The sequence below is a fragment of the Sceloporus occidentalis genome, unplaced genomic scaffold, assembly GCF_023333645.1.
Source record: "Sceloporus occidentalis isolate IW3139 unplaced genomic scaffold, rSceOcc1.0.p SCAF_154, whole genome shotgun sequence".
Classification (NCBI taxonomy): Eukaryota; Metazoa; Chordata; class Lepidosauria; order Squamata; family Phrynosomatidae; genus Sceloporus; species Sceloporus occidentalis.
The window spans coordinates 1290648-1362736 of NW_028317134.1; the positions used below are offsets into that span (position 1 = coordinate 1290648).

Sequence of the window (72089 nt, forward strand, 5' to 3'; positions counted from 1 at the left end):
CTGGATTTCATCCATTTAGCAAGTTCTTTTTTTCTCTGCTTTCTGCCACTTGGTGTCTTTTATCCTTCTGTTCTCCCCCCCCTTTGGCAATTTATTTTGCCCTTTCCCTTTTTTCCATCTCACTTGATGATATATTTTCTGTACTTTTTTCTGTCTTTCCATTTTTTTCTTTTATCTTGCTTTTCTGCCTCGTCATCTTCTTTCCGCCTTCTATTCAGGTAAGAAGTATGGAGCAATTGGAATGTCGGGGCCCTGGAGCAATTAAACTGGGTGCCACGCCAATAATAATTCATTCCTGATCGTGGTCATGAGTACAGTACATTTTTTTATAGCAAATCCTGCCACTCTATGAACAATCCTTTGTATATCTCACCAACTAGATCTGTAACAACAAGCAAACAAAAAAGATTCAGAATTTGACTCTAGTCCTGCACTTCTGCTGAGAGGCCAGTAGATGGCACTAGGGGTATTATCTCAGGGTATAATGGGTATTAGAGCGGCTGATAACATTTTGTTAAATAAAGATGCTGGTCCTGTTGGTGTTTTCTTAGGATCCAGACACAAGATGACATGAAATGAAGGCAGCAGCGACAACAGTCAGAATCCCCTATACCGGTTCAGTCAAGCAAAATGATGATTTAGCCTTCCAAACACAGTTAATAAATGCAAAGTGGCCAATCGCGCTATCCTGTCCAACACATGCAAACAAACTGCATAGAAAATTAAGAGGAGCGCAAAAGGGATCCTAGCATACAATAAATGCTAGACCTTCATCATAGTTACTCCATAAATCCTCACGGCTTCAAAAGGAATTTTAAGTAAGACATATAATTCACCTGTTGCCCAATTTTGCAAACCTTCCCATAGTGACTTATCAGTTAAATATGAAATTGGTAATATCCTTAGGCAGGGCCAGGAGGAGAGGCATTGGAGGAACTACCCGGGCATTGGTCGTTATTCATAAGTTACAGGAATATTTTAAAGGGACCCTCCAGCCATCATATGTACTTTAAAGAGACCCCTACTTTCCATGTTGTCCACCTTGCAATTTTATGTAGGGATTTTGCAGAGCTGCTTCGACCAGATGCTTTGTATCGATGGCATGGATGAATTCTGAGAAGGTTCACTCCGGAAGCTTGCTGATCAGTAGAATACATCAGCCCTTTGGTGACGTTTTATGTATGCATGGCCCGACCCGACTAAGAGAAACATAGCTGTATTTACAGAAGGGCATCAATGAAGTCAGAAAAAAGTGTCGCTGCCACTTTGAGGAAATATAAATTTCTTTAGATTAACATATTCATGTTATTAGTAAAACTATTTCCGTATTATTGTAGATTACGTATTTAGGCACATTGCATAATGTGTATCAACTGACATGCAAAATCTAAAGTGAAATCAATTGCATATTTTACATAAAAGACTTTGCCCATTCCACACCATGGGAAACAGCAAATTATTCCTAAGCAAATATTGTTACAAAGGCATATTAACCCACTGAGGGACTGCTAAGAATCAAAGTACATCCATAAGAGTAGCTGCAATTACTGCTGAGTTTCGTGTTAAAGTCATCCAGAAAAGCGCAGCCAGTTGATTTCAATATCGCTGCCAGGCGGGTACCCTCGCCCCGACAGCCTTCTGCTAAACCCCATAATGTGTGCACGATTCTGTGACATAATGTAGAGCACTATGGGTGCAGGTGCATGCGCACGTAGCCAACCCGGGGTCCACATTGTTTATCTCTATGCCAGTTTAGACATAGGGAAGGGCTACATTTAAACTTAACTTTTCACCCACGCGTGTGCTAGTAAATATATAAGTGAAGTTACCCTCTACAATATGACATCTTGTCATTATTCCATGAGGTGCACTTTAGGAGTTGTGTAGTACGTGCTCCTATAAACATAAAAACCCAAGGCTTTGAGAGCAGGGAAGAGTCATACATTCTGCAGGGTTAGCTCAGCCATTCTAGCTGGAGGAACCTGCTGGCATTGGCCCTTCTTAATGTATAGAGCAGTGAGGCGTTAAAACCACAACTCTCCTGCACACTCACTTTAGAAAGCTGACCCCAGGTCAGGGAAAAAAGCATAGATTTCAGCAATATGTGAAATGTATGTGTCCCGTAAAACATGCTTCACGTGGCCTTCCTCATACCTACCTTCCCCGATCCGCATACCAACCTTCCCCGATCCGCATACCCAGGGTGCCGGCCCAAGACATAATGCTGCCTGGGTCGAAGTTTAAAATGTCGCCCCCCCCCCCTGCACTTACCTTTCAGCAGTCCTGCGGCGAGTCTCCCTGCTCTGCCACAGTGCGCGCTGCTTTACGGCTGAGCGACTGAAATGACGAAATGACGGAGCTAGAGGGCTCACAGAGGAGAGAGGGGCGCCGAGCGGGTAAGCAAAAACCACTCAGCGCCCCTCTCTCTCCTCCGCTTAAAAAAACACAAAAATTGCAATTGCCCCACTCTGCTCCATGGTAGGGCTGGCCCTGCTCATACTTCCCTTACCCGACCCTCATACCTACCTTACCCGATCCTCATACATACCTTTCCCGATCCTGACACCTACCTTACCCGATCCTCATACCTACCTTACCCGATCCTCATACCTACCTTGCCTGTCAGAGAGTGACTATACCTGGTCACTGTTTGTGGTATGCTATGGTAGGGTAATCCATAGTTACAGGGGCCCTAAGCCGTTGCCCAGGTTGCCTTGTGATTAATGGTGTCAGTCCCACACGTACAGGTGATGCTCCCGCCCAATTCCATTCATGCCCTGGACAGTTGATCATTTTCTGCTGCTGATTACCCACCTTAAAGGGACACCCCAACCATTGTATGCGCTTTACTTTTTTGCGTTGCCCCCCATATGCTTTTCCCCTTTTGCCCCTGAACACATCCCATGCATGTGATACACTTACCTCCACTTATCATGAACTCTGCTGACAGGGGGCTGGTCAGACTCCGGTGCGCATGCGCACAAGGTGCTACCATTCCGCGGTAAGAATCGCCGTACCAGAAAGCACGAAGGCAGCTGCAGGGCTCCGTTTCATTTATTTTTTAAGAAATCAAACAGGCTGAGAGGGCCCTGCACAATGTATAAGTCAAAGAGTGAGGAAACCTCACTGATTTCCAGAGCCAGTCAACCCTCCTAACGTATAGTGAAGGCAGGAGCCGAAAAACAACTCTCCTGACAGCTCTCCTTTTAATAAACGTTTCCACATAATAACACAAAGCCTTCCACGTGCCAGTTCTCGCTTTATTAAGATGCTTCCATGTTACGATGAAATTCCCAATATAACGCTATAACCTCGCCGCTTCTGAGATGCTTGCATTGGGGGCAAAGTTCTAAATGCGGACCGAGACCCCGGGGGTCCGGTGGGACGTTCCCGCCAACTGCTGCGCATTTATCGCCGCACCAGAGCGGCTCCCGTTATTGTTATGCGCGCTTTCCCTCCCATGCAGCCAGTTAACCTGCAGTTAGCCATATGGCCCACAGATGGCGCCGTAACGCCTCTTACCGCCGTCCTGGCTCACGAACAGTTAAAGCTGGCGGAGCGTTTGCAATTGTTCAGGGAGGAGGAGGAGGAAAGCCGAGGCTGCCGCACAGAGTGAGCGAGGGATGCGAAGAGGGTAACACAATACACGGAGAGGAGGAGGGCTGCTCAGCTACACAAGAAAGACAACATGGAGGCTGGTGCCTGACCCTGATGCAGCATTGGAATCACCCCTCCCGGGTGCAGGCATCGGTTGCATGCTCTTGCTTTGTGCCCCCTGCTTCCCCCTGGATCCTTACAGGCAGTGAGGGCTGCGGCACATCAAGGGAGACAGAGGAGAGGACATGATCAGCTCCCCGGCGGTGATTCTCCTCTGCTTGCTGGGCTGTAATGTGTGGAAAGCGGTCACCAAAACCCTGCCGGGGCAGAATGCTGCGGTTCAAGGTCGGTGGGTGCTGCTGGGGTCACCCCCCCCTGCTCCCCTACATATACAGAAACGGGGGGATCGGCCAGTGCCCACTCTCACTGGCACCACCGGGGGGTTCTGGTGCAGTTTAGTTAACCACATGGATGCTCATAGCATGCATTCTCAATTGGCACTGCAAGGGTTAAATCACGGGCTAGTATAAGGGAGTAGTGCAGTTTAAAGCCATGGACCTGGGTGGGGGTCCTGCTGGTCTGGAAACAGTTAATATTTGAACGTTCTAAAAAAGAATGTTTGGGATGGGATTTTCCCCCCAGTAGGAAAAGGCTCAGTGATATGTTCCTTGTATTGTTCTGTGTGTCATTCGGGCAGGAAACTTTTATTCGCTCTGATGCGGGTCACAGTAATGGAAATCTGAGAATCTGCCATTTCCCCCCCTTTATAAACCCTTAAAAAAACGAAAACCGTTTTAAGTGCTTCTGCCCCCCCCCCGCGCCTATCAACAAAGGGGCGAGGAGGAAATTGCCCTGCCTGTAATAATAAATAAGGAGCTGCCATTCTTTGTGATGGAAATGCATGTGTGTTTCTAAGGGGCCTTCCTCCCTACCCTGGAGTAGATCCTGACAGTCATTATGTAGACAGTAGGGTGTCAGTGGTGCTGTGGATCTGCCCCTCTCGCCTTCTCATTGCCCTGACTGTAAAGTTTGATCACTGTAGCATCTGGCCTTGTATTATGTCAGCGCAGCGCATGGTGACATAGCCTGTGATCTCATTCGTCAGAATTTTCCAGAACCCTTACACTTCTATTCTGTATCCCATCATGTTTTTATTATGTTTCATAAATTCATTGCGTTCCTTATTCTCTTTCCCGGCTGATCCGTGGTACTCGGTCTGTTGTAAAGAATGCATTGCTGGTCATCCTGTATTTCCGTTCATATAATAATTGCATTAATTATTGCGGTGCTTGTACGTGTTTCCAAATACCGTATGAATAACACGATAACATGGGGTACAAGAGGAATGGGCAGTGAGATGTATGGGGCGGCTGATATTATATGTACAGCGAGATCATGTGACCCGCATGAACCATACGGTGTGATGGAATGCGTGTTTGGGAATTTAAAAAATATGGACGACAGCTTAAATTATTGCCGAATACGTGCATATATATATATATATATATATATATATTTTCTTATATAATGAGACCGCCGATGACGTACATTAAAAAAACTTCAATAGTGGTTTTGGAATTATGAGTAACCAATATTTTAATATCCAGAAGTGCTGTATATGGGGAAGGCCCCATCCGTAAAGCCATTTATTTTATTGGCCGCTTGTATATCAGATGTGGCAAAATGTGGCAGCGCTCGAACGCTTTGCTAGTATGGAGTACACCTGGCTGGGCTGCGCTTATTTCGGTACGCAGGCTTTTTTCACATTTTTACGTCTTCTCTTCTGGTTCAGCTCGCCAGAGGCTAAAAATAATTGCTGTGGTTCATTTTCAGGCTTGACGCGTTAGTCACAGTCAGGCCGTTTAATCGTGGAGTTCGAGTGCTTGGCCGTCACGTGTAAAAAGCTTGAGGTCCCAAGTATACATCTCCATTTATCATGTTTGTGTATCACGCCAATCTTTTGATATTCCATTGACTGTGTCTTGTTGCCGTGTGTGTGTGTGTACATGTATGAATACATGCATGATCATGGAACACTCTCCCATCCGTATCCCGGAGGTGATGCTCAGCGGAGTCGTGTAAAGCTGTGTCCCTTACACCGCTGTCAGTGTGAGAGGGCAGCTTGGGCCCCTTCCAGAGGTAAGCTGGTCGTAGTAAGTGTGTGTGGCTGAGAGTCCTGTCCATGTAATAGAGTGCTCAATATGGCTGAGAGTGATCGGTGTGAGTGTTGCATCACTTGCGATGAGTGGTCAGTAGGGCGGTGTGGTTGTGGATTTGGGGTTTGCTTCAGTGTATTAAAGGGACCCCCCACACCTATTTTCTATGGCTACATTATGGAGTCTCATAGTTTAAATAATTGTTTATCTGGATACAAACTTCAGCTTTCCAAACGTGACAGGACTTTGCTACGTCCATCCCTTTCCTCTCCTCCGGTTTGTTGGGTGCGCTGTGGGGCGGGTGACCAATGTTTAATTGGGGGAATTATAGTTGCCCTTTGGCCACAAGAATTACTGAGATTGCAGGGGAGGCAGATTAAAAATAAAATGAAGTCCTTTAACGTGAACGTGCTTTTAAAGTAACAATGCGTAGGTTCAGGGTTAATCCTCAAATCCCAGTCCCTTAGAAGTTTTGGCTCAGAGCGAGCTGTCTCCCCATACCGTAATGTATAATTAAAGGGATTTATCACGATGTGTCGCGTATTAATGCTGATTGTTGTGACGGTTAATCCGCATTTTACTGCAGTCATTCGGGAAATCTTGGAAGTTTGTTTTTGTAAAGTTGGGCCAATACTCGCCGATGAATCAGGATGACGCCAAGAAGGGGCCGCAGTCATTATATCAATGGATCAACTGCAGATAATCATGAGGATATATATATATATATATATATATATATAATTACTCTCATGCCTTACATTATGCAAAAGCCCACTTCTTTTAAGGTCACTAAAATAAATTACTTGTAATATATTAGATGTAATTTTTTAGCATAGATATTTTTAAAGAAAACCAGAAAATCAAAATAAATTGAGCTTCAAATAGGTGACTGTGACTCGTTCTCGCCAATGCACAATGCCATTCATATAGTGCAAGTTTTATTTTTGTACTCCTTAATCCCTTCGACTTGGTCTGTTTTAAAGTCTCCCGTTATCATGATGGGTCATAAAACAGGTGTTTGGGAACATTTACATCCTAGAAATTAACGATGCAAATACCGTACTCTTAAACAAATTCTTTCTGTTGGCTGTAAACGCTGTGCTTCATGTAAAGCAATTCTAGAAGTGGTGGGGCGAGGATGCCGTCTGTGACTTGTCGCCGTGTGCAGATATTTTGGGACGTTGATAAATGTCTCGTGGGAAACCCGCAGGAATTTCTGCCGGTGTCGGCTCTCTGAGAATGCTCAGCAAAGGATCTTGCATGTTCCTTGACTTGTTGTTGAGCGTTCTTGCTGTCTAGGTTGGCCCTTGGGGTGGGTCACTTTAAAAGGTATCGGTAGAGGGAGTAATAAGATCATTTATATATAGATGGAGATATAGGTAGATTCTTACCTAGAATAATTGTAGATTTCACTTAAGGTAGAACTTCATTGAGGCCCCCTGGAGTCTTGGACGTGGTACCCTGTCTATCGCCCTCGTCCCCTTTAATAACAACCAAATATACCAGCCTAATATTACGCTTCCCTCCCACTTCCATAACTTTCTATAAGAAACTGTTTTCGTGGATATGTTTAAAAAACATAACTTTAAACCCAATTAATTATTATTAACTTGGCTCTTAAGTCTCGTGCTATGCAACACGAGGCAGCTGGTTAACGTGCAACAGGTGATGCAGTGTGCCAATGACATCATATCTATGTAATGCTTACAGGTGCACCACTTCAAAAGCTTTATTGTCTGGTTGTGGGCTGTGCGGAAAGATTACCCTAAGTCGCTTTTTTTTTTTTTTTTTTTTATATATTGTACAACGCTGCTTATTCTGGCTCCCGTAATGCAAAGGCCTGTTGGCTTAGAGTGCTGGGAGAGGGAGTCCAAGGGGAGCTAGAACTCTAAGGTTACTAATCGCCGTCTGCTTTGATGATGCTCAGCTTCCTGTGTATGAACTACTTGCTTATAAAGCAATTGTTTAAAACCTTCTCGTTTTTCATAACAGATTTTGTAGAAATATCATTACCAATTCTTATTAAATATAATATATACATTCTGGATCCAGTGTAAAAGGATAAGATTGTAACAAGTAGTTTTCTTCCAAATTATTATAAGAGGGATGTGTATTGTGTTTTATCTGTGATTTTATTATCCGCTCTGGCTTTCCTTCCCGTTTTTCTGTGTCTTCGCGTCGCAATATAAGCAGCGCAGAGAAAAATCGCGAGCCACTGAAGGGGCCGCCGGCCCAGAAATGTATTGTTTCTATCTTAATGCCGTTTGAAGAACATATCGGGAAAACTGACTCGCTGTATAACGCTGCGTGTTAAATTCACGTGTGATCTGAATCCCAACCAGTTCTTTGTGTAACTGGGAAGTGGCGATCTATTAAGGAAAAACACCCCGGTCTTGCACCTAATTGCCCGCTCTTAGCGTAGCTCGTTTCCCGCTGATGCTCTAATGCTGATTAATTTTGATAACTTGGCAGGTGATTTTACCGTTACTGGGCATATTAATATTAATGTAACCGGAAACGTGCGTTCTGCCTCAGCATTTAGCCTGGTTTGTGTCTGGTTGTCTGACTTTATGTGAATTTGTTTTTACCGGTTGGTAAATAAAGTAAATATTAGTTGCGAAGAAGGTTCTTTGCATTTATTTTGCCAAACGTAGCTCTTTAAAGGGACGCTCCATATCGTCCGTATCGCTCTTGGAAATGCATGATTGGATTCTGCAGTACCCTTTAAAAAGTATTTGCCCCCTCCCGGCTATTCTCCACGCAGGTTCGGCTTCTCCCTGTCCGTGGTATACGGTCTGCCTGTCAATGGATCACAAATGAGGAGGAGAACTGCAGCTCTGTAGCTGCAGCTTTTGCCTCGGAGACCTGATTTGTAGATGTTAACTTTTTAAATTTGCAGAATTGTGTAAAATGTCAGTGTATGCTTTGCAAACCTAACTTATGATGTCATTTCCTCTTATAGTTCACATCAATGCACATAATGCCATGCTGCTCTTTGATGTTGGAAGTATAAACGGCCTTAAAGGAACAGACACATCAAATGTCTTTTGACATGATAGTTACCTTTTTAGGGTTGGGGAGGTAGTCTTTACAGACTTCCTGCACTCAGCAGAGTGTTTCCCATTATGATTCTTGAGGGGGGGGGTAGCTTGCTGCCATCAATTCCTTTGAAGATCTGTAGAATGATAGAGCGGTCTTTAATTTCCACGTAATTTTTAGGAGGATTGTTTTAAATTGTTTTTAGAACATGCTGCGACCTGCTAACATGGTAATCATTACATGGATAATGGTTTTTTAAACATGCTTTGTGAACTGGTGGCTGATCCCTTCGGATAGAGGAAAAACCCAATTCTGTGTGATCTGCGCGTGACGGACTCTGTCCACCAACTAAAGCACGTAGCTCCGACTCGGATTGCTTTCTCTTTTTGGGCTCTCTGGGAACTCTCTATCCCCAAGCAGCTGAATGTGAGTGGGAATGGAGTCCTCGTTGACTTGTTTAATGGGATAATGGAGCCAGAGGCATCATTCATCTCAAAATATTTGAAGGGGGTTATGTACGAGAGCACATCTTACACTTTGCTCCGATCATTATACTGTGCTTAGTCTGATTCCCCTGATGCGCACTGAGGGTCCGGGCGGTATTAGCCGGCGGGTCCGGACGGTATTAGCCGGCAGGTCCTATTCACGGTCAGGCATTTCCACGGGTGTTAGTCTGATACGTTGTAATGAGCGTGTTTTGTGTAGTACAGTCACCTGCTCTATTTATTTATTTATTAATTTTTTGTTTATTGACTCTGCGTACAAAGCACTGACTGAACCATCTGGCTAATGAATCTGTCTGGACAGGCGTCTCCCCCAAGCCATTTATACTAAATTAAATCTAATCTTATTAGTCCTATTTATCAAGGTTGGCAGTCAAATAGCTGTCATGTCATATAACGCCTTTTGTGAATTAGATTGTTACTACTTATCCGTTGCCGTTTTGGTAAGGTGCGCGTGATATATCATTTCTGGGAATAGATTCTTATCTTCGTTCACAAACTAAATATTATAAGTTATCCCATGTCTGCCGAAAACTGTTCTACCCAACCTTCTGTACGCGGTATATTTATTTTTTTCAGACTTCTGATATCTAGAATTTTGAGATATTTGTGTTTACTTACTCTGAAGAAGCCGATCTGGATTCCCTAAAAGCATAACCAACTCTACATCTTCATACAGTAATCGGGCTATATATCTATTTTATACAGAGCCAGAGGGCCACCGCTTTACTCATTGCTGCCACTGGCCATGTTTTGGTCTTGCTAAGAAATAGAGCAACGATTTATATTCTGTAATCTCTTCAATGGGAGGAAGTTAATTTTATTCCAGAGTAGTGCTTGTTATGATTGAGAACAATGCTGCTTTTATGAAAAACCTCCACCAACGCCGCTGCGTAAATCAATGGACGCTCTGCCTCCTGACCTTCACAGCATGCCGTGTCCTTTCTGATTTCTCTAGTTCAGTCGGTTTCCATGTTGTTGGGTAGCAGCCAAACGCCGTGCCCACTTGAAAAGTCTGACGGGACATAGCCAGGCGCTGCATCTGAGAATTTAAACGCTCTAAATGAAAATGTGATTTGTAGCACCTCCTCCCTCCAGTTTTGATTTGTATTTGTAAGACTGAATCGTTTGATGGGACAGACTTGCGCAAGAGATCAACAGATAACCAAAGAGACAGGTTCTTCATGCATACAGGCACCGGTGGAAAATGAAATCTGTTCATGATTATTTGATATGTTGTGTTTTATTATATATATTATAATCTCATGTGTAGAAACTGCTTTCGGTGCCAAGTGGTTGGATCAGGAGTATGCCGCTGGTTGATAGGGTGATAAGGCAACTTTTCAATATTTGCACCAGAATTATTAACTTAAATTACATGTGTGCTGTCCATCCATCCATCTCTTTGCGGGGTCACTTGTGATTTGGAGACCATTGTATACCCACTGGAATTCCACAGCCTCGCCACGTTTCCAGCAGATGGAAAATAAAACCTTTTAGGACCTCGGCACCTGCGTCCCTCAACACCATTATTAATGTCGGCAGCACATCTCCAGTGTAGATCATCTGTAATGTGTCCTCCAACCTCCCCTGAGGTTGGATCCGGGTCATGTAAACCATTAACTCCAAATATATAACTAAATATTACGAACTTAAGTGTGAGTACATGTTCTTTTGTGTTCACTTGGAACACTGAGCCAACCAAAAGGCGGATTTATGTTAGGTTTTATCCTCGGTTCTTTGTTGCGAAAAGGAAAATTGGTCAAGTTCTTAAACCTGTGACCGTATCTTCTTAATTGAGCCTGGAGCTTCTGATGCTTGGAGAGCTTTGGGCTTATGGTTTGTGAATGTCGTTGCCATCGCTGTCATGAAGTAACCATTCTGTTAGGTCTACAGCTGTCATGCTGCTTCACCAGTTTCCTAAAAAGTGGTGTTCCTGTGGCTGAAGAGTTTCTTGCTGTACTTCTTCGCTGGACAATATTTCCCATTCATCAAGTGCATAACTTCCTTTTCCAATTAGAATACCGTCCCAAGAACCAGGCTGTAGAGAACGTGGATTTCCATTCCATCTACAGAGAACCCTTTCTGTGGTTTTGCAATCTACTGATGGGATGGGATGGGATGTTGGCAATCATGGTTATCTATATAAAGCCAATGTATGGACATGTATGAGACACGCGTAAAGGACACGAGATAAGTCACTTTTTGATTCCTTACCCGCGGTTACATGGGTTTCTTATTTTTGGATGAATGTTTTAGACGTAGCCTTTCAGCACAGTGATCAGGAACACTAGCCAATGATTCTGTATGCATATGCGGGGGAGCGGAAGTTGCTCTAACTAACTAGATCCTGCGTGTTTTAATCCTAAATCGCTAGTGTAAATGTGTAGTCGCAGCTCTATCTTGTACCTTTTATCAAATGGCAGATCCCTGCGATCTCTGTCCCTGCAGACACAAAGCTTCCTTATTTTTCACTCTAACCCCCTGCTGTGCCAATTATCACACAAAGCTTTTCCCGGCAGCACGCGAGGCGATTCTGTGACCTGGTGAAGAAACAGGATTGTTAAAGCAGGTAAATGCTGCTGTTTCCATTTTAATTCTATTCAAACAAGACCCCCAGGAACATGGATGGCTTAGAACACATCACAACGTGGCGTATATTTAAGGGGAATTATATCACTTAAACATAGACGTCTGTTAAATGAATGTTTTGTAATTTCATGTTTTTTTGAGTAGCAATGGCTTTCGACAACTTATACTATTCCCATACTGTATTTTCTATCTGTTTATTTTAATACGAAAGCTTGAGAGCAGGGTCCTGTCTACCCAATGAATCGATCTATCAGTTCTAGTCGCACCCCATGAATAAATGTATGGTAAGAATCTCTATACAAATAAAAGCCAATGTGTGAAAGTTATTGTCCGTCTTTAAACTCTGTCTATAGCGCAAAAAATAGAATCGCCTGTTTTTTTATTGACCTGGTCGGTGATGTGTATATGATTTACTGGATTAGAGAGCTAGAGGGAGGTTTGCGTTCTGTGTGATAAATCCCCAGTGACATAATTCAATCACCGCTTTCATGTAAATCATCCCGGTCAGGAAATGAAGTCGTCATTAAAAGTGCCTCGGAGAACACGCTTGGAAAGATGAAGGAAAAAATAAAAATAAAAAAGCGGAATAGATTATGCCTTGTTTACAGATTCTACGATCCTGCGGAATGTGATGGCGATATATAAATCAATAAGTAACGATGAGATTTAGGTAAAAAGTAGTAACTATCTGTTTATATGGGGATTTCCCTAAATCCTGCATCAGAATTGCCGGTTATATCTGCCGTATTTTGTTGAAGTGCTTGGTGCATCGTGTTGTAAGTGGCCTGTCAGTGACTATTTGTCATTCTTCTTCGGGGTCTGTTTTCCTACACTTGAAAGGTGATCGTATCCCAAAAGCCGCTCTTATGAGGTGTTTGTATTGTTACCAAGTGCTCTCTTTAGGTGGCTGAATTCTGGCATCTAATAGCGTTTATTAATCGCAAAGTGTAATACATAATTACTCTTAGCTGTTAATATTTTGTGTGTTTATAATGTGGAAAGTCACTACGCTACTAAATACGTAGTAAAGTGCTCCAAAATACCTGTGTGTTTCATAGAGGGACCCCAGCAAGCTTCTCTAACGGGAATGTCGCCCCTTTTTATCTAGAGAACAGCCAGAGATCCAAATTTCCATCTAAAGGTTATTATTAGGCCATCTCTGCTCTTAGTAAACAGATCCCAGAACTTACGAGATCAATAAACTTCTGGGACCTCAGGGGACTCTTCTTCAGAAGAAGGAACCTTAACGATCCAATTACATTCCGGTATTTTCTATGTTGGCCTCCGAAAATGCGTTCACTTCAACTAAAGACTCTCAAATTTTATGTTGCACTAATATAACAGTATCTATTTTTGTGTGGAACACATTGGCTTTTAATTCATAAATCATTTACTTTTATTTTACTTCTAAGCAGCCACTTACTTTCCCCTCAAAACTGTCTGATAATCCACCAGCCCTAAAAAAAACCCAAAAACTAAAAAACCCCCAAAGTTTAGGCTGCTATTTAAAAAGGAAGCGTGATCGGATTTTGATAACCACATTTTGAGTGTTCTTTTGTCCTCCCTTTGGAATTTCTTTGGTTAAAAACTTGACTTGGCTCTCTGTTTCTGCTCCTAAGGCACAGCCCGAAGTTAGTAGAGTTTGTAAAATAATCTAGACTTGTGTATTTGGGAGAACAAGAAAAGGAACACGAATGGTGCGTCTTTGTTGTTCAAACTGAAGACCAAATAAACGAATGTGGCGGCAGGTGAACAACTACAAAGACAAAGGAGCGCAACACGAAGAATCTTCCTGTTCACCTTTGTTAATATTTCCTAGCCAATCTCCCTGTCCCTTCCCACTGCCTATAGCCTGCCTTGTCTACCTAGCGTTGCGGAGGTGAACGGGAATCCGTAGAGTCGCACCAGGAGTTAAAGGTCTGTAAGAGTGGCTATTGGTCGGCGGCAGGTGCCTCGTCTGGCATCAACCAACGAAGGGCAGCTGGCTATAGTTTAACGATTTGTTTGTCTCCTTTTTTTTTATAAGCTTTGGACGTGGTTATCGGTTATTAGACATCATGTTGGCCCGTGTTCAGGATCACAGCGATGACTTCCTGTGCAGCATGCGCGGGTCTGAAGCTTTATTCATTTGAAACAAAGTAGCAGAATAGGAAGAATATAATTTACTTCCTGTCTGCAATAACCACATGTGAGAGAGTGCTTTCTCACCCGTGGGACTTCTCATACACGGCTGTGACCAGTAGAGCGGATTAAAGATTGGCTGCTCTAGACTTTTTATTAACACTTGAGAGAACAATTGTAACCGGCAAATCTCAATCGCTTTTGAGAACCAACATATTCTTTAGCGCCGTAAAGTTAAATGTGTGTATGCCGAAAGGCTGGACTGCAGATGGGCTTCAAACTCCAAACTTATCCTGCACTGTAGTGTTTTGGTCTTTGTGAGCATCCGTACTGACGCATACAAAGACTTTTGTTGCACTAAGGCTGATTTGAGGCTCTCTGGGCCATAGTCGGCTCTTGCCAGGTGACCTTTTTGGTCGTCCACCTCTGGGCTTACTAAAGAAACCCTGGGTTAAAACACAGCAGTCCTGCTCTTGATAGCACATTAAAGGGTCGCAATACTGCAATGTATTTAAAGTGTGCTGTAACAGCTATGAAAAGACATAAACGTATAAAACATTTCTCCTTAACTGAAGAACTGGGTACGTTGAAAATACGGCACGTGTTAGGAGGGATAATGAATAGACTTTATGTACATTTAGGTAGAATTGTTAGATTGTCGCTGTTACTGCACACTTGCAGAATGAAACTTTTGTTTGTCATTAAATGCAGTGTGATAAACACCGTTTCGAGTACAATATTCACAATTCTGTTTCCCATGGTTTACTGTATAATTTTTTGATCGCTGAAGGTCGTGCTCGTAAAGTGCGGGTTATTGTCGTTGGTTTGTATATGTGATGTTATTTGCGTCCCGGTGGGGTCTCCAGGGATTGTTTCAGATCCCACTCTTTACACCTCCCTGTTAAACAAAATGATAGAGCAGCTGAAGGGGGTCTCTAAGCCCTCCGTCTGCGCAGACTCCTCGACATGCTGGAGTTTATAGGTGACAGAATTCCTGTAGCTTCAAACTCATCTACGGTATTTCAATCCTCTGGAGCTTTCATTCAAAGGACATTGTTTGTTGGGTAAGAGGAACGTCTGGTGAGTTGTTATGACATTTCAGATTTTTCATTTGGTTTTATGATTGTTGCTGAATTATGGAGCTCCCGATGGGCTTTTGCTTTAGGCTTTCCGCATGCTGTTCTATGTATACCACCAGCAATCCAAACACTCCTGAAAGCAGCTTGATTGACCGACTCTACCATATAAACCATAATCGGCTGTTTTAATAGAATTTTCTTAATTTCCTTAGATTTTTAGGGTTTACCATTGTCGGTACGTTGAGGTTTTAGTCACTGGTGGAAGCAAGAAGGGCTTATTCTCGCCCATGAGATCGCGATGAGCTGGGACGTTGTTTCTCACTTTATTAACGGCATTCTAAAGGCTATCCTTTTCAAATGTCTCTTTTTATACAGCAGTCACACGCCGGCAATGTTATTTCATCGGGTCTGTCTTGGAGCTTTTAACGGAATCTCTGCCTTCTGCGGGCTTGGTGAAGTCTCTTAAAACATTTTAAGTGGCAACACATGGGGAGCAGCTGTTTGCTTGTGAGCTGGAGGAGTGAAGAAATGTAAAGCAGCTGGCCTGCATCCCCAGCCTGAGCATGGACTGCTTGTTAAAGCCGCCCCTACAGGAATAACCTACAGTGTGTTTAGTAGGATAAGTGGCGGCCAGAGGTTTATACTCCGCCAGAGTATGGCCAGGGTATGTATTTAAATGAAAATGTATGGGGGGTCCCTGTGCTATCCTTGAACATGGCCCGTGCTCCAAGCTCCCCCAAACCTTACTCTCTTCTCTTCTGCCGCGTGCTTGCTCTGTACCGAGTTCCGGGATATGAAGCCATATGTAGGCACTCTACCTTAGGATAGGTAAAAGATACCACGGACGTCTGCACCGGAATCACATGTTGGGAATGCCTGATTGCACATAGTTCACTAGCAGCAGATGCCATTAGTATTAAGAAACCTTAACCGCGGCTTACGGCAATGCTTTCTTTATTAATACGGTCTTCGAGTGGTCCGTTGACTAAGGTGCAGTCCACCCTGAGCTAAAGAATGATGGAAATATCTGAAGGTTTACAGATACAGCTCGGTATGTATGACATTGGACTTGGCTAGATGTTCCAAGAGCTTCTAAACCAGGTTTGACATATTTCAGATGTAATCTAAAACTAGAGGGTGGTAGATAAACAGTATACCATTAGAAGTGGTAAAGGCTAATACAGGGAGAGAAGTGTGTGTGTGTGTGTCACAAAGCCATCCTGAATCAAAGACAAGACCAAGGAGTGATTAAGGGTTTACCTTGTGAAGGACCGGCAGGCTAGATGAGCCAAATGGTTCTTACCCACCCTTAGATACTGTTTCTAAAATATACATTCCTAAACACAAATGTGTGGACCGTGTGGCACTTGCCGCTTTGTAAAATAGGTACTTGTTTCTCCCGTTTCAGTGTTTTTACTTTATTATTAATGTTCATTGTACAGGTCAGAGAAAAACTGATTTGTTAATATGTAAGCCTAGATATCAGAGGTTCATGTCTTCCCGTGTACACCAGATGTTTTAGCCATGAAATAACATATTTCCCAACCTAATTCTCTGTTTGCGATCCCAAAGGGAGACAGCCCTGAGAGCAGTAAGAGCGAGAGAATGATAATAGAACCAAAATGTTAAGGAATTAAAAGAGCAGACAGCTGGGACCTGTGCATTCCCAGTCCTGACTGTGTGTCCTGTCCGCTTTCCCAGTCACTTGATTTATTACACAGAGGCCTTTGGCTTGCGGTGCAGAGAAAGGTCCAGGAAGAGCGTTCGCGCATGTACAGCTTATAGCATCGCATTGCTGCATGCTGTCATACCCCGTCCCTATCAAGATGAGACTATACGTGTATTATAATATTAGATATCACCAAAACGTGTACTTAACTCTAGAACATGCTCATTATATCACTTAACCAGTGTGTGACGTGAACGCTGGTAAAATGTTAACGTGGCCAGTAGAGGTGCCATGGGATGTATGTGAAATAATCTGGGAAGCCTACTGCGCCCTGTTTAATGATATGTGTTGATCTGGAAGCGTTCCATTCACAATCCAAACATTTATTTCCATCAACAAACAGCTCATGACAGAATTGGAATTTAGAGCTCCTTGCAGTTTTTCTTTTTTTATTTATAGTTTTCTTGTGTGTTATGTTTCCCAGCACCGGGAAAAAAACTAAACGTGTGGGAACCACTTTGGCTTTGGTGGTGTTTGTATGTAGGTATAACGTTTGGGTAGAGCTAAGATTTTAGCAAGGACTATAACCTTAAATGTGCCATTGTACACAAACAGCCAATCGACGGCTTTAAATTGATGCTTTGTGGGTTTTTGTTTGTTTTTTTTACAATGAACTAACAGATCAACCTTATTTTAGTGATGAAGACGCACCCACCCACCCATGCAGTGAAACGCGTTGGATACCCAGTTAGGTATCTCTCTTCTCCTTGCCTCCTTCCACCTTGGGAACCAATGGCTTTTTTTTTTTTTTTTTTTTAAGTCCTGATGAAATTTATACTCCTAGCATCAGTCATTTTTATTAAATGATATAAGTGTGGGTTGTTTTTTGTTTGGGATATCTTCTTTTTTTTTGTTTTGGTTTATATTATATACTATATAATTCACACTGCCCTTTCCGCAACATACCATTTAGATGTTTATCTTTTTGCTTCGGCGTGCATGATGAATGCTCATTCTTCCTGGTGTATTTGCGCACGGGCAGAGAAAATCCACAGGTTCCGTTTGGTTTTCTCCCAATATTTAGCCCTGTTATCAAGACCGCTGTTTCTGATTTTATCGCGAAGGCTGGAAGTAGGGGAAATAACGCAGACCAAAATACTCCTAATGAGGTTTGCTTTTTCAGGACAGAGCTGCCAGTTGGCTTACAATGGCTGCCTTTTGTCCCGTAAGATCAATGGGAATGGCATTAAAGCGGAGTGACATCTGCCAGCCACTCCTGGGACATTTGCTGGATGCTTTTGGCATTCCCTTCCTCTAGCGCCAAGTGTGAACACCCGGTGGGGTCCTAACCCAGCACATTCCTGTGGTCAGTCGCTAACCTCGAGCACGTTGGTGTATAGAGCGCGCGAGGCGGCCGTAAAACGGGCATTTGGGGTGGGAAGCCCTGCCGGGTGAGTGCCACAAATGTATCGCTATTGTTGGGAATTGTCGGTTTCTCTCTTTAGTTTAGAATGCACGTGTTTCAGTGACCTGTACGAGTAGGACCGTAAATTGTCCCAGATTGATTTCTGCTGATTTAGTAACCTTGTGTGTTTAAAATGTGAATTGGGTTCTATTCAGGATTTCTCTGCCTATTCTTGTTTTATATTTTAACCCCTTCACTCACAATGAGTTGTCATGGGTTTAAGGGGTTAAAGATCGTATATAAAGCAGCGCTTTCTTTTAGGTTACACACTCTTGAATTGTAGCTTGTTGGTTTGTCATTTTGTCTGTTGTTGTGCCTTCTTCTGGATCAACAGCGATGTCGAACTTGATGGATGTGTCTTTATTTCCATCCCAACTTACCGTTGCTATACAGAACTCTCTGCAGCACTCAGCAGCTGGATCCTTGTATATCCTTCTACTCCTATCGCTCTCAGCTCTCCATTGATCAAGCAAGCTATCCTTTTTATTTTAATCGCGCTGTGTCAGATGATATTGGCTGCTGCTCCGCACGTTACAGGGTTTGGATTTTTGTCCTAAAAGCCGTGTCCCTTTTCAGGGGTCATGGTTACAGAGTAACGCTCAGTGGGCTTTGCTGCAGTAGCGGCGCTAAGCAGGTCATGTCCACTTAGTATGACTAAATCCCTGATTATGTACACCTATATGATAGGCGTTTTGATGTACCGTATTTTTCGCTCCATAAGACGCAGTTTTTTTCCTCCCAAAGTAGGATGAAAAATCAGCCGCGTCTTATGGAGCGAAGATGCATGCAGGCAGGCAGGGAGGGAGGGAGGGAGGGGCAACGATATACCGTATTTATCGGCGTATAACACGCACTTTTTTAACTAAAATCCGGAGCTTAAACCCTACCTGCGTGTTATACGCCGATAAATCCGGGGTCGCAACTGAGGCAGGCGGCGGCCGCCAGCAGAGGAGTCCTGGATTTCTGCCAGTCAGGGGGGCCCAAGGGGTGCCGAGCGGTTGCTGAAGACAACCGCTCGGCAACTCTCGGGCCCCTCTGCCTGACAGATATACAGGAATCCTTTGCTGGCGGCAGCCGCCGCCACCGCCACCGCCGCCTGCCTCAGCGCTTCAACTCCTGTGTTGGAAGCGTTTGTCTCGGGTGCCGGCGCTTTACGCTGGGCGCCGGCATATGACGTCAGACGCCGGCGCTCAGCAGTGAAGCGCCGGCACCCGAGACAAACGCCTCACGCTTCCAACACAGGAGTTTAAGGTAAGTGACCGGGGCGGGGGGGGAGATCCTGAGAAGGGGGGGTTAGGGAGTTAGAGGGGAGATCCTGAGAAGGGGGGGTTAGGGAGGGAGGTCTTACTGTGTGTGTCTTACTGTGTGTGTGTGTGTGTCTTACTGTGTGTGTGTGTGTGTCTTACTGTGTGTGTGTGTCTTACTGTGTGTGTGTGTCTCACTGTGTCTGTGTGTGTCTTACTGTGTCTGTGTGTGTCTTACTGTGTGTGTCTTACTGTGTGTGTGTGTGTGTCACTGTGTCTGTGTGTGTCTTACTGTGTGTGTCTTACTGTGTTCATAGCTTATTCAGTTATTGTAATAAATATTTTAGCCCATTTTTTAGCTCAAAATATTTTTTCCTTTTTTTTCTCCTCTAAAATCTAGGTGCGTCTTATCAGCAGGTGCGTCTTATAGAGCGAAAAATACGGTATATAATAAGCAGAATAGTATCCTGTGCTACCAATTTATTTCTTTGTTTCTATATACTATAATGATGTCCAACGTTGATACGCATTGATAGTTGCTTTCTATAGTGTTATAGAGGTAGGTGAACCCGGCGCTTCTGATTTTCAGAGTGTCACCGTCTGCTTTTTTAAACCTGTTTTCTGGGAGAGTTGAGAACCAAATCCCGATGTATTTGTATAGCAAGTTGTTTTGATAAATGAGCTTTGACAGATCTATGGCTCCTGGGAGCATTTATTAATCTATATAATGATGCTAACCTATATGGAATATGTATGTATTCAAAATAGATGTACATCTTGCCCATTTGGTTAAGTGCCTTTGTAAGGATGGACGGAGAATGGTGACAAAATGAATTGGGTAACGCTGATCTCCGCTTCCATGGGGGTTAACAAAACAAAAATGAATAGAGCATCCAATGTGATTGTGTACAGCTGGGATTGCTGAATGATTTTTGGTGTTTTATTTATAAAACTTTTTTGCAGAATGTCCCCGTTTGCTCAGTGTTCAAATGCCGTGTTAAAGATTGAATGCGCGTCTCATTTTGTCTCTGCAGAGGTGACCCTGAAAGTGCAAGTTAGCGATGTGAGCACCCACCAGCCGCTAAGCGGGGCTCTTCTAGAAGTCTTCGCCAACCAAGTTTCTGCAGCATCAGGGACCACTGGAGCCGATGGGACGGCGTTAATTAAACTCCAGTACAGACTGGGGAGCCAGCTGATCGTCACAGCAACTAAGCATGCCTACGTGCCAAATTCCGCACCTTGGAAGCCACTCAGGTTGCCTGGTAAGGAGTTTTCCTCTCATCTCGTATAACATTTTAAATATCGAATAGGTCTTTCCGGTCATTAAATTGTTTATGGCATTGAAGAAATAAATCTGTCCTTTGTTTTATACTTGATTTATATGCTGACCTAGAACTAATTGTTTAATATCTGCTGGTGCCCACGGCTGCTTTGTTTCCTTTTTCATGGATACTACTTTAACTTTTTTGGAATCATTGATCTGCAACAATGGAGTCTTGATAGGTCCGTTAAAAAAAATAATTAAATAATATAAAAAAAAAAATAAAAAAAAATAAGGCGTGGGATAGGAATGCTGATATGATGGGTACAGCAATCTTCAACGGGGTTCTATCAAATACTACATATAACTTAAGGAACATGATGGCGCCAATAAGTGTTCTCTTTTAAGTCCCCTAAATTTTCTATGGTTCCGTATCAGAACTGAAGGTTGCTTATGAGAACTTGGGAACATTTCTGATTAGTTATGACGAGGCAAAGTTAGCCGAAAGAACACAAAATTAGCCAGTCGATGGCCTCCACCGCTGATTGTGGTCATAATGTCTAGAGGCGTGTGTGTATATATGTGTATATATGTATATGTAATACAGAATTTCCTGCTGTGTGAATGTCTTGGAATACACAATATATAGTGCAACAATGTTACTTAATGAACAGTGAAACTGTAGCTTTTATAACGTGATTAGAGTATTGTTTTAAGTAGAAACCAGAAATCCTTGCAGAAAAGCTACAGAAATGCTGTATTATTTGAACAATTATACACAATTCCAAAAGTCATGAATCTTAATGTTCTACTGAAGCCGTATTCACTTTGAGAGCAGATAATGTAAACTTTTTGAGTTCCAGAGCTTTGCGGGAGACCTCGCTTGCCTCATCCAGACACATGGCCTGTCCCCATGAATGCTTTGTCCATTCTTTTGGAATGCAAAGGGTTAATTCCTAATGACAGTGTTGCCCAACTGAGCTCTTCTATGGTCCCTACACCAAACCCACACACACGCACACGCACACCATTATAACTATTATATGGTCCTCTCCGTTATTTATTATGATCCTTGTAGTATTTATTATTATTTTATATATAGCATTTACATTATACTGGTATTTTCTCTGTTTATTTGTTGCAAAACTGTGCATAGATCTTTCTTTCTTTGTCGTTGGCGGTTAATATGACTGAATATCGGTAGCATAGATTTTCTGCTGGGAATTTTGTCGATTTTCTGCTGGGGATCGCGTCTCTTTAGTTCATGGAAACACCAGAGAATGACTTGTGACGGCTGCTTTGTGTAGGGGCGGAATAAAGACAATAGAACTTCCCTCGGTTAACATTCTGAGCTAATTATATCCATTGAAATCCGCGCAGTTTGCCACTGAAAGCCTTTTACTTGCCCGTCTTCCACAAAGTGGAATAATTGAACGTTTGAAATAAATAATTCTGCTCAATGCGATATTTTGCTGGCAAGCAGCCAGACTGTTGATATATAGGTCTCGCTTCACGTAATTTTAAAGGTGCTGTTCCAATAAGACAAAACATTAACTGGCACCGTAAGCCAGCAAATCTCAGGAGATCTCGTTTGTTCTGAATGTTGAATTTGCATAGAAGCACCACGTGGGTTTTAATGTGTCACGTGCCAACTAAGTGTTCCCGTCATGTCCTGAATTATGAGACTGCATTTTAAACAACTAAGTATTCTGTCTAGCGAAGCACCAGAGATGTTTCTAAAGCTGCGTTTAGTTAGGAAGCGTTTTATTCTGCAGAGTAGGAGGAAGGGTACGTTTGCAGGGCTGGGCAGCGATTGGGGCTTCTGGGTGATGGTCACTGGTTTTAACCCCCTTCCTTCTCCCAGTTGAGTTTGGGTCTTGTAGCTCCACTTTCAGAATAATTAACTAAAGATGGGCAGGGGGCACTAAGTAGGTCTGAGCAACAGTATCTGTTCCTCATACATTACACCAACACTTTTACATCCAGGACACCTAACTGGGGTGACCTGTATGGATTCCTAGTTTTGCCGGTGGTGAGAATGGAACACTAGCTGGAACGGACGCCCAGGACATAAGCCCAGTTGTCCAGGCACTCGGGGGTTCCAGCTCAGGCAGATTTATTAAAGGAAGGCGGCAACAACGTTTCGACCTCACAATGAGGTCTTAAGTTATCCACACAATCAAAAGTAAGAGTTTAAATAGCACATATCAATATATGGATAGCCAATCCAATCTAGCACCATATGTAGCATAATTGATGATCATGCATTAACATAAGTAAATATTCAAAAGTATACATCCCATAATAAATGAGAAGCCCAGTTGTTGACACTTCAGGAAAATGGGGGACACTTGGCAGCTATGAACTGCAAACCTCCTGATGCTAATGTCTGTTCAGTGTCAGGAATTAACAGCTGGGGGGCTACAAAGCGTGACCATATACCTCTGAACTTGAGGGAAGAATGTAGTGTGCAAGCAAGGCCTGGTTATGGCTGTTTTTTTTTTTTTTTTTTTTTGTGTTTTTGCCCGGAACCCGCCCTGATTAACTTCTCTATTTCTTCACTTTTAGTCTTCTCCTCTCTAAGCCTCGGCTTACTCCCTGAGCACTCGGCCACGCTAATGGTGTACGACGACATTGTGCAGATAGTCTCAGGATTTCAAGGTTTGTATAAATTCGCTTTGTAGATTAATGTTTTATTATTAACAATAATTCAAAATAGTGGTATATTATGTGGACCCTTCACCAGATTTGGCCACTGAAGGTGTGGATAAAGTAGCCCCCAGCTAATGTTCCAATATGTCAGTGATATTGCCCTACGGTTTGTTGAATTATTATATGTAGTTTTTAGATGGTGCGGAGATACAAACGTCCCAATGACTGCTGGAAAAGTAAACCTCATTATGGCCGATATACACTAATAAATAGAACATGGCGTGTGTGGTGTTTGTGAGATTTTTTTGTTCTTGAAGCTGTGAGCCTGATTTATGCTTTAGGGGGAGAGATTTCTACGCTAATTATGTTAGAAAGATTTGAAAAAGAGCAAACACAGCTGGATGGAGGGAGAACGGGACGTGTGCGAGTCACGGGCGGCACCATTTGTATTATGTTAACACAACCTAAAAACGGTTACGCTGGATGTGGGAAAGTTCTTTAAGCTAATACTGGACACGGCGTCCCTGGAGAGGAGGTCAGCCAAGTTCTTTATATCTGCACACCCTAAGAAACATAGAATTTGAGCCATCCAATTGTCTTGTTTTTTCTTTAATGTATAAGACCTCTCGCGGTAATTGGCCGTGTCTTCTATTCAGGATAGTCTTATTTATGTCTACTGCCTATCAAGCACCCTCTCTGTGAATAAAAATATTCTAGCATTTCATGGGCACTCCAGCCATCGTATGCGCTTTAATACATATGATAGCTGTGTGGCCCCTTTACATTGTTGTGTTGTCTATTTTGCAAATGCATGGGAGTTTCTGCCCCTTTCCACACCCCCTCCCCCCCAGGTACATGCCCTGCGCATTATACTTGCCTCCAGTCAGAGCTGGCGCGGGGGGGCTGTTCAGGCCCACGTGTGGAAAGGGCTGCCATTGAGTCCAGTGAGAGCACTTTCCTGTGACTGATTGGCTTCTTAAAGCAGCCAATCGGTGGCAAGAAATGTTGGATCATGGTGGAGGGAAGCTGCTACAACAGAGATGCATCTTCTGTGTTGGGTAAGTGCTTTATTTTGTCTTGGAAGAATGCATATTGAATTACGCGAGGTACATTAGTATGCATTATTCTTTAGAGGGGGTTGTCGGGGACATTAAAAGCTAAGGTTCTGACCTTCTAATTTTAGACTTTGCGGTCTTCTCCTAACGCTTCTGCTACTTTGACAGAAACTCCCTGTACTGTGTTTAACCCCTTGATATATTTCATTCGGTAGATGATTTTTTTCTATCATTACCATACCTTGGGAACTTTTAGGCTCCGGCTACCCGGACCTCTCCCCTTGAGGCATGTGGCCAGGACCACCCGCTGCTGTCGTGGGACCCCATCGCGTTTAAGGCGGGAAATGGACGGGGAGTGGGGCATGTCAGGACCCTGCAACGCGGGTGATTTGAGTGTCGACCTGGAGGGCCGGAGAAGTGTCGCTTTTCCCGGGTTCGCGAGACCTGGGGAGTTCCCAGGTGGTATGATTATTACACGAGGAAAATTTAGCTCCTCATGAGTTAACAAAATATCCTTCGTTAAGTCGCCTGTATATAAACAGCAGGGATATATCTTGTGATATGGAAGAGTCCATTCCCAGCTGTGTGACCTTTAAAATTACCCTTACACTTACTGCTCAATTACAGGGTTACGCAGTTATTAAAATATATGGCACAGAACTGCCAGTTTTAGTATTTATTTAGTTTTTAAGAGAAAAAAAACTGCAACAAGAGATATCTGGAATATCAGGGCCTTCTACGTTTATTGTTATTGCTATTAATATTATCACAATGTTTATGGAACGTTCCATAAGGTTGTGTATCTTTATGCATCAGATCGAGGTCTGTATAAAACTTAGACTTGCTGCCAGAAATGGGATAATAAAGATAATTGTTCTCATTTTTTATCACCGCTCTGTTTAATAAATAAGAGTCAGTTTGTTTACATTGAATAAGCATCCAAGTAAGATACAGAACTGTGTAGAGCCATTTGAAACCTACTTTCTTAAAAAAAAAAACAACTCATATTTATATTTTCATTTATAGAATATTGTTTCATTTGTCAAGCTCCAAAATTGGGTTAACCTTTCGCTCCCCAGGATTCTGAATGTTTTAACAAAACAAATATCTCCAGCAACCGTTACTTCTGGCCGTAACTTTTTTATCTAACTCACTATATACCCTTTTTTTTTCTACGCTCCTAAACATTCTAATTGGCTCCTACTTGTCTTCTCAATCCCAGCAACAAACGTGAGGGCATCACCTGTATGTATGTGTGTGTGTGTGTGTGTGTATATATATATGTGTGTGTAATATATATATATATATATATATATATATATATATATATATAATATATATACCATTACATAAGTTATGGTGGGTAAAAGGTGATGGTATAGTGGATATAGAGGCAAAGGTGATAATTGTTAACCTTATTTGCGTGCGCCTACCCAGAATCCCTTGTGGTTGTGAAAGCACCATGAGATTTCTGAGGGAAAAGCAAGCCTTCTGGCTTGTCTGGTGTGTGTAGATGGGTGTTTTAAATATCGTGAACCGAAAAAAAACTAAAATCACGTGTCACTCAGGTAAGGTGCAAATGAAAAACAAAATTATGAAAATACTTCCCTAATTGGACCGCAGCTGCCCAAACTACACTCTTCCTCAAAGTGTAAGAATGCAAATAAACCAGGGATGTATGGGGCGCAGGAACATATATAGGGAAAAATAAAATGAAAACAACACAATATAGTGTAGATTGTACTTCCAATATTAGTGATAAAATGATATATTGCACTCACAAGTGAAAGAGGCAAATCCAACCCATCAACATGAACTGTAAAGAGGCTTTTAATATTCTTCAGTGAAAATCTAAAAAACAAGCTTAAAATGGTGCAGTATCTTAGGTAAAAAGAGTATACCAAATAGAAATGCACTCACATATTTTCCATGCATAAAATGCATATACAGGCATAGGTTGAAGTCCAATTGAGTCTTTTTCTACGCGTTTCGCCCTTAGGCTTCTTCAGGAAATCAATTGGTGCAGGTCTCTGTCTATGTCAGCAAAATCAGCAATCCGGGTGTTTTAATAATACTTCTATTTACCCCATATATATATATATATATATATATATATATATATATATATATATATATTCATTTACTTTAGGGTTTAAAGACAATGGTTTCCAAAACCTCCTGGGTTTTTGTTTTTTTTTCTTTAATATATAAATATATATTATGGTGCTGCCCTGTTACCCTGTCTTTTTTTGGGTGGGGGTTCTGTGTCAAACGTCCTGTTTTTTGTTTTTCTTTTCATTTAATGAATTTGGAACAATTAAAATGTTGCTGTCGGAAGATACTGCTCTTGAAGTTTGCTGAATGCTTATATTTTCTGCCTAAGCCCCAATGCTTCCCCCGCAAATACTGTTTATTGATATGGATGAGGTCATAGGTACTTTAGGGTGATTTGATTCACTTTTATGATGCAAAATAAATAAAAAAAATTAAAAATGTAAAGTATTCGCGTTAATTTTAATTCCAATCCTAAATACAAAATGACATGTAGTCCTAATCACTTTAAATCTAATTTACTCCCTATAATACCGACACCGTGTATGTCCCGTCTACTTATTGTAACGCATAGAATAGAAGAAACAGGCTACTAACCAGTGTTAGTTTGAAAATGCCTATATAAGAATGTAGAGAGATACCGTATTTGGGATATTTAAGAAGACCGCATCGCATTTTTAAAACTATTACATTTAACCCTATAGGGTCAGATAATTTGATAGATATTATAAATGAACGTTATGAATGTTGTCCAGTCTCTGTAGAATAATGAATATTGAGTCTGTCTACAGTTCTATAAACCAGAAGACGCAGATATTATCGGATGTCTGCATTGATTGTCTTCACGATATAAACTCGTTTGATCAGGGCCCTCCTCACCTGTGTCAAATTGTTATGTTATATGCTACTTGTCCTGTCTACCCATTTTACAGCGCTACGGAATTTGATGGCGCTATATAAAACAATAAATAATAATAAACCTGTTAATTGCCGCGTATACCATCTGGTGACCCAAAGCCACAGAAACGCACATAGACCTACGGATGATGCTGCTGTCAAGATAAAATTAAATGAAACAAATGCATACTGTGCATGCGCAATGTATTTTTTAATTTTTTTTCTCCTTTTAGATATTTACAACGCATGTTTGTAGCTGTGGTCCTTGGGCAGATGGCTGCACATTAATAAGGCTGATATCCTATAATCGAGGCGCAATATGAGGACATTGTCATTAATTAATCCTTTCAACGCCAGATGGGCAAACCGAGAGCTTTTATACTGTGCACCCTCTTACACGGAAAGGGTTAAAGCATTATGATCGCTGCCTTTTCCAGCAATTATACTCTTGCTAAGGTGGATTCTTTCTGAATTATTGATTCTTTGTCATTTTCCGCACAGTAAGGAGCGCATTTATTAATAATAAAAAGAAACGGTGTTAACATTTCTAGGGGAAAAGGCGTTAATGTAAAGGGGGCACCGTGCTGTCGTGTGCATTAGTGCGTATGATGGGTGCAGTGCGCCTTTAAGGCATGTATTATGTGCTGTGTTCTATTGTGTTGCATATAGAATTATGCATGGATAAGGTCACAAGGTGAGGGTCACAGTGACCTTCAAACATTAGTTCTCGTTTTAATATTTGACACCAGGAGCTTCTGAAAAGGTACAGCCTTGCAAACAAAAAATAAAATGTAAAATATCACATGCTGGAAAGTTATGGAGATGCGGTGGGATTTTGTGGTGCTGGCGGGTTTTTTTTTTTCTTTTTTCTAAGAATCTTGTGACTGTAAATGGAAAGATTAAGTTACTGCGATATAGTAAAAAAAAACAAACACCCAAGACCTGTTGTTGGAGTCGACCTTGAGAACTGTCCCTTTCTACAGGTTTGGGAAGACCAAAAAAACACATTTAATTGCCTTCACTAAAAGCGCGCTAGTGTTTTTTCTACCCGGGTACAGCATTTTGTTCCCTCTCCCCGTGTAAATTACTCTGCATACGCCGTTTTTATCATTCTGATGATGTCAGAGATCAGAATTAATGCTATAACTGGAATGCGTTACCAGACGAGGCTCTCTGCTACTTGTCCTTTCCCTCAAGTTGAGCTCCTCAAATATAACCGAATGTTAAAGGGATAGTGTTAAAGGGATAGTGTTAAAGGGATAGTGTTAAAGGGATAGTGTTAAAGGGATAGTGTTAAAGGGATAGTGTTAAAGGGATAGTGTTAAAGGGATAGTGTTAAAGGGATAGTGTTAAAGGGATAGTGTTCTGGGATAGCATTTTTTCTTTGGTGGGGCTGTATGGGCACTGGGGTGTCAGTTGGCCTCATATAAAGAGACCAGTGGGTGTTTTAAAGCCGGCAGTCTTTTTTATGATGTAACCACTAATTTTTGGTGATGGGATGACCCGTGTGACGACCGTGAGTTGGCCGAATGAAAATTCCAACTTGAAATGATTTTTCCACTCTGTCTTCCCACACCAACCCCCTTAAAAGCCCTTCATACTAGGAGAGGCAAGATTTATTTCCTAAACATCCTCGTTTTGGTAATGTGTGAACCATATGTTAATTTGTGAAGTTCCTGGGATGTTGTCGTGTCTTGGCTTTCTGGGCCACATCTGGATGTCATTGTCATAAAGTTATTATGAGGTCAACTTAAAAAAAAATAAGGAAAATATCCGGTGAATTCGTTAACGCTTTGGCTATCACTGTCGCCAGCTTATCCGTTTTTGAGGCTTAAAACCCAAATTTGTAGCGTCCCAGGTGCGGATGGGCAGGTGGTTCTACCTTGATTTTGAAGTTCCGACGTTGATGTGATTTTTCTTACGCAGGAGGGAAGGGTTACGGTATTTGGCAGCCTTCGATGATAATGAAAAAACTTTCAATTCATCTGGGAAAAGGCTATTGTTTTCCAACTGAAATTGAACTAATAATTACTAGAGCCAAATCCCTTGGCAGTGCTCAGCTGTTGGACCCAGAGAACATGGCGCATGTTCTGTACTGATGTGTGACAGATGTGAACTTTAGTATAAGTATGAGAAGAAAAAAAAACTTCTTGAACTTTGGTAGATAAGTGGAACAGCCTGCCATCAGATGTGGTAGAGGCTAATACAGTGAGGGGATTTAAACATGAATGGGATAGAGAGAAAGCTATCCTGAATCTAAGATCAGAGTCTTTACATCAGGGAAAACTGGGCAGCCTAGAGGGCCGAGAAGTATTTATCTGCTGTCCGATTCTGTGTGTCCTGTTGGTTTATTTTTGTAAAGTATCTTTTACGTTTCAGTAGGAAGCCGGTTTGAATATGTAACTCGGTGTACAGTTTTAATACAAAGTTAAACATCGCTTGTTAAAGAAACAGCGGCTACGTAAAGTCTGGGGATCCTGCCGGCTGCTGAACGCTGTCCTCGTACGAATGCGTTTTACCGGCTGCCGTTTGCAGCGGTTGTTGTTGTTGTTGTTGTTGTTGTTGTTGTTGTAGAAGCTGTAAACGCGCTGCCAAGTAGTTCCCCACTAAATCTTTACGCAGAGCTTAGTATCGGTATTGAAAGACGTTGGCTGAATAGATTGATTTTCTTTTATTTGGCTGTTTTTCAGGCTCCATTCGTCACTCGGTTGCCATATTTGGGGTGTTTTAACCCTCGATTGGCTATTTGCTTATTCCAAGCACATTTCAGAAGTTTCTGATCACAAAAAGGGGGTTCTTTGTCTGTGGTCATAAAGCAAATGGTGGCTTTCGTTCTTCTGATCTGCTATATTATAAATGCGTGTGTGTATAATAATAATATATATATATATTGTGTATATACATTAGAACTTGACAGCCGATAAGAGCGATTCAGTTCATCCAGTCTGCCCATTTTTCCTACCGTGAAGACTCAGATCTTAATCGGTCGTTGATCTCATCTTAGATTCAGGATAGCTTTGTGTTTACCCCATGCATGTTTAAATTCCCTCACTGCATTAGCCTCTACAACTTCTGATGGGAGGCTGTTCCACGTATCTACAACCCTCTTGGTAAAGTAAAACTTCCTTACTAATTGCAGTTGTGATATATCATCCTTTTCAAAATCTGTAATCCAGCTTTTTTAGAATGGGATTGGGGACAGGGTCCGACATGTTAATAAAAGTGATAACAATCAGAGGGCATCCCAAAAGGTGTTGGTTACCTTTTTATAAAATGTATAAACTCAGAAATGCGTTTGCTGCTCAAAAACACAAATTCTAATAACACAGCGAATTCCCCAAATAACCTTTATATGAATTATAGAAGCAAATACACGGAATACTTTATGGTGCTGTGAGAAGTCTGCTCTCTGAAATCGGTGGCAGGTAGGGTTATCGCGTTGTTGTTTAGACGTTGGGTTCAGTAATTGTTAATCTTTTCGCAGGTTCCCGCTTGCGGCCTCGAGTTCACTTTGAGAGGAGAGCGCTGAGCCTCCCGGGAAACGCCACCTACAAGGATCTTACAGCGTTTTTGACGGCCGCGAGTAGCCCGTCGGAAGTCGATAGCTTTCCTTACCTGCTGGGCTCGTATGGGAACGTAACAGGTAATAATGTGGTCAGTGTTGGTAAATGCGCTGCCCTTGTGTGGAGTCGGCCCCACCGTGTAGTGACGGGTGGTCTCCACAGCGTCTTTCTGTGTTAGTAAGGAGGTTCATACAGAAATAGGGCTGGAAATACTAAGGCCGTCGCTGCAACGAGCGATTGTCTTGTTGCGCCTCCTTGGATAGATGGTGCAGATACGGTTGGGCTGAGGGGTCGTTGGGAGGTGTAGAGCCACGTTACACAGTAACAAGAGGATGGAGACTGCGGAGACGGTGTGTGGTGAGAGGGTGGTCTCATCTTGAAAAACGGCTACGTTGATTCACACATGAAGTATCAGCCGTTGTAATTATTATTATTATACTTTATTTATAAAGTGCCGACAGATTCCGCAGCGCTTTAGCATGGGTAAATATGTGATGGCGGCAGTTCCCATTTCAGTTCTTGCACCGTATACTCATCAGAGGGACGATATGGAGAACGCCTAATCACGGTACACATCGCCAGATATCAGTTTAGTGTCGCTGACGGCTCTTCCAAATAAGAATGTATATTAAAGCACCTTGTGAGTACGTTTATACTCATTCTCCAGAAACAAAAACTTACACGCCTAAGGTAGAAACTGCAGCCTTGCAGCCCCCCCCCCCCCCGCCTCCTCAATGGCAAGAAAGTGTTCCCAGGAAGGGGGGATCAGTTTCCGAGCGTGCGCGGTGACCAGAGCGCTGCTCCCAGTGTCTGCCGGGCCAGTGCTTGAACGGAGTGGAGGAGAGTGTCTCGTGTGCAGGGAGATGTTTGGCTCGGGAAGAGGAAAATGCCTATGGACATAACTGGGAACCTGTAGGCTCCGGCCACTGACATCGTGGGAAGCCCCCCATTTAAAGGGGAAATGAGGAGTAGGGTGTGTCAGGACCCCGCCATGACGACCTGGAGAAGCAGCGAATTCAAAGGGACCATTAAAACGTGGCTGGGGAGTCCCTTTTTAAATAGCTTTTCATGAAACTTTGATTCAAAACAGTGTATTTGTTTTGTTTTTAACCATTTAATGAACTTTCTCTAGTAATTGGGAGAGGCCATAAATGTCTGCCTGGGTCAGGATTACATGAGTTTATCGATGGTAGTTTCCATTTCCAGCCAACATTTTAATTTGTGAAAGCGTTAAGTTACCCTTTTGTTGCATCACCGGTGCCAACGTTACCTTCCCGGGATCGGAGGCCTAGTGTCTGGTAATACTGCGGCATTCTGTGGGCGCGTTTGGCAGCGGAGGATGTGTACGCAGGGCAGGGATCGCTTTCAACCGCTTATTCTCATTCCACTTGTATTTTATTTAGAAAACCGCGGGAACTCTGCCCCAAACATTCTCCTTTAGTCACAAGGAGCTCTTTCTGCGCATGGGAGGTTTATTAGATCCCCTAGATACCAAATCCCAGGCTCATCTCTCTTAATTGTTCCTTAATTGTATCATTCTGATGACTCTGGCGTTTGTATCTACGAAGCCGTGGAGCATTGCTAAGGAGATAAAGCTTCAGATTTGTCAGTCTGCTGTCTAATAAAGTGACTTCATGTAAACCATTTGTTAATCGCAGGCACGGGTTTTGGCTGCGCGCTACCGGGATGCGTTACCAACTGCGATAAAATGATCCAGTACCCTAATCACTGGTATCACATTATGCATATATAGTACATAGCAGTCCACCTTTTTTTTTATTTTTTTATTAAAACAAATCATTAAGGAATATACATTTTAAAAAATGTTTTTTGCTTAAAAAAAGTAATTTAGTGAATAACACATTGGGCCACTGTTTAGGTTAAGAAAATCACGTATAATATTGTGTGTTTAGTTGGCCAGCTAAAGAGAGAACAGATCATAGTTCAGCTGAGTTCATTTATTCCCCCCCAGCCGTAGGTTAGTGCCTTCACATACCGATGCATTTATCTAGCGGGGCACGGAAAGATCAATTGGTGAATCCCGCTGAGCGCCTATTACAGCCGTCTTTCAGAAAATAGAATCCCCAATCATTTGCCTGAGTAACGATTGCTCGTTGGGTCAGTTTTTGGCTTGGCTCCTAAAAAAACATTTACTGGAAATCCATCCCGAAAAAGAATGATTGGCTTTTACCCCTTCAAAATGTATCATTTATTTATAAGGCTCGAGCCTTGGTCATGGATACGCATGCCCCCGTAACAGCGCGTATAACTCCCGGACCGTGTTAATATTGGGGAAGAATATCTTTACGGTCATTATTAAACACGCCAACGTCTGCTCCAGACAAATACCGACCCCCCCCAAAATCTGAATATTCATTTATGAAAAAGAGCCTGAATATAAGACGACCCTATAGGAAAAAAGTTTTACCAGTAAATGTTAATTCATGTAAACTATGTGAACAATTGTTTGATAATAAAAGCTATGATTGAGAAAAATATTGTTTTTATTTCCTTTTTTTTTTTTTTTTTCAACCTGCCCCCCCAGTTATGCACATCTGCCCCCAGTCTTGCCACACTGCCCCAGAAATGCCTTATACCCCATATATGCCACTGTGCCCCATGATATGCCTTTTAACCCCCTATGTGCCACTCTGCCTCCAGAATTGCCTTATTCCCCTATATGCCACTCTGGCATTTAGGGGGTTAAAAGGCATATTATGGTTTAGAGTGGCATATAGGGAGGTATAAGGCATTTCAGGAGGCAGAGTGGCGTATAGAGGGTTAAAAGGCATTTCTGGAGGCAGAGTGGCATTAAGGGGGTTAAAAGGCATTTCACAGAGCACTCTGCCTCCAGAAATGCCTTATGCCCCCCCCATTTAACACTCCCTCCCTCCTCCAAACTTACCGGTGCTTCTGAGTCCCGGTGCTTAGTCCGGGCAGCGTGTAGAGCTCTGCGCGAATCGCGTAGACGACTCCCTCTGCCGTGGAAGCTCTGCACGCTGCCCGGACCAAGCACCGGGACTCAGAAGCACCGGTAAGTTGGGGAGGAGGATCCAGGTCCCCTGCATCGCCGCGGGGGATCTGGATCTTAGTCTCATAGTCAGACCTATTTGAGGTCTGGTTATAAGATGACCCCGATTATAAGACAAGGGGTATTTTGGGGGGGAAAAAACCTCGTCTTAGTACCGTATTTGCTCGATTATAACTAAGGGTCCTTTGGCCACGTGTTCCATGTAGGGTAGAAAACACAGTTTATCCTATAAAGAGCAGAAAACAATATATTTAGTATTGGAGACTAGGCTAAAATTCGCTTTCCGCAATCCTGTTAGTCATTTGCCTGCCCACAATATACTGGATACAGAGAGTGGTAGATCAGTGGAACAGCCTCCCAGAATAAGTGGTAGACATTTAATACAGTGAGGGAATTTAAACATTCTTGGTATAGGCATATGGTTCCTGAATCCAAGGCGAGGACTGATTGAGATTTAAGCCCTTAAATAAGGGTAACGTGTCGAAGGTTTGTATGAACCTCCTGCTAGGGCTGCCAGGTCCCACGGCGCTCCTCACGTGGGGATCATGTATGATGTAAAGCAGTTGGCAGCCATGCGTATTCTTTTCTGGGCGTTACAGAAAGCTTTGTGTTCTTTCCCAGAAGCCGTTTACCCTCTTGTGGCAGGTGGCTCTGTCGGATTTACCGCGCATGCACATGCTTTGTTCCTTTCAATGTTTATATCGTACATTAATTCAAAGGGACGCTTCAGCCATCGTATGCACTTAAACGGGATCTTTCCTGTGCCCTGCAGAATGCTTTTAATATATTCATGGGCACGTCTGTTCCTTTTCGGGGCGGTGGTTATTTTTAATATGTCTCTTGCGTGGGTATTAATGTGTGGGCTGAGCGTGGAGTCTGTTACTTTGCTAACGATACCTTTCTTAACTCTATAGGGAACAGCACGAGGATTGACCTCACCCCGGTGACTGCTGTCAGCATCCACTTGCTCAGCAGCGATGGGACGGACATCCCGGTTAACGGCCCCATCTTTGTGACCGTGCCGCTCCCGGGGCCCAGCAACCTGAAGCACAACGCGCATGTCCCGGCGTGGAGGTTCGACAGGAAGCATGGTGAGAACCCGAATTATTCTAATCTGTGGAATTCTCTGTATTCACGTAACATAAAGTGACTTCAAGACCAGCTTATGAAAGATCCCATTTGGAGACGTTTAAGTAGACATGTAAATATACCGGCGCTTTGATGTTTGCTGTTTTATTGCGTGTGTGTGCGTGCGCGTGTGTGTATGTATGAGTGCGTTTTTTTGTTTTTGTTTTTTTTTCTTTTATACAAGAAGGCTTGATACGATATCCTTCTTTATATGCTCCTTCCTTTGGCAGCCGTCCCCATTTGTTTCTGTCTGCGCCCTGGCACGTTTCTCAGGTTTCTGTGCCGGGGGCATAGACAGAGTCCTGTTTGGCTGAATATTAAGGCCAACTACAAGCGGCAAATGCACTGCAAGTATGTGTATACATGTTCCGGTAATGGCGAATCCAGTAATTTTAGGTCTGTACCAAATGACAGATGAGCACATTGAGACTTCATCTTTATTCATCAAGAGAGAGTTGTGTTTCAGCTCCTTCAATTTATTATACATTGTGAAGGGCCCCCTCCAGTGACCTTCTGCTGCAGAAAGAGCCTGGCTGGGCCTGTGTAATGTATAGTTAGATCCTTAATGTCTCCTCATGCATTTAATTATGCATTACACGGGGCCAGCTCAGCCCTTCACACTGTAGAAGCTTGCTAGTATTGGCTGTTCGTAATGAATAGACAGGAGAGTTTAAAGCAAAACTCTCCCTTTACTGAATAAACCTCCTTGTTATAGAAACATAGAATTTGATGGCAGGTAAGAGCCACCCGGCCCGTCTAGTCGATCCTCGGCCCCGTCTTCCCTCTAGTTTTAGGTTATGTCCTCTTCTGTATTGAAATAAACTTCCCTCCTGTACTTTAACCCCTTCAATCCCAGGGGTTTTTGGTACCTCAAAGCCCAGAGCAATTTTGCCATTTTTGGGGTATGTCGGTTTAGCGATGATTCTCTTTTCCTGTGAATAGTGTACCCATGTAAACTATATATTGTTTTTTCAAGGAGAGATAGAGCTTTCGTTTGATACCATAGTTGGATGATTAGCTGAAAATTTAGAATGAGAAATTTAGTAAAAACTAGCGAAGATTAGAAAAATTAATTTTTTTTTACATTTTCCCTCTGAATCCTCACAAAATTAGGTAAAGTGATGGAAAATCCCCTCCAAGTTTATCAATTCAGGTGTCCTGATTTCAGAAATACCTAATTTATATAGATTTTCCAGACTTTCCCAGCACCATGGAGCATACTATTAGGTGTACAATTTTGTATAATTTTTATGCCTATGGCTTAACGGGTTTGGGGGTTGTGAACGGGGGCAGGAGGGTTATACTGGCTAGATGTTATGCTAGGGCAATGGGATGTAAGGTTTTTTTAAGAATTTTTTTTATCATTTTTTTATATATTTTTTTTTATATATTTTTTTTTAAACAGTAATGGTTAGAGGTCCTCCTAGGGACCTCCTGAACATACCAGTGATGTCACAGTGACATCACAGCTCATATTATAAATTTTTTTAGTATTATTTATATTAATGATTTTTTTAATATTATTTTTAAATGGACTAACGTTTTTTTTTCTGCTTTTCTGTTACAGGCCGGGAGGGGGAGTGAGAGACATGGTTTCTCACTCCCCTCCCCGCGATCCCCCTGCACCGATCACACTGTGATCTCTATGCAGGTCCTCACAGACCTGCATAGAGATCGCAGCGTCTCTGTGCCTCATCGGAGGGCAGGATATCCCCGCAGGGGATATCCTGTCCTCCGATGACCTTCCGGGTTACGTCAGCAGTTTGCAACTGCGCGATCGGGCAGTTTACCGGCAACAGCTTACCGGCTTTCATGCCGGATGCTGTTGCGGGAGATCGGACAGCAGAAAGCCGGCAAAGCCGGCTTCTGCTGTCAGTGGGGAGTCCAGGCTGTCAAACGACAGCCTGGTCTCCCGTGCAGCGGCAGGGATGTGTCCCTGACGCTGCACGAAGGGCTGGACGTACCGGGACGTCCATAGGGGTTTCTTTGTGGGCGTTTTTTGGACGTCCCGGTACGTCTATAGGGGATTGAAGGGGTTAAATCCCTTTTACGTATTTAAATGTTTCTATCGCGTCTCTCCTCCAAGCTTTACCTGTAGAGATCCCTAAGTCTATCCTGCACCCGGATTTTCAAATCGGCCATTTGTTTTATTGTGGTCTGGCTCAACAAAGACATTATAAAGAATAAATGGTATTTAAGGTATGTAAATATCGAAGTGTAATAGAACACAAGTGTTTCACCCCTTTCTTGTAGATATTTGTGTAATTATTTTGATTATATTGAATAGCCGAGCATTATTGCGTGGACTGTTTACGTTCTGAACACCGCTGACCCTCGCACTCGACCTTTATTCTTACTCCGCTCCGCATAGAGCTTTAAAGCGTCGCAAAGTTGTTATGATAGATTCTATTTAGAACAATTGAAATGTGTGCTGGTGATGACCTCGCAGCGCATGTACTTTGTGTGACTCTGGATAGTTGGCGATAAAGCCAAGTCAGCTGAATTTCTAAGAGGTTTCTTTTGTTCTTGGTGGAAATAGATTTCCTGACCTCGCTGGTGTTTCAGAGACCGGGGGTTATTTGCTGGAACTCTTCAGGCTCTTCCCCAAAACCCTACCAGAAGCCTCAATAAAGACGGATAACCGGAGAAAGTCCGTACGTTGTACAGTATTCCGCAGTATTGCTCGGTACCCTTTTATACAAACAGCAAGCTAAGAATGACGAGGCTTTTCCATTGGCGCTTTCGTAGTTTAATTACCCGTTAGACAGATGACCCCGTTACGTCATCCATCACAAGCCAACGTTACGCGGGAACAGAACTCGTATAGCTTCTGTACCAAGCACTGCGACGGAGTCTTATGATTGCCGTTGGATATCATAGCGCTGGGCCCGCGGGTGACTAGGGGTTAAAAGGGTTGTAGTCCAACAATGTAACCATTTAAATCCCTGGGCAGGGGCAATCATTTTTATTATACAAAAAGCTACTGAGTGGTAAAAATGAGCTCCTTTGACATCCCGTATCCCGCGTATCAGCATTTTCATAGCTCCGGTTAGCAGTTGCTGAGAAGTATATGTTTTTAAAGTTTTTGCCGTTGCTATGGAAATACTTTCCTGATTTATTTATATTCCTCCTGACTGTAAAACACCATTTAAAGCCGCTCTTCAATGGGGAAATAAACCTCCCGTGCTGCGTTCCCACGGCCGCTGTGTCTTAAATTGTGATTTATAGTTCTTTATTCGATCCCTGAAATTATTCGTTCTGACCATATAGCAGCGCCCGGAGCTGGGTCCGCTGGGTGCCGAGACAGCAGTATACGCTACAATCGTCACACAGTATTAACGAATATATAATAATCGTATGCATCACAGTCACACAGCCGGGTTACGTGGCATATAGCCCGGTTACGTGGCATATAGCCCGGTGCACATTAAGCCGTTCGGTTGAGTTGTTAAGCTCTCTGTCGAGGGTAAAGGTTGCCCGTCCCGGGTGTTGGCATAAAATACTATTTTGAGGACAAGCCGTGACTGTCTGTCTGTATAAAGTGCAATCATCATATCCGAGGACTTTCTAAACGGGCTGAACGTGAGACTTGTGAGGTATTAACCCTTCAATAACCCGCCAAATAGCTCCAATAGCATCCCTCACAGAAACTTTGACTTTTCGTTTAAAGATACACTTAATTGAGTCACCAGCATTCAAGCAAAGATAACGACCATAACCTACTGGGAGCAAAGGCACCAATTAATAGTCTTGGACATAATCGCCGCAGGGTAAGATAGGAAAGAGTCGGCTCAGAGACTGTGAGAGTATGCCCCTTCACCCTGAGATCGGGGCACAGATCCGGAGACTCGGGGGCAAACCTTGAGTAATCATTAATAGTTTTTCCGTCTCTGGGTCAATTTATTTTGGAAGTTTCACTGAATCGGAACATAAACCCCAGTTAATGATCGTCACGAAAAGAAGCAAAGCAATCCGGTTCCCGAGACGGCCGGCGGCCTGCTACCCACGTAATTATTCCACACATTGAATCAGTTTACGCTAGGTTTTCTAAAGTGCCAAGTGGCCCAATGTTGGGTTATCGCTCATCACGGTGTACACTTCCCTTCCATGCTTGGTCACTGGTGTCCCATGCAAATAGGTGCTGGGAAACGTACGTGTCCTTCAACCGCAGCCCTTGCCGGGCTTGACCTGAAATGAGTTACATTATCAGCCTGGCGTGCATACTGGAATCCAGTATTTGATGTATCGGCCCCACCAAAGATCTCTGACGGAATAGAATATCTGTCAAGTCTGTCCGATTGCAGAATTAAGTTGCTGCATTCTTGTAAAATCTCTGGTAATATTTATTGAGTCTTAAGAAACGGGGTGAGAAGCCGAGACCGAGCTGGGTGTGCTGCAGCAGCGGCTCTTGGCCAGTTCCTCGCTCGGATACTCGAGTCCTCGAGTCTTGGCTTTATATCCCTGCTCTGGCAGAAAATGAGGAATAAAGTTACTCCTTGCTTCTGCTTCGGTAATCGGGTTGGGAAATGGATCTCCTTAGATTGCAGAATGCTTAATTTGTCCCAATAGATCCGTTTTAGGAGGACAACAGGATATTTCAGCAAAATCTGATATAATTGCAGCAGGATATTTGGAAAGAGAAATGACTCTCGTGTAAAAATGGAGCGATGAAATAGATGAGACGTTTTTAACCCTTGTACGGTGAAACTGCATAAGACTAGGTGCTGCCACGCGTTCCTCCCGCCTGCAGCAAAGGTGCTGTCACCGTACGAGTGGCTTTTTGCAGGGTGTCGCGCTCCGCAGTAGACAGTCGGCACATTCGTTTTTTGGACAACAATTTTTGGTTCCCTGTCCGTTGGGTTCAGCCGAAAATTCAGGGGCATTTTTAATTCAGGATCTAAACCCTGTGGCCACACTCACTCTCATTTACTCACTCATTCTCAGTCACTCTCTCTGAAGCTCCCTACGTTTTTCCTCTATCTTCTGTCTTCGATCCAGAACCCGGCAACTTCCACTTAGTTTTCGGCCGGTTTGTGGGGGGGGGGGTCTGTCCTCGTTGTCCGGGCTTCGTACGAATTGCCGAATGCACAGGCTTATTCAGCGGTACTCGGGGGCGAGTGCTTTTGGTTACGTGGATGTTCATTTGAATGCGAATACTGCAGTATAAAGATCTAGCCCCTCGGTTTGAAAGTTGGAGGTGGGTATTGAAGCTTTTTATGACTCGCCACAGGGGGCAGCAAAGAGGCTGCAAAGAAGTTACCCTCCAGGCTGTTCTATTTGAAGCTTGTCCGTATGCTTAACTTACAATTCTACATATACCTCCTCGGGTGTCTTGACTAGATCCCTTTTCTGCTCCTTTAAATAGTTGTTGTTCGGTGTGTGTGTTGACCAGACTTTGATAACGTGAACCACTAAGAAGATACGAATATTCAGCTATGCATGTATTAAAAGGGTTGGTTTATCGTATGTTTCTTTGTGGTATATCTGGTTGTGTGGTTTATCACGTGGAGAAAGGGACATATAGAAGTACCCTTTGGATCAGTGTATCTATGCACAATTCTACCCCCAATACCCCCACCTTCTCCCCCTTGTCGGATGCAGTCACGTTAGCGTAGCTCGGATCTGAATAGAAAGAATTTTGCCTGGAGGGTTCTGAAAGTTTGGGTCACATGGACCTTGTCACATAATGAGAGGTTTTGTCTCGATCATACGTTAGTTTTATAACTGCGCCTGTGTCCTGGGTTAGTCTGTTACTTCAAACCCTTCATTTCTGACCGTGTTTAAAGGAACAGTCTTGTATTAAAAGTATACCTTTTTGGTTAAAATATTGAACTACTGTTTTAATAAAGCCTTTTGTTATCTGTTATGGCACTAGCTGCTCTTACCTATAGTTTAGAGGCTGTAAAGCTTGGGCTTATGTTGAGGAGAGTTAGTGTGTGTGTGTGTGTGTGTGTGTGTGAATATCTACTGATCAAAAGTTTGGGGTCACTTAGCAATGTCCTTGTTTTAAAGAAACGACAATTTTTGTCCTTTGAAATAACATGAAATGGATCGGATATACAGTGTACACGTAAGTGTTGTAAATGACCATTGTAGCTGGAAATGGCTGATCTTTAATGCTATATCTTCATAGAAGTACAGAAACCCTTTATCACTCCCATCACTCTTATGTTTCAATCGAGTGGAATTTCTAATGATCAATTAGCCTTTTAAATGTAAACTTGGATTAACGTGCGTCCATTGATCATTAGGAAACCATTTATTATGTTACAGCTAGAAATGTCCTTGTTCTTCGTGAAAACGGCTAACCGTTTTTAGAATTCACCATCCATTTGAAGGTTTTGGGGTTTCTCTCTGCCGCTCATGATCTGCCTTTTTCTAAAAAGTGGGGCAGATCAATAACGTTTCATAACTTAGCTGATCTTCCCTCAGTGTGATACTTTCCGCTACGTAATCTCTTTATATCCAGGATCTATAAGACTTGTAGCTGATCCGGATGGCTCTTATCTGCCGTCAGATCCTATACTTCTTTACAGACAGTCTGTGGCCGTCCCTTAGTCGGCACATCTGGCCGAGCTTAGTTCCTTGTGGCTCTTTGTGATTCCATAATAGGTACCCGGAGAGGTTGGGGGTCCCTGCTGCTGACTGTGACCAGGCTTTCTCAAACAAGCGTCAGCTCTCTCAGCCGGTGCTTACATTTTATACCCCGACATATCCTCCGCTGGACGCCGTTTGCAAGTTCGTAGAATGAATGAATGGATTGGCAGCGGAAACGTTTTAAAAGGAGATCCCTGAGGTTTCCGTTATACACCAACGCGACCAAAACTGCAGGAGGGAATTCCACGAGACAGACCGCGTTACCGATATACTCTGCTTACCGGGAATCTTCATTAGCCGTCTGCATCCTTCCAACGCCGTGTCTATTTATTTAATATAAGTACGACCGGTTTTCCGATGACCTATAATAATAAAATCTACATAATGCCGTAATAGCCGTCACTGAATATATTGTGTTCTAAGCTGCTAAGCCTGTTCTTATCCAAAGGGAAATAAAAATCAGGATGTCTCCCCATGGTAACTATGTATTATAGCAGGGACAGATTAACAATGGGGCAAAATGGGCAGTTGCCCCGGGGGGGGGCTTGGTGGCACGGAGCCCCCGCGTCCTGCTGTTCAGTAGACGGAATGATTGGCACGAGGTGAATGTCCTCTTCGTACCCTTCTTGTGGGTTTGGGGGGGCGCCTCCATTCGTCTGAACTGCAGATTTAACGCTCTGCTCCATGGTATTGCAGCCGTTATTCCCCTGCAGAGCCGTCCTGACCCTTCGGAGCCTGACGTTCAGATCTTCAGTAGAATGTCTGAACTGATGTGTAGGGGGGGCGTCTGGTGTATAGGGTGTATAGGATTACTGGTGTAGTTTGGTGATCAGCTCTTGCTTTTAAATGAGAAAAGAAAATGTCAATTTTGGCGGATTTATCGCTGGTTTTCATTTGGGGAAATAGTTATGTCGGCCAGTCAAATATAGGGGGATACACACACACACATACACAGACACACACACACACACACACACACACTTTTTAATAATAATGATAATATTAATGATGAATATGTGTGCTTTGCACAGTACATGGTCAAATAGTATGAGAAAACATGAACTGACAAAGGTGAACAGATGTGTTGAGCTTGCAAGCTTGTTTACTGATTTCAGTTGGTATGTGCTGTCCTGTGTTTTAAAGGAGCAGTCCTTACCCTTTCCTGCAGCAAAGCAATAATGGTGCTAATTATACCCGTTCACAGTAAACGGACTGGACCGGCTAATTTGAGTTATGTTTTAAATTGCTGCTTTATCCTGCTAATTGTTTAATTGTACGTCTGTTCAGGCTGCTTCTTGTCTTCCTTTTGTCGTCATGAATGGTCTTTAAACCCTTGTGACAATAAAAGGATGGTTAATAAATGAGAAGACTGATATATAGTGAGCTAGCCAAGGGCAACCAGATACATGGCAGGCTGCATTCTGACTGGGCCAACAGTGTATTGTCGGTTAATTTCTAAGGAACCAAAATTTAAGCAAGTGAGAATATATTGCTGGTAAATTTTAATGGACTTTTCTGAAATGGTTATATATATATATATATATATATATATATATATATATATATATATATATCTCACACACATGCGTCCGCTTCAAAGAGAAATGGTATCATATTTCATAACCGGTTTCCTATTTTTAGGTTCCTGATGTAGATGTGCATAATGCAGGCTTTATCTGTTACCTTCTGTGCAGGATAATGCATTATTCATCATTGTTCCGTTGATATCCAACATTGCTAAACATCTACAAATGCCATCATTTTTGAGAGCGTAACTGTTATTCCCTTCTTCTCTGTCTTTATTTACACTACAAAGTCTTGCCTTTCGCTCGCGATCCTTTCCAGGAGGGGGGGTGCAGACATCTAGAGATCATAAATATTTAGATGTATTTAAAAGTGAGTAAAAGGTTCGTGCTTATCCCATCTGACACTCCTTTAATTTGATATTAGCAGAATAATTAGTGCGATGTCAGATGGCAAGCGGGGCTGTCAGATTATACCACGGAGCTCAAAAGAGAGGATGTGATATATGGGGATTATTAAATATTTACACGCAAACAGGGTTACAAGTAGCTCTGCATGGGAATATCGACAAGAAAGATATTCTACTGTAGGAAGCAAGTGATTTATAAAGAGTAAGAGCTGTAACTGACTCTCTTGGTTGGGGATCTGCAGATAGATGGGGAGACGAGTCTGGGGTTCCCGGCACCAGGTGGAGGGAGTTAGAGAGGAGAGCGCCCGTGGGGGGACCGTCTGCTTCGATCGCTCTTCTTGTCTATTGAAAGCCTCATTAGAATTACAGAAATGGCCATTGTTCCTTTAGCTGTAAGGGACCGGATCTGTCATCTGGGCGGCGGGCATGGCAATTGAACCGTGTACATGAGAGTTCCACCTTTCTGCTCTCTAATGAAAGCAGGGAAAAGCTCCTTGATTCGCAAGGAGATAGCGAAGTGGATTAAAAACACTGGCTTCAGGGCCAGAGCTTCTACGAACACGGGTCTCTGCAAAGTGTATGAACCCGGTCTGCGGCTGCGCAGCGTGTAGAAGCCATTCCACGCCTTGAAAACCTACATAAATGCCTTTAAGTCAGATGAAAAGCACCGGGTGTACCATGGTAATGCACGCTACTTAAATAAAGTGTGTGCTATCGGAGCCCAAGGAACACAGAGTGTGTGCATTACCATCGCAATGACATTTGCTTATTAAAGTGACGATTGTGCTTGTTTGTATTATCAAACTTCTAATTCATTAATAATATTCACAGTATGACTGATGGGAAACGCAGGTTAACAGGCAGAGCTATAAATTGATGCCTTAATCTTCCAGCCTAATACCCTGAAACCACAGGGGCCATGATTGGGGCCAACGTGGCATCAACAGTGCAAGCATTGCCATCATCTTAATACGACCATTGGGATAACAGCCTGTGTTTTGGCTAATCGCATTGGGTGACATCCGATTAGAGAACAGATAAGAAGCGGTGGGATTCAAATCTCAAAAATTAGAGACCCCCTGTGTCTTCATTATCGCTCTAGTCCTAATGAGATGCGGCTGTGTAACGCGGCCACGGTCCCTTCCGTAATTATTGCCCTATTCTATGTATTGGAAGATGACGTTGTGCTTAATGGAACATATACATGAAGCAAAAGTAAAGCCTCGTAATGAAGTCCTTGCATATGTGAGAGAGTATCATGTGTGAACCACAAGATTACATGCGAGTTGAATGGCTTGGCAGGACTCGGTTGCCTCATCTCCACAAACGTATCACTTCAGAAAATACTTTATAATCTGGCTTGACAAATCCCGGGAGGCAGATCATGTTTATAGAGAACAGCCCAATGCCCAAAGCTCTCCTTCCTGAATTCAATAAAAACTATTACTTTGCTTCCAAATACAGACAGCATCTGGCACTCCGGCTGCTTTTGGTCTGAAACAGAAATCATGTACAGCCGGTAGAATTTTAGTTTTACTAATATTGTTGGATACTTAGCACTGATTATTAATGTATATTTCCTTCTACGTGGGTATGTTTAGGCTGTTCACAATGCATTGTGCTTAGTAAAAGCACATCTGCCGGGGAAAGTAGTGTAGAATTATTTGTCACGCTGCTCCACCTAGTGGACATTCTGTGAGCTGCAAGCTTTGTTTGTTTACAGAGAATTTGATAGCAGATAAACTGTTTAGGCCATTATTCCTGATGTAAAGACTCAGACCGTAATCAGTCCTTGACCTTTGTATTAGATTTATGATAGCTTTATATGTATCCCATGCATGTTTACATTCCCACTGCTAATGGGGTCACCCTCTCCGTTAAAAACATCCAGAGTGAGGAAAGAAGCCTATTTACTGAATGGGACACAAAGTCCATTGCTTTAACAATGAATGCAACCTCTCCAAGAGTCCAGGGGTGGCATTTACCTTGGGAGGAGCTGACCTTAGTTTGTTAAATATAACAGATTATCATAAAGAATTAGTGGGGGTTTTGTACAAATAATACTTCCAGGGTGCCTTTTGAAAAGTTGTGAGCAGATACATACATTTTTAATAATATATATCCACTTTTAAAAAGTTTTGCTTCCTAAGATGGGTGATTTTAGAAATTCCCTGACCCTTCAACATTATTATAGAAACTAATAAAATCTGTTGTTAAAAGGTTTTAAATTGGAAAGATGTAATTTACTTAAATGTACATGCAGAAATAATTCTATAATAAAAAATATATAAATGGTTATATGGTTAGCAGGTTTAATTGTTTCATTTTAAAGCATGCTGCCAAGCATGAACATATATAAAATATATAATTTATTGCTTGTACTAGATATTCACAAGAAAGTGTGTGTGTTCTTGGTCTTGTATTGTCATTTCTTTTCGTCCTTTAGGAACATGGTTAAAAAGTAGCATTGGGATCATTCAGCAAGAGGGGGACCAGCTCACCTGGACATATATTGCCCCACAGATGGGTTATTGGGTTGCTGCCATGTCTTCCTCCAGTCCAGGTAAGATTCATTCATTCATTCATTCATTCGAATGCCATGTTTTTGTCACTTCATCAAGGCTAGCCTGGGTGTGATGGGTGAAATCATAGCAGGATTACACTTTGGAATTAGCTGGCGAATAAATGTAGTAATACTGTATTTGCTCGATTATAAGACGACCCCCCAAATCTGAATATTAATTTAGGAAAAAAGAAAAAGCCTGAATATAAGACGACCCTATAGGAAAAAAGTTTTACCAGTAAATGTTAATTCATCTAAACTATTTTTTTGTTTTTTATAAAAGCTATGATTGAGAAAAATATTTTGGTTTTATTTCCTTCTATTTTCCAACCTGCCCCCCCCAGTTATGCACATCTGCCCCAGAAATGCCTTATATGCCACTGTGCCCCATGATATGCCTTTTAACCCTCTAAATGCCACTGTGCCCCATGATATGCCTTTTGACCCCCTATGTGCCACTCTGCCTCCAGAAATGCCTTATACCCCTATATGCCACTCTGGCATTTAGAGGGTTAAAAGGCATATTATGGGGAAGAGTGGCATATAGGGAGGTATAAGGCATTCAGGAGGCAGAGTGGCGTATAGAGGGTTAAAAAGGCATTTCTGGAGGCAGTGGCATTAAGGGGGTTAATAGGCATTACACAGAGCACTCTGCCTCCAGAAATGCCTTATGCCCCCTATTTAACACTCCCCGCCCCCCCCCCTCCTCCAAACTTACCGGTGCTTCTGACTTCCCTGTCATGTAGCCAGGGCAGCGTGTAGATCCCATGCACTTACGCTGCAGCCGGAAGGAGGCGTGGCTAGCAGCGGGGAACTCTGATCTCTGACAGCCGGGGAAGGTCTGCGCGATGGACGCAGACAACCCCCACTGCTAGCCACACCTCCTTCCTGCTGCAGCGGAAGTTGTCTATGCGAATCGCGTAGACATCTACACGCTGCCCCAGCTACACACCGGGGACTCAGAAGTACCGGTAAGTGGCGTGGGGGGGGGGGCAGGTGGATCCAGGTCCCCTGCAGCTGCGGGGGATCTGGATCTTAGTCGTCTCATAGTCAGACCTATTTGAGGTCTGATTATAAGACGAGGGTTATTTTTCAGAGCATTTGCTCTGAAAAAAACCTCGTCTTATAATCGAGCAAATACGGTAATAATAAAACCACCACAGGGCATTAGTCCAGTGTGCTTATGGCCACATCAGGACTGCGTCGGTCGCATAAAACCTCTCCTACAATTTGATGAGAAGGACTCGCTGACTGGTCTGAAAGCTTGCACTCTTCCTAGAGCAGCCATACTGTAACTGTAAGAGGCTTCGTGTGCTGGATGAGATAACAGATGATAAGTTTGTTTTATGTGAGCTTTGAAATATGTTTTTCCGGTTTGCTTTCCAGGTCCTGTGGTATCACCAGACATGACCACCTATCACACAATGTTTCTTCTGGCAATATTAGGCGGGATCGCTTTCATACTGCTAGTGTTACTGTGTCTACTGCTCTACTACTGCAGGTAAATGTAACATCTCGCCCCCATTCTTCTACGTTTACATGCAACTAAAGGTATAATGGCAAAAACACATAGCTATATTGTCAACCTGCAAGAAGAAATGAGGACATTTCCATGTTGCCCCCTTTGCAAAAGATTGGGGCTATTCTGCAGAAACACCCCATATGCATTTGCCTGTCCCCCAGCTATAATCTAGGTGGGGGGTCTCTTTAGATGCTCATGCGAGTGAGAAGAAACCCCTTATGTTGGTTTCAATAGGAGCACTTTCCTGCCGTTGACTGTTGGTTGCTCACCTATCAGAGGTTCAAAGCTGCTGAAATCTATTTTTTCTTATTTTTATTTCCAGGCGAAAGTGTTTAAAGCCACGACAGCATCACAGAAAGCTTCAGCTTTCCACTGCCTTAGATTGTACTAAAAAGGATCAGGCCACTTCAATGTCTCACATCAACTTAATTAGCCCCGTCCACATGGAGATGATGTCTTCTAGTGGTGAGGCGGATATTCATACTCCGATGCTGAAGCCTTCTTATAATACCTCGCAGGAATTTAGCTCCAGAGAGGAGCTACTGTCGCATCAAGAAGAAAAGAGCAGAATGTCTTTGGATAGCCTGACGCCAACTGGGACTTTGAGACAGGTCTACAATAAATCATTGGATCAATTCCTCCTAAAATCAAGGAAGTCTGCAGAAATATCAGATGGATATGCACCTTCCATGAAAGATGAATATCGAAGGAGTTACAATTCAGTGATCTGTCAGCCTTTGTTCGAAAACAAGGATAAAGACCTTAAATCTTCTTCTAATCGCGTTACGGCAGGAAGCAAACCAAGTATTCAGGAACAAACGCACCCAACGCCTTCTGCTCCTCAACCAGAGCAGATGATAGACCGACGGCCAAATGAATGTATGATGTCCCGGTCTGTGGATCACCTTGAAAGGCCAACGTCTTTTCCTCGGTCGGGTCAGCTCATATGCTACAATTCTGTAGACCAGGTGAATGACAGTGTTTACCGTAACATAATGCCTACCCTGGTCATTCCAGCACATTATATGAAACTATCTGGAGAACATCCTTTTGTAAGCCAGCCGCTGATTGTCTCAGCCGAGCAGCCATTTGAAATAGAAAGGCTCCAAGCTGAACTGTCATCTCATGCGCAACATCCACAGCAAATGCAAAATCAGCAGTTAAGTTCTCAAGCGATGTCACAACAGCATCTGCAAGACGGCGATGGAACAGAATGGAGCGTCCAAAACACAGTTCTTTCAGAATCCATGTCCATTCCAGCTTCCTTAAACGATGCTACCATTGCTCAAATGAATGGCGAAGTGCAGCTGTTGACAGAAAAGGCTTTGATGGAGCTTGGTGGGGGTCGCCCCATGCCTCATCCCCGTGCCTGGTTTGTGTCATTGGATGGGCGATCAAATGCACACATTAGACATTCATATATAGATCTTCAAAGAGCTGGAAAAAACGGGAGTAATGATGCCAGCCTGGATTCTGGTGTTGACATGAATGAACCCAAAACTGTAAGAAAAGGAAGAGGTGATAAGTTCTCAGTGCGGCAGCATCACCCCTCCAAGCAGCATCCGACTGTACCAGAGTACCAGCCAACTGATGAGATGGTCTCAGACAGTACGGCCTATACCCAACTCGTTTATTTGGAGGACCTGGACCAAAGTGGCAGTGAATGTGGAACTGCGGTTTGCAGCCCTGAGGATAGTCGATCCTTTACTGAAGCCCCGGGAAGGAGGAGTGCTGGCCAACTACCCAGTCTTCAGGAAGAGCCCATAAAAAGAACTGCAGATTCATCACCAGTGCCATTAAACAGCCCAGAGCATGAACTTTCCCTCCAAGATGATTGTGCCGAAGACCAAGGTGAAAACAAAAAAAGCCCTTGGCAAAAACGAGAAGAAAGGCCACTCCTGGCTTTTAACGTGAAATGACTTGTATTTTCGCCACAAAATGGAATAATAAATTGCCAAATATTCTTTCTTTGGAGATGCTTACTTTTCGGAGACCATTGTCCCTGCAAAGAAATTTTTTTTTCAAAAACTTAAAAGGAGGTTGGTTGTCATTAAATATGGAAGATTTTCCTCCGGGCGGGTTAAAAAGCAAATTTTACAAATAGGAAAAGCGGTAGCACGTTTTTTTTTGTTTGTTTGTTTTTGGTTTTTTATTTCATTAAATTAATGGCTACTACGAATTTAAAAGGATCTTTTCTTCATGGGGTCTGACCACTAACCTTCTGTGAGACGATGACACATGAGTCCTTAATCAGAAAACAAAACATAATGTTTACTGTTAATCTCTATATTCTACAGGAACTTTGTGTTTTGTCAAGAAGTACACGTTATCTTAAAGGCTATGCATTGCTGCTTTTAAACCAAGTGACATTTTATCTGGGCATTGCTTTCTTATTATACTTATGCTGTACAAATTACATTTTGTTTCCATTTTAAGCTGATTTATTATATTTTTAATTTTTGTTGCATATTTTTACACAAAACCTGTGAGGAAGAACTCTTTGGCATTTTAATAGTTTTGTTTTTAATTTTTCTAAAAACCAAATGTAATATTGTCTGCTTTATCTGTATATAATCTGGTCCCTGTTCTCCAAGTGCCTTTTTTACACTTTTTCTCTAGCTCCCTAAAAGTCTTCAGTTTTCTTTACTTGCAAATCTTCTGTTGCATGCGCATTAAACCCATTTCTGCTTTGCATTTCTCATTTCCATAGGATGTATGCGATAGATATCATTGTGTACTATAGATTAGAACACGTCTTAAAGCTTCACTTAGTGACATAAAACATGTTATGTAAATACAGTTTCAGTTGCTTTGAAAACTGATTAAATTGTTCCTTTATCATGAACTGAAGAACTGATAAAGTGGGGTAGAAAGGTAAGAACATTACTCTACCAAATTCTGAAGTGCTAGAATGACCTCTCTGTGCATTCTGTTTAATGAACTGCTTGGTTATACAAGAATTATTATTGAAATAAAAATGTCAAAAGTTTTTTTTTTTTTTCGTTTTTTTTCTCGATATTTTGTTTAAGAAAAACAACAAAAAAACTTGGTTTTGCCTGAACGGCCACACTGATAGTCATTGTCAAAAAAAAAAAAAAGTCATGAGTCATGACTCCAGCACCACAGTTATACACGCACTGACTCCAGCACGACACATTTATACACACACGCCCTGACTCCAGCACGACACATTTATACACACACACCCTGACTCCAGCACCACAGTTATACACACACACCCTGACTCCAGCACCACAGTTATACACACACACCCTGACTCCAGCACCACACATTTATACACACACGCCCTGACTCCAGCACGACACATTTATACACACACGCCCTGACTCCAGCATGACACATTTATACACACACGCCCTGACTCCAGCACGACACATTTATACACACACGCCCTGACTCCAGCATGACACATTTATACACACACGCCCTGACTCCAGCACGACACATTTATATACACACACACTGACTCCAGCACAACACATTTATACACACACGCACTGACTCCAGCACGACACATTTATACACACACGCACTGACTCCAGCACCACAGTTATACACACACGCACTGACTCCAGCACGACACATTTATACACACACGCCCTGACTCCAGCACGACACATTTATATACACACACACTGACTCCAGCACAACACATTTATACACACGCCCTGACTCCAGCACGACACATTTATACACACACGCACTGACTCCAGCACCACAGTTATACACACACGCACTGACTCCAGCACGACACAGTTATACACACACGCACTGACTCCAGCACGACACATTTATACACACACGCACTGACTCCAGCACGACACATTTATACACACACCCTGACTCCAGCACGACACATTTATACACACACACCCTGACTCCAGCACGACACATTTATACACACACACCCTGACTCCAGCACCACACATTTATATACACACACACCCTGACTCCAGCACCACACATTTATATACACACACACCCTGACTCCAGCACCACACATTTATATACACACACACTGACTCCAGCACTACAGTTATACACACACACTGACTCCAGCACGACACATTTATACACACACACACTGACTCCAGCACGACACATTTATACACACACACCCTGACTCCAGCACGACACATTTATATACACACACACACCCTGACTCCAGCACGACACATTTATACACACACACCCTGACTCCAGCACCACACATTTATACACACACACTGACTCCAGCACTACACATTTATACACACACACCCTGACTGCAGCACTACACATTTATACACACACACCCTGACTCCAGCACAAACCCTGCAAAACCCTGGGGGTTTCAAGCCCTGCTGTAGTCACTGTAGTACAATAGCTTTTATGTCAAAATATAAAAATCGTATAAATCTGGATTTAAATGAAATGTTTGTGGACCTCACTAGATAAATGAGGGACATTTTGTATTCATAACGCTGAGTGACAAAACAAAAGTTCAACATTTTATTTATAAAGTAATGCTGTAACACAAGACAGCGATGTTGATCTATTTGGCAACACTGCTATTGAATGATACAGTTTAATCATTAAGGTGGTAGGAGTGTGCCAATGCAGCTCCCTGACCTTTTACACTATTATGGACAAACACTAACCTTACCCCACAAAGAATACCTTGGTTGGCCCGGAATAATGCCGTTGGTTAAATTAGTGAGATTTCGATTTCAAGCTGTCCATATTGACGTTCCGTTGTGCATAATGACCGTATGGTTTGACCCATGAACATACCTGGGAACACAAGCTTCTAACCCCCCGACCCCCAGGTCACTCTCCTCTTCCTCGGGGGGGGGGGGGGGCAGGTGAGCGCTGTTTAGGCATGCCCACTCTCAACCCAATTTATTTTGGGACTAACTCGGCCTCTCACATCGCATGGCTTTCACTGCCCTTTAGGAAGACCTCTGGGATGTTTCAAGTATTTAAATGCATCAGCTACCTTATGTTGTAGTTGATAAAGCCCACACCTGAGTCCCTGAAATGGTCAATTTTGCTGAAGAATCTATATAGAATCAAAGCCATGGAGCACAGTATCTGTTTAAAAGGGACAGTCCTTCTTTCCTCTCTGGCCCGTGGCGGAAAAGGTAAGTGACCCGCATAATCTGGCACCGGCCCACCAGGCATTTGCCAGCGAGGGCCTGTAGCTAAGTAAATATTCCAGACAAAAAGACACATTAAATATGTACAAAATGTTCTTATAGGAATGGGTCATTATAGATAAAACTTATTTTCTTGAGACCCTTTTATTCTTTGAATAAAAGGCTGTCCACTTTGAAATGTGTAATTAAAGTGTGATTGTTCTCACAGTATTCTTTTTAATTTAGGCTGATGTGCCAAAGCATTAAAGTACACCTTCCAAACAACTACATGACTGCTGGTATCAGCATATAGCTTTCTAATTACTTAAAGTGTGTATGATTGCTGGAGTATCCCCTTAGTATATACGACAGAGAGCTTTCCCCATATCCATTTGCTTCTTTACCAGCCACCCAAGTATTTTCTGTACTGGAGATATGTTAAGCCGATCACATCACCTAACGTGGTTTATTCACCATCATTCCATTATCACTCCACATCAAGCAGCCAATCGGTGGCGAGAGTCATTGGATGATGGATGCAGCAGGGATCTAGAATTTCTCCCTAAAGTCATGTTTTGGGTTTTTAACGAATGCATTTTTAACCTTTTGCATAATATTAAAGTACTCCTAAATCACTTTAATATGCGTTCTTATTTGGTGAGGCTATTGGGAACATTAAACTGTCCCTTTAGGTTACCTTTATTTTGGAAGGTCCAGGAGCTGGATAAGTCTCTTCAAAGCTGCTTTCAACGGAATATTAACGTTTCTTTTACAACAGATTAACATATAAGAATAATCGGCTAGCCTTGAGTATACTCCTCTTAGGTCCCCTGTTACATTCATCCAGTCCTTGGCTCACCGTGTGGCTTGGAGAGTTGTGTTATTGTTTAGACTGGCCTTGGACAGTTTCTAACTTTCTTAACCGTTCAGAATGTTTAATATTTTAGTAGACAAATACCCCAACTTCTCACACTGCAGTAAGCGAAAGAATGGCTCAGTCCAGTTAAGTTTTCCAGTAGAAACTTGCCAGGCCTGGGACTTTATAATACATAATACTAGTAAGTGCCAACTGTCATGTGAAATGATGTCCTGTGTTATGGCCCAGAAACCTTGTAGAATAATGAAGACTTCACTGCTGATTCTGTCCAAAATATGTTCGTTGTGAATGCATGTGCTGCAAATTACTTTTAACAGCTTGAAAAAATCCTTGTATTTTTATAGTGGTTCAATCTCATCCAGAAAAGTTGTTTAAACCACAACATGGTGTAGTGATTTATTAATGCATATGTTTTTTTGTTAAAATGTTATTGATCTGTAACCATGATGTGTGTAATCAAGAAATATGTAATATGTTGGCTATTAGGCTTCTATCCCAGAAAATGTTTCTTTAATCAGGACCACCAGCACCATTTTCGACACTGGACGTGCAGGAAAGGTAAGAATTGCCCCCATGAATTTGTGGACAGTGTGGTGTGACATCACAACAAAGCCCATGTATTGAAGTAGAAGGCTGGTAAGTTAAGTGATTACCTCGTAGAACAAAGCAGCCATTCACGTTAGTTTGTGATATGGGGCCTAAATTGTGGCAACTGCAAGCCACCACATTTGCTCCCACCGGGAGTGGGCACTACAGAGAGTCCAGTATATGAAAATGTAAGGGTGCTTAAGGCTTATTCAGAGGTTGGAGAGACCATAGAACCACACGAGCTGAACTGCACCTGCCCTCCTTATAGATATATTATCATTGGAACGCAGGACATGGCTGAACGCAACGGGGACCGGTTTGGGTTTCAAATGAACGCAGGAGCACCTCGCATTCACTAAGGGTTCATCTTAAGGATCAGACGTGTTACTATAAACACTGACCTTCACAGGATCACAACTGCCTAATGTAAGAAAAAAAAAACAGAAGAGCTGAAGTTGCAGCCCAGAGGCTTAATTTACTAAACATAGACCAGTGGTTAAGTAAATATCTTGCGTTTATTAATAATGTATACTGATGGGTCCATCCTGGAGAATGATCCTTCGTAAAGTATAACCCAAATGCTAAGATCGCTCCATGGATTTCCCTGTCCCAATTATTACCGTTCGGTTGGTATGAGCAATTGTTGACCTTTCGCTGTAGATACCCATCTAGGTGCACCTGGAAAAGTCCATGGACATCTGCTTTTACTTTTGGAACATAGCTAACTTCTCATACCCCGCATCCGCCTGCACGCTATTCCCACGGCAGTGTGGGAATTTGTCGGCTTGAATGTAAGAAATGTCTCAAACTGAAATAAGCATAAAAATGAACGGATTCAAGAGTGTTCTATATAAGTTTGGGTGATGGAGGGAGGCTCGTTTCAAGTTACCATATCCAAACAGGCTGCTATAAAATGACACAGCTAGTGTTTGAGGCCTCCATTTTCCATTTAAGTAGGGCTGGCGCAGTCCTGCGGTTGGGGTTATACTTCATCATTCAGCTCAGCCAGAAACCATTCAGTTATAAAGTCTGGTTTCATTCCCTACTGCAAAGGATTTGGGGGTAAAAAATAGGAATTGTGTAAATTCTATAAAGGAGTGAATAATTCAGACTTGTGGAAGGAGCCGGGGAGGAGACACCTATAGACACACTTATTTTTATCCTTTTATGTTGCCCGGAGAACCTTCTACTCCTTTGTGGAGTGCTTACTACTCCTTTGCTATCTCATTTTGTGGTGCTCTGGTCGGCCCCAATACATTTTGTATTCTAGGGTGCCGGGGAATAGGGACACTTGGGAGGTATGATGGGACAAGTGCTGATGTTTCATAAAACTCAAACCCTCTGCTTGATTCTGGTGCAAAGTGGTCTTATTACCATAGCAACCGATGGAATGTTCTGGCTGAGTAGACTGTTCATTTGTTGTTACGGTAACTGCAGCCCCTACAGATTGTAAGCTCCTGTGAGCAGGGCCCTCCTCCCCTGCTGTTCTGTAACTCAAAATATGAAGTTATAAACTACTTGTCCTGTCTGCTCATTGTACAGCGCTACGGAATATGATGGCGCTATATAAATAAATAATAATAGTTTGCTCCACAATCACTAGGTTTACACAGCCCCCTAATACTCCTCCGCCGCGGCCCCCTGTGTGAAGTAGCCAGTCTGCACCTGCAATGAGCGCAGGGGAGCTGGAGGCGTCCTGCGTTACCCAATTCCGGCCGCTAGAGGCCGCTGTGCTGGCTGGCTGTGCCGCTCGTGCCCCAGCTCCCGCACGGCCCCTTCTCTGTGTTTCTCTCGTGATGGCGGAGGACAGCGAGTCCGCGGCCAGCCAGCAGAGCCTGGATCTCGATGACCAGGACACCTGCGGCATAGACGGCGACAACGAGGACGAAGCCGAGCATGCGAAGGGGTAATTAATGGCCGGGTAAATTGGGGTGGCGGACGGCCTGTGCGGTCGCCTGGCTCGGTGTCTGCACCACCCGGGGGAGGATGGCACATGTATTGTGTGCCGCACATGCCGGGGCAGCAGGGGGTACGGCCGGCGAGCTGGGGCAGTGCCGGCCCCCGGGTGCAGCAGTAGGCATTGTATAGCACCCCCCCTACTGCCTCTGCCAGACGCCCCCCCCCCCCTGTAATATCATATCCTGTATTAACAGTATTGGGCATATGAACCATCCTACACCTTACCTCTGACAGGACTACAACTCCCATCAGCCTCACCCACTGGAAGCCCTAAGTGTTGCACCGACTGGGTGGTGCGGTGCCAACCCTGGTACTTTCCTCTTTTTTTAAAAAAAAAATAATGTAATTGCTAAAAATAATGTAGAATTAAAGCTAAAAATGTTGGATGATCCAGGCGTTAAATCTGTCCCTGGGGCCGGTGTCAGTCGCATCCTGGGGGCTCGCTTGGGTCATTGAGTTGGATGTAATGTTGATTTATTGTGAGCCGTTCTCTTCTGACAGATTCGCTGTTTCCATGTTAGAATTTGTAGGCCTGGATCCTCTTCTATATGACGATTCCCCCTTCCCTCCGAGCTGCCCCTCTCCCACCCCCTCCGTGTGCTACAAACACCCCGGCTCTCCGGCGGAACCTGCGCGTCTCCCTGCCCTTTGTCCTGTTTCTTTTTTTTTTTTCTGGGAAACGAACTTTTTGTGCCTGATCGTTTTTAGCGCGATGAGGATAATCTGTCGGTGTTTATCCCGCTGTACTGCGCTGCGGAATATGATAACGCTATATAAAACAATGATGGGACTTCCACTGACCGTGTTCTGTGACATGTTTGTCATCTTATCACTGCCTGTCCTTTCCTAGAATGTACGTAACCCCCAGCCGTCACGTTACACAGGAGCCAGGTAACCACGGCTCATAGATTTTTAGATTTGGCTCCTAACTTTTTGTGCTATTTTATAATCTGTGTGCTTCTTACTGGCTCCTAAACAAAATCAGGTTGGCTCTCGGATTTGCCAGTCTGGCTCCTAATTTCTTTGCAGTTTATACAGCTCTGATGTGACCATTTCAGTGCCAGCGAGGTCGTTATAATTGGCTAAGGGACTTTAAACATGCATGCGATAGGCATATGGCTACTGAATGCAGGAAGAGACCAACGACTGATTAAGGTCTGAGGAATAACGAAGTGGCCCGAGTGGCTCTGATCTGGGTTTCTACTCAACAATTTACAATTCTAGAAAGCTCGCTATTTTCTGCTTGAGCGACAGAACCCGGTTCCAACCCATGACTTCTTCTAATACGGTTAATATATGTAATCAGCCGTTAATTACCGTAATTTCTGAGACTGTCCCACATGGCTGTGCACATGGGCTTTTTTCTGAATTATTGGGTTTTTTTGCCAAATAGTGAGGGGTTTTTTTTAGATTGGCCTCTGAATTTTTTTTCATGTTCTAAAACGATATGTTTGGTATTTATTTTCTCCGACACCGCGGTGTACTCGATGTATCCGTATGAGTTAAATGCTTGAACTGAAACACTATTGATTCTTGTAGGTAGCAATTTGCCCCCCCCCCCCGAAATGTCATTTACCCCCTTAGGCTCTCGTGGGGTCTCCTGCACGCCTTGCTGTATACGGGGATTCGCTGCAGTTGAAGCGTGCATCATTGGCGGTCGCTGTCACATACATGTTGTGTGGGAAGGAACACGGCTGTTGGTGTGGCACGCGTGGCACCTTGTGTTCACCGTCGTGCAGCACGAGCCTGGCTAATGATTCTTTGTGCCGAGGTGGAGCTCGATGATGGCTCCCACCACCAGTAGTAGTCCCGTCTCTGAACTGCCGCACATCGCGCTGTCAATTTACAACAATTAATTATTTGCTCGGATTCCGTAAGGAAAAAAAGGTAGTGAGTGCGGCGCTCCCTGGCTGAATAGACAAGAGCTGAGTTACTCTTCTAATAAAGAAATCACAGGAGTGCCCGGCCTTCTGTCTCCTCTGATTCTGTAACAAGCCCCGAACAGCCACCAGACTGATAAATTCTAAAGCAGTAATGGGTTAAAACTTAGACACGGTGTGCGTTCTTCACATAACATGTGATCAGCTCGTTTAACCGCGTCTTTGTCTGTTTAGCCGGTACAGACCAAGGGTCCGTGAGCTCTTTCAATCATCCTCAGCAATTCTCTTAGTTGATAATGCTTGTTTCGGTGCGAAACGCGTCAGACATGCCTTTTACTTCCAATTCCATCCTTTCTACTGAAGAATAAGGTTTTCCCAGCGTTTCTGCGTCAGTCGTACGCCACTTTATTCCCCTTCGTGTAACAAGCGATTTCTAAAGATGGTGCATACTTATGATTGTGGTGAAGAGGTTTTGCCTGGAGTCGACATGCGCAGCGCATAGATCCGTTAGTACAATGTAAGATCTGAGATGGGAATTGAGAACACAACGTGTGTTAAACCGTCGGTCTCTAAAACTCCATCTCCTGAGAGCTACACCCCGGAGATGCTGTATTTCCAAGCATAATGAGAGTTATAGTCCACAGTATGGTCAAAGTCTGTGTTTGAGCAGAGCCCTTCTTGTCTGTTTTTATGTGATATACTACATTTTTATGTCTACCCATTGTACAGCGCTACGGAATACGGTGCTATATAAAACAATAAATAATGATAGTATTAGAGCCGCTGTTCATGGTATGGTGTAACAGTTAAAGGGACGCTGTCAGGCGGTTTATTAAAGTACTCTGTAAGTACTTAAATATCCATTCTTCAAAGTTAGGGAACAAATCACTAGTTATATTAAGTAGAACAGGGCTCGACAAATCCCAGGTCGCCATGGCGACTGAGAATTTTGTCCTGGCGCCTAGGTCAGGTGCGTCCAAAGCGCGGCCGGCGTGCGCACACACAGCGGTCTTACCACCTCACCTCGCGGCCGCACCACGTGAACATTGGTCTGCCGGCCAACGCTCTTCGTCCCGTCCCTTTTAAGACGTGATGCTCAAGGGGGCGGAGTCACAAGAGTTCCTCATGAAGGGCTCTTAGATTCAAATTTGTAAAGCCCTGAAGTAGAAGTTGCAGCTCCAGAGGTGCACACTGCTGAGCAATGCAAAGGACTGGGGGGGGGATATATAAAGAGGGTTCTGACGAAGCCATCTATGGATCTGAATGAGGAAAATGTCACCTGTCAGATGCAGTAATGCGCGTGTGAGGTAAGGGGGTTTCCTTTAAGGTATTTAATGTTTGGACAAGAAAAACTGCCGGTTTTCCTAACCCCTTAACGTCCATTGCCGGGTCAGGCACGTCATGCAAAACGGTCACTTAACGACCTATGACGTGCCTGACACGTCATCAGACTTAAGCTTAGAAAGTGATCAACGATCACTTTCTAAGCTTAAACGGTGTTGCTGTAATGCCTCGATGTCGAGGCATTCAGCAACACCAAGATCGGCATGATGGGCCATGTCTGGCCCCTCCCCGGGGCGTCAACATCCGCCATACATTGTATGGCGGTGGACGCCCGTTTTAAAAGCGTTTAGGAGGCGATCAACGATCACCTCCTAAACTTCAATGGTGTCGCTGGAATGCCTCGATCAGGAGGCATCCAGCGACACCAAATACTTACCCCAGGGCGGGGTAAACTTCACCTCCTAAACTTCAATGGAGCCCAGCTTTCTAATCACTATGTGATTAGTAAAATATTTAAAAAAAAAAATAAAACAATTAAAAAAGGAAAAAAAGAAAAAGCTTAAAAAAAACATGGTAACATTTAAAAATTATTATGCTTTAGAGGAACTAACCAGTTCCAGCAAAATGCAAAAAAAAAGTCCAAAAAGAGTAAAATAAATAAAATAAAAAAATAAAGTTTATTATTATGAGCAAGTGCCAAAATTAGCGCTGTATCTTCCCAAAAATCCTGACGTGGAAAAATTTTAATAAAAGCATTTCAAATACCCAAGGGGTGTCTTATTTAAAAAAATGAATGGTTTGATGGGGTAAATTGTAGTGGCCAGGCTCAAAGATAGGGCATAGGCACAGACTGACCGAAATGGGGGAGGAAAAAAAGCGCACTTCCAAAATGTGGCCTTTTAACCCCAAACAGCAGTCAAACCCATGCATGGGTGGTATCACTGTACTCGAGAGATGTTGTTGAACAGATATTAGGGTGTTGTTTGATAGTGACGTATACCTGGAGCTATAAATTTATACCCAAAGTACAATTTGTGTGAAAAAAATACTAACACAAAGTATGGCAAAGGCTGGTGGTAGAATCTCATGCATGGAAAGGGTTAAAATACTAGCATTTAAAATACCTTGGGGTGTCTAGTTTTCAAAAATATATGGTTTGACGGGGTAAATTGAATTAGCCGGCTTCAAAGATGGTCCTATTAGGAGATGGGGGCAGAATGACCAGATGTAAAAGTTCCAGGTTAAAAAATGTGCACTTCCTAAATGTGGCGTTTTACCTCCCAAACAACCCGACAAACCCATGCATGGGGGGTATGACTGTACTCGGGAGATGTTGCTGAACACATATTGGGGGGTTGATTGAAAGTGTTGTATACCAGGAGCTGTAAATCCATACCTGAAGAGCAATTTTAGCGATAAAAAACACAAAATAAATTACTACCACAAAGTTTGACAAAGACTGGTGGTAGAATTAGTGCATGGAAAGAGTTAAAATTCTAGCATTTGAAATACCTTATATGATTATATATGATTTGATGGGGTAAATTGCATTGGCCGGCTTCAAAGATACCCAAAATGGCACATGGGGGGAAGAATTACCAGATTTGGAAAAAATGGTTTTGAAATAGCAAAACGCTACTTGTACTTAATGCTCCATAACATGCAGAAAAAAAGCAAAAAAACATAAAAACATTGGGTATTTCTAAACTCAGGACAAATAGTACAATCTAGTAGGTTTTTTCATTAGCTTTTTTGGTTGAGTAAAAGATTTTTGGGGTAAAAGTCAGAAAATGTGGGGGTTTTTACATTTTTCATCATATTTTATTATTTTTTTATGGGAAATTAGATAATATGATTAAAACAATGGTATCTGAAGAAAGCCCTTCTTGTCCTGAAAAAAACAACATTTAATTTGCGTGGGTTCACCAAATGAGTGAAGAGAAAATTACATCTAAACACGAACACCGCAAAAGTGTTAAAACAGCCTCGGTCCCAATGGTACAAAAGGTAAAACACAGCCTAGTCCTTAAGGGGTTAAATTGGTCTAGCAAAAAATATTATTATTGTTGTTGTTTTATATAGGGCCATAATATTCGATAGCGCTGTACAATGGGATATGAAGAACATCTGAGTAACCATATTTTTATCTATTGGTCTTCCCCTGGGGTGTTAAGCGTAGACCAGGATCGGACTGTATTACACGTTCAGGCGATCTAATCGGAATGCTGCAATTAGGTTCTCTGTAATGATGAATTAAGGCTAATTGAATTAGAACTTGTTTATTGAAAGGAGGAGAAATCCCCATTGATCGCTGTGACGGAAGCCTTCATCACTGGGACCACTGGAGAGGCCTGACTGCCGGCCTCCTCCCTATTGACTATGGGCCCTGGGTTTGTAAAGGCTTCTGTGGCTACCCCCAGCAGTATCATCTCATCACTGGCTGAGGGGATTATCTCCGGCAGACAGCCAGGATCTGCCACCAGGGAGTGACCACCATTGTTTCAGTTTAATGTATAAATCAGTCCCCCCCCCCCCCATTGTATTGTTAATCCCGTTACTGCCCCTGTTGTCTCTGAGAGGCAGATTAAGGGGGCGGTTTGTGTCCCAATATCTTGTTTTATGTTAATGTGTGTTTTGCTGGATATATCCAGCTCTGTGTGTCCAAAATAAATCAGTCTTCGTTTGGTTTTACCCTACACTGAGTCTCGGCTAGTGACTGGGGAACCGGGGAAAGTGTGGTGTCCCAGGCTAAGGACAAGACAGCGGAGGTAGTCGGTCGGACTAGCCAGATCCGTGACAATCGCGTTATTGCAAATAGATGGCCCGTTGTTTACAGATTAAGACTAAAGGGAATTTATAGAGAGTACTAGCATCATGTCTCTGTTACTTTGCGCATGTTCGCTGTCATCACTGGAGTCTCGTTGAACTCAACAATGTGCGGCTTGGTCAAAAAAAATGTTGCAGAAGAGGAGTCCCTTGGTTGAATAACCTTTAATAAGTGGGGTTCTCTCGTATTCTTCTTTCCCTTGCATCTCTTCTGCATTATATTTAGTGTTAGTGACATCAGAGGCTCAGGTAAGATCTCCGTGCCTCCCACATACCGGCTGTCTGTTATTTCGGAAGGGTTAGTGGCAGCCTGTGGCAGAGCTGGAAAGCACCGGGGTTTGGGGTTTCTTGGTTGATCTGCGTGATGTTGATGTAATAAAGCCGATGGTGAGTATGGCAGAGCACTCTCTAGGAAAGTACGCTTTTATGACGAGATTTGGCACGTGTCGTCTCGTTATCGGTCACTGAAATTCTGAGCTCTGTATTGATTCGTTTTAGTCTGTAAACAGCACAGATGTGACCTAGAAATTATACGGCAGGAACGTTGGCAGCTGGAATGCCGGGCAATAAAAGCCGCTCGTCAGACATCCGCAGAGGGTTTTTTTTTCAGAAGGCTTATCCGCTGTCGCCCGTAGCCGGACGTGGTTAGTCGCCGTGTGACCTTCAGAGCAACTTCCTCTTCTATAGTCAGACTCCTGTTTTTGGGTAATGCTTGGTGAACGTCTTCGTCCTTGTACACGTTTAGTTTGAAGCTGGAGATAACCAAACCAAGACTAAAGTTGGAGTTGGCGCGAGAGTTTCAGATTCACCAAACTGACTTCGCTGTACACTATGAAGGGCCAACCCCAGCCTGGACGGCCCTGAGTAAAGTGCATTTTAATATCGTTCACATATAAGCTTGAATTATGAGATCTGATCTCATCGTTAATAGTTTGCAGAATACATTTCTTCTCTGTTGATGGGTTGAGATTGTTGAACCGCGCAGGCTGAGCCTGGCTGATCTCCTACATACGGAAAGTCCTCCCGAGGATCTTTCAAATACTAAACAAGCTGTTTATAGTTGGCTCATAGTCAGACCATGTCCTGTTTTGGGCTTAAACCCGCATTTCTTAATTTGCTTCACTTTACGGAGCGCGGTGCACGTTGGGGTTCAGGCGCGTTATCCGTCCGCTTCGCTTTTTTCTGTTTTGTTAAAGGGACTCTCCAGTTTTCATTTATCCCCCTTGCAAACGCATGCATCGATTCCGCAGCGTTCCCCCCCATATGTGTTTGGGGCCCCAACTACTTGCAGGAGACATGTTCATCCTCTCCCCACCACTCATCTCCAGGGACCGACCCTGTGAATGCGCAGAATTCTTATGTTTTTTGTGTTTGTTGCTTCTTACATCTATTCAACAAAATATACCTTGTTTCACCGAGTCTGTGGATGTTCTGTTTTCTTTATCCACATGCGAAGGCAAATTAATCCGTACTTTTTATGCCCCAAACCTGCAAGCCCCGGACAAGGTATTTCAAGCATATTGTTCTGAACAGGAGTAAAATCTGACCTTGCGCAGGTCGGTGGATCACCCGGAACTGCGTTTTTAGTTATTTGGCACTGCCTCTTATTTTGGGAGCTTGTGGCTTCATCCTCTTACCAATGAATAGAGGATTGTTGGAAGAGAGAAGTGTTTAATTTACAGACTCGCATTAAATGAGCCTTTCTGTAGGCCTATTAACAGACATGTCATGTCATGGGGAGTAGTTACCTCTGTTTGCCTCCATATAACAGCTCTAGTACAAAGCGTTGTACATGTAGAGAGTGAATGCAGTCTGTTTACTTTGAGTACCTGTTCGCCACGCGCACACGTAAACACGCTTTTGATTTGTGCCGAAAAAGATGACACTACAGCACACACACGTATACATACACATGCACCGCTGTCCATCTACTGCCATTGTAAATCTGGGACCTTATGCTTTCCTGTGGGGGCATTACAAGACACCCGTTACATCACACCCTCGCAGGAAAGCATAGGGCGCCGGATTCATGATGCAAAACCCTTGCCACCAGGAAGTGGTTTCCAGTCACCAGACCACCATGACCAGGTGCCCGGGGATTGTCGAGCTCTGGTTTAGTATATGTTATATAGAAAGCGTATTTCCTGTAATGTACATACAGTACTGCTTGACAAGCGTACCATTTTGTTAATCTGATCATGATTCAGTGCTTTCTTAAAATAATTCCCCTTGTGGCATTGTGTACTGATCACTAGACACGTGCAAATGGCCCAGAACGTTTCGGACTAATTTTTCGGTTTGTTTTTTGGCCCATTCTTTTTCAGCCAACAAATTTTGTTCCATGCCAATTTGGTTCATCTGAAAATATGAAGGCATTTTTAATTTGGGAATGGAATTTGTTGCCACTTACACATTCTCATCTCTCTCATGCTCTCTAAATGTTTCCCTACCTTCAATGCCGACCAGTTTCGCTTGTGCCGATCACTTCCGCTTACATATCTTCTTCTATCTTCTCTATTCTATTCTATCTTCAATCCTTAATCTGGTATCTTTTTTCTTCGTCCGGATCTCCACAGACATAACTCCGCAACTTCCGCCAAAATGACGCCTTCCGCCTTCAATCAGAGGAGAGGACGTCACTGCAAGCACCACCATATTGCCCTTAGGTGCTGCTGTGATGTCATCTCCCTGATCCTCCAATTGGAGGAGAGGTGTCACTGCAAGGGCCATAATTTTGGTCCATTTACCTCAATAGCCTATGTGACTTAAAACTAAAAAGCTGTTCTTAAATAATAGATATTAATATATATATATAGTTAGTATATAGTTAATATATAGTTTTCCTTAGCTAAAAAGTCAAAATTGCACTCGCCCCCAGAGTTCATAAAATGTACAACTGCCTGGGCATTCGAATGGTTAATTCTCATTATTATGTGTAATAAAGCGCTTCTGGCATTATATAAATAAGAGTATGACAATAACATCATAATAATCATGACCACAGGACTTCAGAAACCTAGTTTCTAATACAAACATGCTCTATTATTATTATTATTATTATTTTCATGATATCCGTTATGCTGCATCATAAAGCGTAGAATTTCTCTGGGTGTTTATTACATGTAGAGCGTTTCATTACGTTGAGTAATGTAGCGTTTAAACGTTGATTCTGCTTTAACGCAAGGACCTGTCACTTTGGTGTCATTATTCTGTCCGTTCTCCCCGGCGATCAGTCGGCGGCGGCTGGCCGCACCGCTCCGTTTCCTCTGTCATTTGTATGCATGGCTTGTAATTGTTTGAGTCCAAGTACATCTTTGGTTTGAAACTGTCTCGGAGTGCAGTACAAGAGTTAGTCTGTACAACTTGTTTTCCTATTTCAGTTCCTAACGTCGGACAGTGAAGGCATTGAGGCGCCGTCAGGTTTATGGTTTGCATGCCCTTGCGGCTTTCCTTTGGGCCCCCTCCGATTTTTCCTTTTAGATTGCATGGATTTTATTCTAGAGCTCCCCCTCTCAATAAGGAGATGTATTCTGTCTGTCTGAACTAATAATCACCATGTAGACTTCCATTTCTGTGCTGCTGGACGTATCAAAAACAAAAATAAAAAGTCTATTTTGTGCCCTTAATATGCACATTCATTCGCCTGTCTGCTTCTATAAAGCTGCCTTTTGGCTCATTCCCTTTTTTCTTCTGTGTCCCTTATGACAGCCCCTGTTATCCGATTGAATGGGTAATAAGGAACCTTCCCTGAGCTTCCCAGCTTGTTGCATAAATACACCTGCCATGCCTTGGTTTGGTACTCCATACTTAACTCTAAAGGAACCCTCCATGCACATTCCAGATGTTACCGAGAGTTACCTTTGGCAGCGGGTTGCTTTAAGATGATGTTCTGTGACTCTGTCCCATCACCTTATCTCATTGTCAACCTGCCAAAGAAAGAGGAAAGAACTCTGCCAGCAGCTGTCTGTCCTTCGGTAGCAGCCATATCCCTCCTGTTTGCCTTTGTGTATCTTAACACTGCGGGATCTGATTGCTTTCTACGGCAGCCATGGGACGATATACATATTGCAAGAATTCCCTGGGTATCATTTATGAAAATGTTTTTTTGTACCGTAAATCCCTTCTGAGCAGTAATAGAGTGGATGCGGATTACATGTATGCTTTGGAGACAATTAGTGAACAATTAATTGCAATTTTTTTTTTTGCTTGTAGTCGAAGCCAGCGCTATATATATTTTCTTTTCGTTGTATTTGTGGACATGTGAAAGCTGATATGCTAAGAAAAATTTACTTGACATCAGCTGATGGAGGTACTTTGGGTCTTCGGCCCCCATTCCCTGGGGAAATCCGTGGGTACCGGCAGCAGTGCTGGAGGATTGTTGCTGCTGACCCCCCTGGTTCGCTTGGCACCAAGACTGCTGTTGTGTATAATACTGCCTCTTCCTCTTATTATAAGGCACTGGACTCGGGTACACAATAATATGTCCTGTACGTTCACTATATTTCCATGCAGTACTTCTGTAGAAAGGAAATTATAACTATTGTACATATTACTAAAACCATGGCGGATAGACAACAAAAATACCGTAGTTCCTACAATTCAATCAAAAGGGACAAAAGCCCTAGACACAGCAAGCAAAATAAAATATACTATTATCAACATATGGAAGGCCAAGGTACACACACAGACACGAGGTACCATCACAGTTTGGCACATATACACTTCATTGATTTCTTTGCTAACACCATACACTAATTCACACTCATATGCTGACACTCATGCTGATGACTTACTGTAACATAAACAACACCATTAACGCTAGCACCACACATACACTGGCTAACACTATACATATATAAGAATACACACTAACCATATGGACACATGCACACCGACTCTAGCACTATACATATACACACATACACCCTGATACTACAGTATACTCACAAACACACACTGACTCCAGCACTATACATATATACACACACACACACACACACACACACTACTCCCCCTCTCACACTCCACACCACTGCCTTGTACCATCGCAAATCCAGCACACTATGCTTTTGTGCGCAGTGAAGCGAGTGACGTGAGGCATCCGGTGGGGTCACGTGACGTCCGTTATGTGACCCCGCTGGGCGGCTCACAGCACCCACTACACCAGATTCATCATGGCAGCCCTGCAAAACCCTGGGCGCCAGGAAGAGGTTTCTAGCCGCCATGGTGACCTGGTGCCCAGAGACTGTATAATGTGATGCACAATTGGCTTTAAACTTGGCCTGTGTGAATAGTTTAGTCGTATTCCTTTAGATAAAATATAAGCAGTTAATAATGTTGTCACCCCAATAAAATAATAGAAACACTATGAAAACTGACCCTGCCTCCAGCGTCCGTCAAACTGAAGATGATCCCAGCACACACAGGGTTAAATAAATAATGTCTGGGTCTTGGATCATAATACGTGCACTGCCAGATTTAACCCTTTTGTGTTATGAGGAATGGTTCACCTATAATAAAAATCAATGTGATTTCTAAGCATAAGGCTCACCCCTCACTGTAGCTTTGCGAGAGACTCCTGCGACAATGCGTATTGTATGCTGGAAGCTGGCGTTCGAGCTGTTACCAAGGTTACGTTGGATGCTGTTCCTAAATCTTACACGCCAAGTCTTCAGCCTGAAAAATCCTTCAGCTAAATTCAGATGAATCCTTCATGCAGGTGCATGGGCTAACGTACATTTCAGTAACGCCATAGACTGCCAGCGTTCATAGTATTTTTTGTTCCATTATAGAGAAATTATTTCTGCAAATGTAAGTCAGTTGGATTCTGGATTATAATCACCAGCCAAAGCTTTATATGTGATGGCGTTTGGCGTTCTTATGATATTACATCTGATTCGTTTTTCAACGTAGTTGTGAAGTGCTGTGTAGGCCGTATTTGGGGGTCACCATGGCCCACTCATAGGGCAACCAAGCTACTTTGTGGCGGATGCTTTTAGTAAGAAGATGCAGTTGATTATTAAAATGTTACAAGACATTATTGTTCACCAATAATTAGACCTTAGCAGAGAATCACATAATTGGATCATCCCAGCAACAGCTTCATTAAACACTGCTTGGGGATTTCGTCACTAAAGTGGGAGATGGCAGGAGATTTCAGCTCCCTCATATATTAAACCCCAGCGAGCTTCTCTTGCATGAAGAGCTTGCATCTTGAAAATGGTCTTATGGATTGAACTATGCATTACGCATGGCCTGTCAAGCTCCATTTGAAGGAGGAACCTGTTTAGCCCCTCATAATACATACTGAAGTTGGTGAGCTGAAGCAGCTTTAGTGAATAAACCCTTCTCTCTTCTGCTATACTCTATATGTTCTATTGTAGATATCTAGAAATAAAATCAAATGCTACGCAAACATTCTCAATATATATTTGTATAGGACTGTGAGTGTGACGTTGCAGAGCGCGGCATGTAATATTTATTCTCTACAATTTACCAACAGAAGTCCTGCTGGAGATCTCGGGGCCAAAAAGAAAAAGAAGAAACAGAAGAGGAAAAAAGAAAAGCCAAATTCTGGGGGGACCAAATCTGACTCTGCATCTGATTCACAAGAAATTAGAACACAGCAACCTTCAAAAGTGAGTGTTCTGTTCATCAGCACATGGAATGTGATCCAGACATAGAATCGTCATCCGAGACATGTTTGTCTAATTAAATCTGCCTTCGGGATCATATGTACTTGTTATTTCTAAAACACTGTAATTATTTGAAATGCTCGTAGATACTAGAGTTATCAATTAGGGACTTACTGTATTTTGCATGGATAACTATCATAACATAATTATTTACCTATTTTATTCTCGGTAAACTTCTGCTGTAGGACCAGAATGTTTTAATGGGACTGGAACAACAATATAGTCTATATGGTTGCCACCTTTAAGAATCTGGTAAGGCGAGGGGTCCACATTAGCAGGAGACAATCATGAAAACTATATTAAGACATGTATCAAAGATCACATTTTCCTCGCCTTGTCGTGAATCTCAGAGCCCAAATAAAACTGTTCTGGCTTTGTTGCTGTTGGAGATTGTCTGCTGCCCCACAGAAGGGAGTGCGAGGCTCATCACTTCTGTAAGCGGTACCCAGTAAAGATGTTAAGTGGATGTTGCTGATGTCAAGTTGGACACGAAGGCTGCATTACTGGACAGTTATCTCTTTCAGACACTGATTCACCCGTAGGATTACTGTCAATGTTAATATATATCTCAAAGCAATGTTCACAATGACTTATGCCCGTCATCCCTGCCAGGGTATGGGCTCCCAACTGCAGATCTTCAGAGTCCTCTGTCCTGAGCCATTCTCTCTAGCTGGTTCTAGCTGTAGCCCATCTTTTTGGTGTCCGCCTCAAGGTCACGTCGACAGGTGTTTCTTGGATGTTTTTCTCCACTTGCCATGAGGGTTCCACCTCAGTGCCTGCCTGGTGATGTTGGTTGGCTGTTTGCATAGAGTGTGCCGTATCCAGCCCACAATCGCCTCACAATAGCTCTCCTTTATTATTATTTTAAATTCTGGACCTGTGAAGTGGGATATATATATATATATATATATATATATATATATATATATATATATATATATATATATATATATATATATATATATATATATATATACACACAGAGAGAGAGAATGTTATATATATATATATATATATATATATATATATATATATATATATATATATATATATATATATATATATATATATATATATATATATATATATAGAGAGAGAGAGAGAGAGATGTGTTAATTTGTTGCTGTTGATCCAAAAGATGTTATAGATGGAAATGTTTCATAGACTAGCGGCTCCCTTTTTTTTATTTTTTTTATTTAGTTGTACTTTTACTTGGCAGCTACGTATTCGGTCATTAAAAATGATCTAATCCAGAAGCACCTCGCTCTATGAAGAGGTTTTATACGCATTGCTCAGACTATACAATTTACCTGTGGTTTGAATTATTTATTGCTTCTTAGTGCTCTGTGCCCTTGATAGATGTAAATCATCACTACACAAGTTGAGATGGTTTAACTCGGGGTCATTCGGGACAAGTGAAATAAATAATTTGTTTAAAGACGAGTGTTAGCCAGCGTTGTGCGGTTGCCATTCGTGTCTGTAACAGATTTATGTTGCAATATCAGAATTTAACATTTGTTAGGAAGATTGCAATGTTTTTATTTCTCTTAAAGGGGCATGATCTTTTTTTCTTAAATATCCTATTTAATATTAAAGCACAGGGTAGAATATCGAAAGGATCAAGTTGTATGTAAGGCTAGAAGCACCTAGACAACCCAAATAATATATTATATACACACTGCTGTCACTTAGAAATGTCCTTGTTTTGGGAAGAAAATTAAATTCTGTCCAGTAAAATAACATGAAATGGATCAGAACTCCAGCGCAGACGTAGTTAATGTTGTGAATGACTATTGTAGCTGTAAACGGCTGATTTTTTTATGCAATATCTTCATAGGTGTACAGAGTCCCCTTATCACTCCCATCACTCCTTTATCACTCCTGTGTTCCAAAGTCACGTTGGATGTTCACTAATCTAAGTTTAAAAGGCTGACTGACTGTTAGAAAACCCTTTTGCTACAGCTAGAAATGTCATTGTTTTCCATTAAAACGGCTAAATGACCCCAACCTTTTGAATGGTAGCGTATATATGTATTGTGACACAATACCCCTTCACTTGGTACTCTGTCTGGGAATCTTTACTTACACACAGTCTACCAGGATGCAGAGACGGCTCAGACACGAGGAGGGTAAAATAAAAGGCTGGGCCTGTTTTTATTTTGTCATCACAGGCATTACAAAAAATAAATAAATCAAAACAAAAAGCCTTGCTCTCGTGAGCACTAACTAATACACAGTTCTCCAGTCTAGCTACAGTTGGACGGCTTATCCGTTCCCAACAAACAAAATAACAAATTGTATATAATATTGGCAGCACTCAGTAGCTTAGCAGCTCTCTCACTCAGGGAGCCAAATGATCTCCCTCTTGCACTGAGACCAGGAGGCTACTTAACTGCCTCTCCCATTAATTAGTGGAACCAGGTGAGTACTAGGAGAGTATCCGATAATCTCCGGACTGGATTCCCTCCTGCTGGTCTTCGGCTGCTCATAAACTGTGGAGTGGAGCACTGGCCCGCCCTACTCTCCAAATGCTCCACCCCAGGGACCCAAAACACACAAATAACAACAGACGTTAATAAGTCCAATATTAACAGTACATCTCCCTGGGGCTAGAAAACCTATTGTGGGTAACCACCCTGCAAAATATAAGGGGATATATACACTCCCTCCATTATCATCCCCTGCTTTCTGTCACAGTATATATATATCGTGAATCAGTTATTAATTTAATAAATATCCCGCTGGTTATCTAGGGAAAGTGTCTTGTGAATGAATGATTACTTAAATATAAAATGTATGTTGGCAAACGGAAAAGATATAAAAATCATGCAGTTTTAATAACGCAACACTTTGTATAGCTATAGGCAGCAATAAGAAGCACCAATCCTAGTATGTATTGTCTGATCCCAGACCCTTCCCAGAAATAATTATGGGTACAGGAATATGTATTATATGTATGTTTACTGTTGCTGTGGGAAGTGGTGTATGAGGACATGGCTTTCTGCATTTTGATCATTTTTTTTAGTGGTAGATGTATTAATTAATGGTGGTGTTTAGTTTGAAGCTATAGGGTATAGATGTATTGTACACTCGTTATCTTATAGGGCGATTCCATTCTCTTTG

At 42.7% G+C, this 72089-nt stretch overlaps 2 protein-coding genes across 2 annotated transcripts in view; both read left to right on the forward strand.

The window, feature by feature from the left end:
- The first annotated feature begins 3842 nt into the window (after window positions 1–3842).
- LOC149280543 (protein FAM171A1-like) lies at window positions 3843–49638 on the forward strand. The gene is made up of 8 exons (XM_089500400.1): window positions 3843–3942; window positions 20500–20727; window positions 23295–23387; window positions 30867–31025; window positions 34891–35067; window positions 46081–46197; window positions 47584–47698; window positions 48042–49638. The coding sequence occupies exons 1-8, from the start codon at window positions 3843–3845 to the stop codon at window positions 49636–49638; spliced, it is 2586 nt and encodes an 861-aa protein (XP_089356526.1).
- Window positions 49639–56118: 6480 nt separating this feature from the next.
- The window catches only part of LOC149280544 (glycylpeptide N-tetradecanoyltransferase 2-like), a 24844-nt gene continuing 8873 nt past the window's right edge, over window positions 56119–72089 (forward strand). Inside the window, exons 1-2 of the mRNA XM_089500389.1 lie at window positions 56119–56228; window positions 68774–68909. Coding sequence (XP_089356515.1) covers window positions 56119–56228; window positions 68774–68909 — 246 coding nt within the window. The remainder of the gene's footprint in view (window positions 56229–68773; window positions 68910–72089) is intronic.

What these genes read in the sequence shown, in the direction of transcription:
- LOC149280543 (XM_089500400.1), top strand. Translation starts at nt 3,843, where the DNA reads ATGATCAGCTCCCCGGCGGTGATTCTCCTCTGCTTGCTGGGCTGTAAT. An exon ending in GATAGTCTCAGGATTTCAAG is followed by an intron (nt 23,388 to 30,866) that starts GTTTGTATAAAT and finishes ATCTTTTCGCAG; the next exon opens with GTTCCCGCTTGCGGCCTCGA. An exon ending in CATGTCTTCCTCCAGTCCAG is followed by an intron (nt 46,198 to 47,583) that starts GTAAGATTCATT and finishes TTTGCTTTCCAG; the next exon opens with GTCCTGTGGTATCACCAGAC.